Here is a 72,089-nt window from a genome sequence, read left to right on the forward strand (position 1 = left end):
AAGAATCTGCCACACACATTTTCACAAGAGATTAATAGTTGGCAGATTAAGAAATCCTACATATTTATAGAACAGAACTGAAAACACAGCAGGAAACCTGGAAAAGTTGTCACTTCTAAACCAGCCCATTTCATCTACTACCTCCTAATGGATGCTCTTCAGTGTCTTGCATTCTACTTTGTTGAATAGGCATACAACAAAGCAGAAACTAGTGTGATTAATTGCTATAAAATGCTCTTGTACACTGTAAAAATTTGTCACTTATATTGGCTTAAGAAAAAAAAAACGCTGATTGGCCAGTAGCCAGGTGAGAAGCATAGGTGTGTCAACCAGACCAATAGAATTCTGGGAAGAGGAAAGGCAGAGTCAGTCACCACCCACACACAAGAGAAGCAAGATGAAAATCCTGCACTGAGAAATGGTACTAAGCCACATGGTTAAACATAGACAAGAATTGTGGTTTAATTAAATTGTAAGAGCAAGTTAATAATAACCCCGAGCTAACAAATCAACCAGTATATAATTAATGTAGACCTCTGTGTGTTTCTGTGAGGCTAGACAGGACAGAAACATCAATTTACAAATGGTACCGAAACCTTTGACAAGAATTTCCACCTATAGCCCCAGAAAGTTTTAAAAATAAAGGATTCTAGACAGACAAGAGCAGAGTTAAGCTTAGCTTCTTAGTAACCATTTTTTTCTCCGGTGGGCTCTGTTTGTTGTTGGCAAGTAGAGGAACGGCTCCTTTAAGAGAGGCTTTCTGACTCAGTATTAGTAGCAAAAACCATGCAGCTCTTTTAAGAGGCCCTGTAACCAAATACTTAAATGGTGTTTATGAGCAGCCAGTGGCATATTTTTTTGGTGGTGGTATGGACCTAGAAACTTCACAGAGTTGTGGTAAAAACATGGCTCCCACCAGTACCTCTACTATGAAACTAGTCTCTCAGGAAGCCAATGAGTGGGGTGAATCCAGCTGTCAAAGCTGCGACTTTAATCCTAGCCATATGGCTTCACAAATTAAAGACTCATGATCAGAAAAAGAGAGATATACAGTAAAGATAGATTCAGACAGAAAAAACCCTCTAAACAGTTTACAAAGTATTTAAATATATGCATAGTTTTGGGAGGGAAAAGAAAAAGGATAGAGAAAATATTTTTTTTTTAAAAGAAAGAGAACAGTTGGATGTGGTGGCATACACATTTAATGCCAACACTTCAGAAGTAGAGGCAGGTGAATCTTTGTGAATTTGAGGTCTAGACATAGTGGCACACACCTTTAATTCCAGAACTTTGGAGGCAGAGGCAGATGGATCTCTCTGAGTTTCAGACCAGCCTGTTCTACAGAGTGAGATCCAGGACAGTCAAAAAACACAGAAAGACCCAGTCCCTAAAAAATAAAAACAAAAGAAATATAGCTAAAAAGGGCATATAAACATATAAAGATGGAAAATATATACAGAGTTTGGATACTGTATGTTATTGTGTTGTCTTTGAGTTGTTTGGCTGCTGAGAAGGATCAACAGCTGCTAAAAGACATTTGACTATAAATGCTGCAGGATTAATCCAAACTATATATTTTGAAAATTCCTGGACTTCAAAATTTAAATCAAAAGATAAGTTACTTTGGAGAAGAGATTTTGATTTTGTTTCTACAGGAAATGAGAGGCTGTGGATTCATTCTGGGTTAAGAAAAAATAAGGTTTGATCAAGGAAGACCCCCCCGAAAAATATCCAATGGGAACAGATGGGTCAGATGATCCAACATTCCAGAGCACCTCTATTGCAGTTTCTTCTCAGTTCTACATCTAGAACAGCCCAAGACTGTTGGCTGAGATGATCTAGGTTTGCAGAATACTCTAGTCAGGAGTTGACCATAATCCTAAATTTTTTAGGTCCCCATAAGATTATCAGTGCCCACTAATTGGCAGGAAGTAGCCTAAAAACTCTGCTCACATTCCCAAAAGTGGATTATGAATGTCTTTGTTTAGTATATTGGTTACTAGTTGTTATGAGTAATGGTGAGGAAAAAAGCTAAACAAAGGAGATGAGAGTCAGAATTATTGTTTTGAGAAGAAAAAAGAGGAAATGTTGTGGGAAATGCTCTTGTACATTGTAAAGATTTGTCACACATATTGGTTTAATAAAATGCTTATTGGCCAGTAGCCAGGCAGGAAATATGGGTGGGCCAACCAGAAGAAGAGATTTCTGAGAAGAGGAAAGGCAGTCACTTGCCACCTAGATGCAGAGGATGCAAGATGAAAGTGTTGCAATGAGAAAGGTTATGAAGCCACGTGACTAAACATAGGTAAGAATTATGGGTTAATTTAAGGTGTAAGAGTCAGATAATAATAAGCATGAATGCAAATGGATGAAACTAGAAGAAAAAACAATACTGAGTGAGGTAATACAGACCCAGAAAGATGAACATGGACTACTCACTCATAAGTGGATACTAAATGTATGGCAGTTGCATGGCTAGGGCAGACTGCAAAGGCCAATGAGCCCAGTCCATGACCCTAAAGAAACTAAATAACAAGATAAACCCTAAGAAAAAAATATAGATCTACCTGGAAAAGGGGAAATAGACAATATCTTCTGATAAAAATTGGGAGTATGGAGGTGTAGGGAGAAGGGAGGGTTGAAGGGGAAAAGGAAGGGAAAAGGGGAGGAGGAAGGAGAACTTCAGAGAATGAGATAGTTGAGGTGGAGGAGGGACAGAGATGAGAGCAGGGAAAGAAATATTTTGATTGAGGGAGCCATTGTAGGGCTGGCAAGAGGGCTGGCAAGAGGGCTGGCACTAGAGAAATTCCTTGGGATCCATGAGGATGACCCCAGCTGAGAACCTAAGCAATAGAGAAGATGGTGCCCGAACTGGCCTTGCCCTGTAATCAGACTGATGAATATCTTAAATATCATCGTAGAACTTTCGTCCAGCAACTGATAGATACAGAGGCAGAGACCCGCATTGGAACACTGGACTGAGCTCTGAAAGTCCAATTGAAGAGTGGGAGCAATGAGAATATGAGCAAAGAGGTCAATACCCCATGATGGGGACACCCACTGAGACAGTTTAACTGAGCTAATGGGAGATTATCAACTCTGGTCAGACAGGGAAGGAATCAGCATAGGACCAAACTAGGCCTTCTGAATGTGGGTGACAGTTGTATGGCTGGGCAGACTGAGGGGCCACTGACAGTAGCACCAGAATTTATTCTGACTGCATGTACTGGCTTTTTGGAACCCATTCTCTTTTGATGGATACCTTGCTCAGCCTAGATATAGTAGGGAGGGCTTTGGACCTTCCCAAAAGCAATGTGCCTTACCCTCTCTGAGGAGTGGATGGGGGTGGGGGTAGGTTGAGGGGATGGGAGGTGGAGAGGGCATGGGAACTGGGAGTGGTATATAAAATGAAAAAAGTTTGTTTTCTTTCTTTTTTTAAAATAAAAAAGTTATAAGCCTGAACTAATAGACCAACCAGATTACAATTAATGTAGGCCTCTGTGTAGTTCTGTGGGACTGAACAGTTGTAGGACTGGGCAGGATAGAAACATCCATTTACAATTCTTTTAATTGCTCTGTGGATAAATTTCTCTGATGCTGACAGGAAATGATTGAGCCAAATTTGGTATTTGGGTCTGATCCCTAAAGCATTTTTTTATGGCAAAGGGATACCTGTCTCTTCTTGATCTGTATTTATTAGTTCAACGCTGGTCTTTGCCACACCTTCTACATACTCCAGAATGCCAGGGGCTTCTCTTTGGATTATCTGTAGACAAAACATTGTTTCTAGGAATGCTTTGCCTACAATCTATTTTCAGATAACCTTGTTTACCACAATTATAACATCCGACATTTTGATTTTTCTTAAAATTTTTAGAAATCACTTTTCAATAAGCATGAGATCTCATATCAGTTGTCTTTCTAATAGTCTGTTGGTATTAATCTTGCCTTTAAAGGCCTAATCACTGTTTTGAATTCTGAATTAGCATTTTCAAAAATCAAAGATTTTATTAATATTTGTCTGTCTTCTGGATTTGATACTACTCTATTTATATCTAAAATCAATCTCTGCAAAAATTAGTGAAGACTTCTTTTGAATCTTGTATAATTTTAGTAAATGACCCAGACTTCTTCCCTGATACTTTAAACTTTTCCCAAGCATTCAATGCTGCTAAATGACATAGAGTCAGGGTGTGATCATTAAATTCAAACTGTCTTTGCAAATAATGATATTGCCCTTTACTGGGAAACTGATCTTGGGAAATATCAATACCTCTAGCCTATTTCATTGATTTATGGCTCTAGCTTCCTCTTTCCCCATATTCTCCATTATATCTGAGGATTGGCTTCCAATATTTCTGTAGATAAATCTTTTAAGTCATGGGGGATGATTCTGTTCTCAGTTGCCCACAAATTTAGCATCTGCTTCACACAGAGTGAATGCATACCATTTCAAATGACTGCTTCCTTAAATCTCCTCAAATCTAATATTACTGTAGGATTCCATTAAACTTCTGCATAACGCTAGGGCTGCCTATCATCTTCTGGTTGTTCTCGTATAGCAACTAGATCAGGTTTGATTTCTAATAACCTTGGGCTGTCGCTTTTCAGTTTCATCATGTAGTGATGTAGTAGGTTTTACTTAAATTCCTCTGTCTGTGTCTAAGTAGTCTTCTTGCTCTCACTGATAGAAAATAGATAAGAAATATGAGGAGCTAATTAGTAACAAGCCTATGCTACCGGCAGAAAATTAAAAATAAGAAGTCTCTGTGTGGTTATTTGGGGCAAGTTGGCCTATATGTCAGTATCATTATTTCATTGTTCTATTATTCAAGACATAGTCATTAAGAACCATTCATAATGACTTCTTTGTCTCTTGGCATGTTTCCACCATCTCAGTCTTATTCTTGGACCTCTTTACAGCACATGCTATTACCATGTACAAAGAATGAGGGAAAATCCACACTGAAAGGAGAATGTTAATGATTTAATATGTATATACATATAAATATGCATTTATACATAATATATATTTTATGATAGTATTTTATATAATATACACACTATATATTATGCACAAACATACATTTATATGTATAAATATAAGCATATTTATAAGTATATATATATATATATGTCTCAAAAACTCCATAAAATGAAACAATTTAAGCAAAAGCTTTTGATTTATTTTAAGGGGGTTGTGTAAAAAGTCGTAGGCCAAAGGAGATTTTACTTAGTTGTATGGGATAGCGTTCTCTAGTTAAGTCTAGGAAACAGTTAATGCATTTTCTTGAAAGATGTTCAATGCTACTGGACCACACCTTTCTCCTTTTCAAGAACTTGTTCCTGAGGGAATTTATGGGTCCTGAAGCAATTACCAAGCTCTAGTTTCCCACAAGAGATGGAGTCTCACACTGGTTCTTCTGGGAAATAAATACATGGGTAAGTCCTCTGACAGCCCTGGGCTGGAACTCGTCATGTGGTATTATTGGGGTCCTGATGTTGAGGAACAGGGCTCAACCTGCAGTCCTGCTGCATGGAGCGTGTAGAGATCCCCTGAGCACCAAAGGTGGCTTCAGGATGTGATCTTATTAGACTCCACTTGAAAGAGACATAGTCTCAGAGTCTCAGGGAACTTTTCATGCTACGTCAATCAACACAGAGGACTGAAGAAGTGCCACCAGTCATGGTGATGGTGACAGGGACACACATAGGCAGTATGGCGAGCTCACAACTGGGGCGAAACACAACTCTAAAGGACCGCTGTTCACCACCAGAGAAGCAGAATGCCAGGACCTAGGAGAAAACGTAAATAAGGTTTGCTTCCCATCTCTAAAGAGCAAGTAGAGGAAGACGATTTTACTCATCGGCCAGTGAAAGCACAACGTAGTCATGGCAACAGCAGTGCTTGGGGGGAATGATGGTGTACATTTCACATCTTTCCAACCGAAAGGCGGGATTCCCATGGAAGTCAGTGTGGCCAACAAACACTTTAGGGGACAGGTTCAGAAAACAGCCTGAAAGGAGAGCAAATGAAGGATGAGCCTTGAGGAGCTTTGAAGGCTGTTGTGCCCTATAAAGGCTTCCGAACAAGGAGCATGTGGTGACATAGAGCCATCCCACAGGGATGGACAAGCGGGTAAGAGAAACCTTTTGTTTCACATAGAGGAAATCCTGAGAGCATCTTCCAGAGTTGCTGTGAGTGTTGTACTCTCATCCTAGAGTGTACCTTCAGCTAGGAGAGTATTCTAGGGGGAAAGTGGGTATGTTCTTTGCCTGAGAAGTTTGTTCCTGTAGGGTAGATCCTATATGCTAGAATCTACCTCAAGGCAAGCCTGTACTTGGCCAATTGAACACAACCTCAGACTGAAAAGAGGCTGAAATTTCTTGGACTCTATGGTCAGTGGACAATGCTTCCTGGAACTCATTTATGTGTGACTGTTTATTTATTTATTTTTTGTTACTTTTACTACCTTGTGCTTCAGTTTCTGAGGGTAGAATGGAGGAGCAGAGCTGTGAATGACCAATGCTCCAACCCTCCCAGCTCCAAGTAATATGCTTACTGAACATCTCTTTGTTTCTGACATTAGCTCAGGCACAGCAGAATCACAGTGGTAATGAAAGGGCAGGGACTGGCTTTTCTTGTGGTGGTAAAGATGGGGTTAAAAATTATAGTGTCAAATTATTATTTTAAAATAGCAGCAGTGAAATTGAATTTACAACTAGCCAGTTAATTCCAGAAAGGTTTTAGGGTCTTTAGGAACTGATACGAATTTAGTGAGGGAATGTAATAGAGGTTACTGAAAAAGCTTCCTGTATTCAAGGAAGGTGAGTGGTAACTCCAGACATCAATCCAGGTATAAGTTGCCATAAAATCTTTCTGGCTGAGGAATTAAAAACTGTCTCATTTGACTAACAGAGCAGAGACAGCATGAGTGAGACTGTTTATGAAAAAGGTAAGAGGCAGGTCCCTAGGAGACCACCTGGACAGAGCTAGCCCAGACAGACAACTAAAGAGCCACAGAGCAGGGTCTGTCAGACCACCATAGTAGAAAGTCCCTGTCACTGAACAACAGCTGCCAAGAACAACTGACTGATTTTGGTTTAAGAATGGGCTCTGAAAGGCTATTGTTCTGTCTAAAGCACAGCACACTACAGTAGGCCATTTGGAATCAATAAGAATAGAGATCACACCCAGGTTCTGCTGTTTTCTCATGTGTGACCTTCAGGCAACTCAGGACCCTTACCTTCCTTGATCAACACAGGACTGCAGTGATTTCTGCTAGTCCCTCTGAGCAGATTTAAGATTTAGAAGTTTGGGCATCAGGGATCTGCTGGATTTGGGTTTGCTGCTCCCCTTTCCCTACTCTACTCAAGCCTCAACTGGAGGCACTGGCAGGAACTCCCTGTTCCTTTTTTCAGAAAGTGTCCCCTTCCTCAAATTTGGGTGATCTTTCTTTGCTCCTGAGCTCTCAGGTCTGGCATAGCCAGGCTGCAGTGTAATACATTCTGTCCTAGTCCAGGGGAGGAGCTGTCCTTTCAGATCTCAGACACCCTGAAGTCTCTCCCTAGCAGCTCAGTTATTCACTTGTCCTTTCCATCTCTGCCCTTGTCTGGTACTGGTGGCAGTGAGTGCACATTCCCTTGTGCACAGATGAGCTGCAATGTTCTGGCTGCATTGGCATCCTATGTTCCAGGGGCATGCTGTATGTCTCTCAACCACAGCATGTTACAAGTATGTATTGCGTTTTCAGTCTGGATGAACACACAGTTGTGAGTGAGAAATAGAACTTTTATCAAGAAAATAGAAGGCAACATGACTGCCAAAACATGAGCTGAACAAGGACAACAATAGATATGCTAGTGTGAACTCCTTTGGATGCACTCTTGCACACATATAAAACCAGGAAACTTCAATCTTAGACAAAGAACGATGGCAGGCAACTAAGGAATGCCGAGATCAGGAGAAATAGTCTCTCCAGGGAAAACACATCAACTGGTTGTACAATACCAAATGGTCAGCCTTGAAAACACGATTGCATGGAATATTATACATTTTGAGAAAGGTGTATTTATGTATTTAAGAATATATATATATATATATGAACATGAACATGTACACACACATATATGTAACAACAATTAATGAAAAAAGAGGAAATGATTTGAAAGATTACAAAGGGGTGTATAGGAGGGTTTAGAGGCAACTAAAAATTATGCAATTATATTATAATCTCAAAAGATAAAAGAAATAATACATTTTTAGAAAGGCATCAGAAGAAAGAAAACAAAACAACCTTAGCATATAGAGACTGTTATGTACTATGAAGTGAATGGTATAATGGAAAGAAACTGGGGTATAGTTGGCTCATTATTATATGAAGTTAGACTTAAGAATTACCACTAGTGATTTAATTGCAATTGTATTGTAGACATACTTTGATTTGAAGGTATAGTTTTATGATAATAACTGTTTTTAGCATAGAATGTGTGGTATTTCCTCCCCTCTTTTAAAATAATGAGGATTCTTCATTTTGAGAGCAAATGAAATAGTTTGGTATTTATTCTGTATGAATAAGACACGTTTCCATCATACAAATTAATTAATTAGTGTACAGTAAAAGTCAAAACATGCTTTCTCTTTGAATGACAGAATAATATTTTTAAAGTGTAGCTATCTATGATTTCTGCTGCAAACTGATTTACAATGGAGAGGACATACTATTTAGAAAGTTGTAATGCAATAAAAGGAAGAGGAAAGCAACTATTGGTTGAACCTCAAAAGTTCCCCATCCCTTGACATTTTACACAACACAGCAGACATTAAAGAAGAGAGAGTGAGAAATCAAAGATGCTTGTGATTGGTTCTGGCATCATTTCTGTTTTTTAGCTTTTCTCTTTCTAACACTCATCATTTCTCTGGACTTTCTCAGAGAGACACACTCACAACCAAATAGACACTAGAGGTTCACAGTGATAACACAGAATTACTTTTACGAGAAGAATGTTCCTATCTTTGAGTTCATGAAGGCATACCTATACAGCACAGTGAACCAAAGAGTTTCTAGTTTTCTATTTTAGAACTCAGGAGGTTGAGACAGAAGGGTCAGTAGTTCTAGGTCGTCATTAGCTATGTAGAGAATTTGAGGACAGATTTGCTACATGTGATCCTGTCTAAAAGACAAATAGCCTCCCACATCCTGAATTTTTGAGATTATGCTTTGAAGCACAAATGTTTCAATTATTTGGATTAAAGCTCAATTTAAATTGAGTTTTAATTTAATTAAAATTAAATGTAATTTGATGGTGTTTTCTTTACTGTTATGTTATTGTGTGACATGGATTTTGATGTCATAGCTAAGAAACCATTGATTTACTTGAAAATTTAGGTTTGCATTTTCTTCCAAGACTTTTACAGCTTTAGCTCTTATATGTTAGGCCTTTGTCCATTCTGAATTAGTGTTGTATACGATCTGAGGTAGGGTTTTAATTCATTCCTTTGTGTGTAGACAAACTGCCTGATGGATATAAATAAGAAATGCTTTTGTTGTTTTTTCTTTTTTAAATTTATTTATTTATTTGTTAAAAATTTCTACCTCTTCCCCTCCCCCCTTTTCCCTCTCCCTCCCCACTTCCCCTCCCTCTCTAGTCTTAAGAGCAGTAGGGTTCCCTGCCCCGTGGGAAGTCCAAGGTCCTCCTGTTCCATACAGGTCTATAAAGGTGAGCATTCAAACAAACTAGGCTCCCACAAAGTCAGTCCATGCAGTAGAATAAAAACCCAGTGCCATTGTCTTTGACTTCTCAGTCAGCCTTCATTGCCAGCCACTTTCAGAGTGTCCATTTTGATCACATGCTCCATCACTCCCAGTCCAGCTGGCCTTAAAGTTAGAATTCAACAACAATGCTACCCCCAGGAAGCCTACAAACTCTTGGAAGCTGAACAGTCAACTACTGAATCACCCCTGGGTCAAGGAAGAAATAAAGAAAGAAATTAAAGTCTTCCTTGAATTTAATGAAAATAAAGACACAACATATTCAAACCTATGGGACACTATGAAAGCAGTGCTAAGAGAAAAGTTCATAGCACTAAGTGCCCAATTAAAGAAAACGCAGAAAGCACACATTGGAGACTTAACAGCACACCTGAAAGCTCTAGAAAAAAAAGAAGCAGATTCACCCAGGAGGAGCAGAAGACCGGAAATAGTCAAACTGAGGGCTGAAATAAACAAAATAGAAACACAGAAAACAGTCCAAAGAATCAATGAAACAAAAAGCTGATTCTTGGAGAAAATCAACAAGATTTTGTTGGTTTTTCGGTGTTGAGCTTCAACATGACCCAAACTGTTTTTCCATTCATTGCTTTCCTTCATTTTGTTCTTGTTTTTGAGTATTGTATGGGTTATCGTATCTTGCAAAGGTGTTTGTGGCAGTGTATTCCCCTTTGCTGTGCTACTAATATTCCATAGACTCTGATATGTGACATTGCTATCATTATTTTCTAGGCATTCAATAATTTTTTTAGTTAATAGTATTTTATTTTGTAACTGACACATAATTGCATATATTTATGGGTAGTCTATGATAATTCAACTCTTGTAGGACAGTGATCTTTAGAGGGAGGAAGAATCTTGGGGACGATTTGGGGAGGTAGTGCCCAATGCATAGTTGTTAAGGAGGAAGTGACAGTGTGCTACAACACACTCAGTGATCCTGCTTGGCAATAACCTATTGCGCATTTTATGGAATGCAGAATTGTAAAATATGTTTTTGTTATTAATAATTCTCTACTAAATACATTTAACTCTCTTTCCAGGTTTATGAGACATTTTTAATTTCTAACATTGTTACTGTCTTCTTTAAGTTTTGTAAATAATTTTAATTGATTTTTTGTTTGAATTTGAAATTTTCATACTATTTACTAAAAACAAATACAACAAATTATGGAATGATTTCCCCAATATTATTCCATATTCAACATCTTAATTTTTTTTTGTTGAGCTATATATTTTTCTCCACTCCTCCCTTTTCCTCTCCCTCCCCTTCTATCTTCTCCCATTATCATTTGCATCTTGCAGAACTTTCTGGAAGAGCATTTTGGGCAGGCTGCATTAAGTGGTCTATGAATAAACCAGATGGTTCCTATGCAAACACTGTGATTCTTCTCTAGAGCTCAGAGAAGGGTGTGTGCAGCAATCATCCAGAGTGAAACATCTCAGAAAGCAAGCTCAGGACTTCCCTCATTGACCTCTGTGCTCATGGAAAGAGGGAACCAGACCGGCACCTATGAGTTCCTCCTCTGGGGACTCTCAGAGCAGCCAGAGCAGCAGCGCATCCTCTTCCTGCTCTTCCTGTGGATGTACCTGGTCACTGTGGCTGGCAACCTGCTCATTGTCCTGGCCATTGTTACTGATGTACGACTCCACACCCCAATGTACTTCTTCCTCGCCAGCCTGTCCTGTGATGACATCCTTTTCACCTCCACCACGGTACCCAAGGCCCTGGTGAACATCCACTCGCAGAGCAGGACCATCTCCTATGCAGGATGCCTGGTCCAGCTCTACTTCTTCTTAACCTTTGGAGACATGGACATCTTCCTCCTGGCCACAATGGCCTATGACCGATTTGTGGCCATTTGTCACCCTCTCCACTACACAATGATCATGAGCTTCAGGCGTTGCTCACTCTTGGTGACAGCCTGCTGGACCCTTACAAATCTTGTTGCCATGACACACACTTTCCTCATATTCCGGCTCTCCTTCTGCTCCAAGAAAGTCGTTCCAGACTTCTACTGTGACCTGGGACCCCTGATGAAGATTGCTTGTTCTGACACCCAAATTAATGAGCTTGTGCTTCTCTTCTTGGGGGGTGCAGTCATATTAATCCCCTGTTTGCTCATCCTTGTGTCTTATATTCGCATTGTGTCAGCTATCCTCAGAGTCCCTTCTGCCCAGGGGAGGCGCAAGGCCTTTTCTACCTGTGGGTCCCACCTTGCTGTGGTGGTCCTGTGCTTTGGAACAGTGATAAAGGCTTATCTGTGCCCCTCATCTTCTTCCTCCAACTCAGTGGTAGAGGACACAGCAGCTACTGTCATGTATACAGTGGTGACTCCCTTACTGAACCCCTTCATTTACAGCCTTCGGAACAAAGACATGAAGGGGGCACTGGTCAGAATTCTCAGGGGCAAAATCTCCTTCTCTTGAGGCCAGTGACTTTTGCAAAGGAACAGAAAGTGTCCTCAATTCCCTCTGTTGAGGATCTTCCAGAATTTTCTACCTCAAGTGTCTCCTTCTGAATCCTACACATGTTTTATCATAGCCCTGCTCACTTACTCCTCACTCAAGTTTCTTAGATTTGAGAAAATGAAAGATTCTCTTTAGGTGTGGACTTGTTCTTTGTTCATTTATTTTGTAATCTCATTCTCAGAAGGATGATTGATTCAGTGAAAGACAGCATAATAGACAATTGTTTCTATGTCCATAATTATTCTGGAGCTGAAAATTCGTTTTTTTTGCCCAAAAGAAAATGCATTTTTTAGAAAATAACAACCATGAATACAGTGTATTTTTATAATACCCACCCTCCCTGTCATTATCAGATTGTTCCCTCATCCAGCTTCTGCCACACTCCACTATCAAATTCATTTCCTCTTTATCTATTGTATGTGCCACACACATGAGCTCACATGTATCTATCTCCTTCTGAGTCAAACTTGTGTTCCCCACATGCACATGCATGTAAGGTTGAATACTGGGATATGAGAAACCTATCACAGAGCTTGTGTATGAGAAAACTGCTCTCTCTCCTCAAGCAGCAGTTGGCTGCCTCAGCTGTGAGTGGGCTTGTATGGTCGTGTGCTGGCAACTATAACTGTTGAAGGTTCTCAAGGAATATGGCCCCTCATAGGTTGTACATGAGTCAATGGATAACCCTCTGCCTACTTACATACTGGTCCCCCTAATGGACTTCGTTGAATCCTCATTTTTTGAAGCCTTGGCTGAATGAACATGTTATGGTATGTATTTTCTTTTGGCACATACAGCTCTGGTTCTTCGCTTGGGACTCCAGTGACTTCCCAGAGTTGGTACAGATGTTGATAGATTACACAGAAGTTTTTCTTCCTTGGGCTGAGCAGCACTCTGGGCATCAAACAGGGATGATGTAGTTAGTGGTGATGCCTTGATCAAGGAGTTGTCTCCAGAAAGGCAGTAGTCAAGAGAGTACAGGTGGGAACACCGGCTGGTGTTCAGTACCACCCTTGCCTCTGTCACTCAGCTCTAATTGTAGTTCCCATTTTAGCCAACTTCTACCCTAGAACATGGGGCCTGCATTTCTTGCTAGTGTTAAAATATGTTTAGTCTTTCTCCTTCACAAATAAAGATAAAATACATTCCAAAATTCAGAATTCCCTTGAATACTGGCAAATTACCAACTGTAGATACCTGTGTAGTCAGATAGGAAAATATCCCCACTACTGTAGGCTGTTCCAAGGCTATAACTGAGGCGCATCACCCCCATTCCCTGCAACTCTTTTTAGATTCCCTCACTTCGGCTCACACTTCAGCATGTCAACTAGAATGACTTACCTTCATCCATCCAGGGTCTGTGTACTTGGTAATTTTGCATTTTTGGCTTTATAATGATTTATTTTTGTTCATAGGAATACTAAGAGGTATTCAAGTAAATGCCCATGGAGTTAACCTATTTTATAGTGAGCAGCAGGTATAAGTCCTCCCAGGAATCAGTATCAAGTACCCTAGTTAGAACAGTGATGTCCATCCTTTCTCACTGTCTACTGAAAAGGGAAAAAAGAATCCCTAAAAGTAAATCATGTTTTAATTTCAAAGGCTTACTAAAGGAAGTGTCCATCCCTCACCTGAATCATTATCATGATGGAAAGGTTATACTGTGATAAAGTTTTAATGTAGAGTATAAAGAGTTTTTAATATAGAAAGGATAGTACCTCATTTTTTGTTTATATTTGTTTTGTCTGATTCCCTAGATTGATTTTCCTGTCTGATTTGGAGTTACTTGAATAGTTTATTTATATACAGTGTTTTCAACTGTATCTTTTGAATAACCTTAAATGGTTGCATGAGGTAAAAATATATACCACTGGCTCACTTATTGGAAGATATCTACTTTGTGGGTTGGTTGTACCCTCTCACCCAATACCCTCTGCAAACACCATGATAGACATGTCCAAACATGTGACTCCTATAAAATATCAAGTTTCATCAAGTTGATAATTAAGACAGACTATAATACATACATTCACAAACACACATGCCATGGAACTAGAAAGGAGGATATTTGTGAAGAACAAAGGGAATAACAGAAAGAGAAATGGGAATGGGAATGGACAAAGAGCATGAATATGATCAAGGTACATAATACTTGAGCTAAAATATCAGAAACTGCTATTTTATATAATGATTACATCACTATTAAAGAGTTTTAGAAGAAAAGAAAGAAAAAAGTGGCTATATTAATTTCATATGAAGTTAATTTCACAGCAGTTTTTTTAATCAGAGAGAGAAAAAGACAGATATTATACAATGATAAATGGCCCAACAATCAAATCAGAAGATATAGGTGTGTTATATGTGTATTTCCCATGCAACTGAGCTGTGAAATATATGAACAAAATCGATAGATGTAGCAGGCTACAAGAACATATCCATAGTTAGAGGTGGAGAATTCAAAGCCTCTCACATAACAATTGATAGAAAAGCTAGATAGGAAGTCAGCAAGAAAAGAAAACTGCAAAGACCATCCCTTAAACCATGGCAGAGGACACATTATTGGTAGAGTGGCCACAGAGTACCTCAGCAGACCACATACTAGGTCATAAATCAAGATTAAACACATGTAAGGCAATTGGAACGCAATGCAGTGTGTCTCTGATCACAATAAAAACAAACTAGAAATTTGCAAGAGAAAGACACTGAAGAATACTCCAAAAACAACTCCCTTCACAACTTCCATGTAGTCCACATGCATATGGCCAGTGCAATAAAACTTGTGTGGAATTGAACTAAATGAGGAATGCAGCATATACAACTCATAGGACATGGCTAAAACATGGACAAGAAAGATGCCACGCCAGCACGGCAACTGTCGTTCTTCTGAGCAAGGGACGTTGGGATTAACATGCAACACAACTTCAGGTTCTGCAGACAAGCCTTTATTCCACTTTCTCACACAGTATATTATAGCCCTCAGCAGGGGAGGCCAAGACAACAAAAGCAGGAAGCTCATCACCGTAACTCAATGGCTTAGGGGTAAACATCCTTAGAAACATTGCTGAAAACAATAGATTGTTCCTGTTTTTGTTCCTGTTTTCAATCAAGTACAAGAGTGCAAAACAGATCAAGTGGGAGTGCGAAGGCCAGTCCTCTAGGGACCCAACAACTCCCCCCTTTTTATTTTAAAAGCATGAGAGCCCCTGTCTTAGGACTCCCCCAGACAGAGACTCTTACCCGTCTATGGGAGGCCTTAATCCCTGTCTTAGGCGAGCTCATTATACCAGGAGAGTTGCCTGTTGTAGGGATCCCTCATGACTTCTGCAGTACCTGCAGCCAGACTTGGGCCACTTTCTGATTACTGGAAGACAGTTCAAGCAACACTTGTCGAGTGACAGTGTGCTGTACGTGGGATTGCCACATAAAGTGGCAGAGAATCCAAAAACAGATAACCCCAATAGCAATATGAGTACAAGTGAGCATTCCAGACAATCGCTGAACCCAGCCCCCAAGATGGGCCATGGCATTCTACTGACTGGATCCAGACACAGCAGGGACCCATGTGCTATTAATACTAACAATATGATAAGCTGTCTGCAGGGTGAAATTCAAAAAGGAATTCCAAGGGCCATCCAAACATGCATTCAACTGTTCAACCACATCAGAAGCATTTATAACATTAGCAGGTGTAACATACAAGACACTTGTTGCAGAAGTCAAAGGGAATTTACCTGTTCTTGCAAAAGCACAGTTTGTTGATTTAAATTTAAAAGTCCAAGTCCAATATGAGAGTCCAGAGCACTCTGTGTCTGCAGGGACTTGCTAACCCTTCCAGACAGCTGATTCACAGTCTCTGTAGTCACAGTTGTCTGCGAAATGGCAACTCCAGCAACCGTAGCCACAGTGGCAGTGACAGCAATAGCAGCAACAATTGCAGCTGTTCGCCCGCTGTCGATAAAGGATGATCTCCTGATGTTCTTGAGACACCAGTATTGGCAGAGGAATCACAGCAGGCACTCGAACGGTCAAAGCTCCATCAGAACCATCCCAGCAATTACTCAGCTTTGCAGATCCTGGAAGAACAATTAAGAATATCGCCCCCTAAAGTGCCATTCCACAATACAAATAAAAATGGGGCAGGAATGCAAACAGAGGATCAAATAGTCATATTGCGTCCAGCAGTATAACAAATCAGACTCTTGAGTGATACATTCTTCCCACATAACTGTCGGGTGGAGATTAAAATCTTCATCAGCATCCCAACACCAAGGAGCAGGTTTGGGACAATAGGTATTATGCAATACTAACTGGCATTAAAAGTGGGGGGTTTCTCAGCAGACTCCCCATCACTCATAATTCTGTTGTTGTTACCAGAGTCATCACCTGAGGCAGAAGGAGCATTGTGGTCTTTATCCTGGGACACTGGCCTTATGCACCACTCTGGCACTCAAATTGGTTTATCAACTCCTGGAGGAAAACCACATACAGCCCCCCTCACCTTTGCCAACAAGGGGGTTGGTTCCATCCATCTTCCTGTTTGCAAATCTTTTCAACGAACCCATCCTAGGCTCTGAGCCCTAACCTGTGTATGACGCACCATAGGCGAGTGCCCTTCAGCCATAGTCAAAAAATTTAAAATAAAGAGAATGGTGGATAATTGAGTAGCTGGGGAGAATATGAACTCCCCCCTTTTAATTTTTTGAAAATATTGCTTGAGGGTCTGATTGGCTCTTTCCATGACTGCTTGACCCATTGGGTTATATGGAATGCCTGTTTTATGGGAAATTTCATAGAATGAACAAAAGGATAACAATTTTTTGCTGATATATGCTGGGCCATTATCTGTCTTAATAACCTCAGGTTTGCCCATATAGGCAAAAGCAGATAGGCAGTGTGCAATGGCATCTTTTCTTGTTTTCCTGAATGTAAGGATGCGAAAATTACTCCTGAAAAGGTGTCTACTGATACATGGACAAATTTAAGTTTCCCTGTGGCAGGCAGGTGTATAACGTCCATCTGCCATAACTGATTTGGTCGTAACCCTCGTGGGTTAACTCCTAAATTGGGGCTGCTTAGGAAAGGAGCACACTGAGGACAAGAAGATGTAATGGCTTGTGCTACTTCTCGCGTGCATCGAGTATGATGCTGAAGGGAGCAAGTGTTAAGGTGAAATTTATCATGTATTTCTTGGGCACTGTCAGAAGTAAAGCAAACATGTGTATATTTATCAGCTAAATCATTACTTGCTGACAATGGCCCAGGCAGCCGAGTATGACTGCGGATATGTCCGACAAACAAAGGCTCAGTCCGCTGCCAAATCAAATGCTGAACACAGCTGAGCAAATGATGGACCTTAGAGGTAGGTGATATATAAGCAGATGTCTCCAATGGCTTAAAAATGTGGGCCATATACACACTATCAGTATACAAATTTACAGGTTTCCCAGGGAAGAGCTGGAGTGCAATGAGGCAGGTTGTTACCTCTGCAGATTGGGCTGATACATCCCCCACAGGACTTTTCCATACTTTCCCTCCATAAACCACTACTGCATTACCTTTAGGGGAAGCATCTGTAAAGACAGCACGAGCTGAGGGTATGAGAGGCCCTCTAATCACTTGGGGGAATATAATGGGATGATTTTTGAACAGGACCATTAATGGGTGCTGAGGATAATGAGAATCAAAACTTCCGGAAAAGGAGGTGAGAGAAAGTGTCCACTCATCCTGGTACTGCTGTAATTGTACTAGCTGGTCTTTAGTATAAGGTGCTATAATCTTGTCAGGGTATTTTCCAAATGTCTGGGCAGCAACCTTCTTAGCTTTCCAAAGCAATTGTAATATAACTTCATAGTATGGGGTGACTACCCTTGTTGGTGAGGCAGGTATGTGTACCCATAAAATAGGTCCATCTTGTCAAAAGACTCCCGTAGGGGCAAAATTGGAAGCAAGAACTACAAAATTTAATGACTGATCATAATTAATTTGCTGGAGATGGACCCTTTCAATGTTGTCCAGAAGAAGTCTTAAGGCAGGCGTCAATATTCAGGGAGAGGTTGGGTCAGGATCTCCCAAGAGCATATCATACAGTGGTCTTAAGTCACCTGTTTTGATCGCCAGGGAGGGGCGTATCCACTGTACGTCTCCCAGTAACTGCTGCCAATCATGTAAGGTTTTAAGATGAGAGGTGTTAATAGTTAATTTTTTTGGTTTAATTCCATCCACAGCCAATTGGTACCCAAGGTAGGAATATGGGACTTACATTTGGACCTTCTCAGGAGCTATGATCAGCCCCGCCTTCTCTAAATCCTGTTGCATTTGAGTATAGAACTTTTGACAGCTGATCCCCCTTCGGCCTTGTTAGGCAGGGCTTTCCAAGCTTTGGTAGCCGCGGTCGCCATCTGGAGATATAGGGCAGGATGGAGCACAATTTGATTGGTCAAGTCAGCATAAGCTCCTGCTCCAGTTAGCATGTCTAGATTGCGCTGTGCCTGTCCCGCTTGCGCATTTAACCTAGCCATTTGTAAACAATTTTCTTGATATTCTTCCCTCCACAATAAGTAATCTCCTCCCGATAGTACCGCACGGTATAGCTGCTGCCAATCGCTAGGTGTAAGATTCAATGCCGCAAAAGACTCTACCATGGCAAGAGTAAACGGGGCCTGAGAGCCGTAAACCGCCACGGCCTCTTTTAATTGCTTCATCTCCTTAAAGTTCAAGGCCACATGTTGTCTCAGCATCTGTCCTGGATTGTTAGGATCAGGTACCTCTATAACCGGAGCAACTGTGTGCCGGGGCTGAAAACAGACACCTCCTCTTCTTCCAGAGCCCTCTTCAGCCTCCCTGTCATCTGTTAGTCCCCAGCAGGACTCCCTCCTTCCCCAATCGGCATTAAAGGCAGGTGGGGCTAACAGCACACATAAGGAATCCTTCGCCTTGCAGCGCTTCAGCCTTTTCTGAAGTACCTTAATTTCCTGCATTAGCTGTGCTTCCTCATCAGATAAACTATTCTCTGCACTAGAGCTGGGGCTGTCTTTCCCTTTTTCTGACTCAGAGGTTATTGCTATCTGATTTTGCATCTGAAAGCAGGTAGACTTTGGCGCTAGCCTTAGTCCTGTGCCAGATTCCAAAGTTCCCCCTGGTACCTCTGACATTTCCTTTTGGTCCCAATGCGACTCTGCCGATCCCATGGACCTGCGAATCTCCTTCTCCTGTATTTCTTCAAGTATCTCTTTAGCAGCTACGACCTCCTGTCTCACTTTCACTTTATCAGTAAGTAGGGCATCGCGAACCAGATGCCATAGCGAAAAGGTAGATATAGGGACGCTATCGGCATCCTCCTTTTGCAGCTGTTTCTGCAAATCTGTTTTTACCTGTTTCCAATCCGAGATGGTCAGACCTCCACCTGTCAAAACCCATGGGTTTGCTGCGGCTATATTCTTAAGAAAATCCTCTATAGTTCTCTCTTTAACCGTGGTTCCTTGTTTCTCTAACAATTTAGATATCTCTCTTACTGCTTGTGGATCCCATTTTACCCCAATCCATCCTTACCGGTCTAGGACGACCCTGTCCGCTACCCCTTCTTTCTCAGATCTCGGTGGGAACCTCCACTTTGCCGCGCCAGCACGGCAACTGTCGTTCTTCTGAGCAAGAGATGTCAGGATTAACAGGCAACACAATGTCGGGTTCTGCAGACAAGCCTTTATTCCACTTTCTCACACAGTATATATAGCCCTCAGCAGGGGAGGCCAAAGACAACAAAAGCAGGAAGCTCATCACCGTAACTCAATGGCTTAGGGGTAAACATCCTTAGAAACATTGCTGAAAACAACAGATTTTTTTTTCTGCTTTTGTTCCTGTTTTCAATCAAGTACAAGAATGCAAAACAGATCAAGTGGGGGTGCGAAGGCCTGTCCTCTAGGGACCCAACAAAAGAGACTTAGAGCACTAAATATATTCATTATAAAAGAGAAAAATCTTAATACTTTGTAGTTTTTCATCACTTTCACACAATGTTGAAATTATTTTTATACTGTACATTTCTCTACAGGGACGTGAGGGAAGGTTCCCCAGGGCACATAATTAAGAATGGATTGTTGGGGGAGTTCATAGTGTCTCAGCTCTTACTATTGGATGCTGCCAGCCCCTTTCACTGGCTAGTGTACTCATCTTACCCTCAACTGCTCTGAGTGTTAGCTATGAAAGAACACAGTTTCCACTCAAACATTTCATGCATTTTGACCATATTCTCCCTCCATTACCCACTCCTTTTCCCAGACAGTTTGAAAACCCTTCCCTCTTCCCTGTCCAGGGAGGCAGGGGACCAACCTTGGGCTGAATATGGATGCCTCCTTAGATAGTTGACTTTTGCCTTCATGGTGGTCTGACTCTATGAATAATTTATGCCCTGAAGACACTCAACGTGCCATGGGGAGAAAGCACAGAGTAACAATCAGCCACTGCCAAGGGACTCAGGCCCACAATCTTTAAGACATCTTAGAATAATATAGAATCCAAACTTTTTTTTATTGATTTTTACTAAGCTCTATATTTTTCTTTGCTCCCCTCTCTGCCTCTCTCCTCTCCCTTCAACCCTCATCCAAGGTCCCCATGCTCCCAATTCACTCAGGAGATCTTGTCTTTTCCTACTTCCCATGTAGATTAGATCTATGTAAGTCTCTCTTAGTGTCCCCATTGCTAAATTCTCAGGGATTATGGTTTGTTGGCTGGTTTTCTTTGCTTTATGTTTTATTTGCCATGTGGCTTTAGTGAACCTATAGAGAGTCCCTAGGGATTAATTCCAAACCCAAATCAAGGAACCTGAGGTTTGGAGGAAGCAGTAATTCCCTGGAGCATCACTAGGAAGGAAATAGATGGAGCATGGAGGCCAGCTGTTGATCCTGGGATATGCTCCTGGTGACATGTATAAGCCTTCTCCTGGGCTCCTTGTCTGGAGTGAGCAGACGTGGGGTGAGTAGATGTGTGTGCTGTATCTCTCCAGAAAAGTTTTGTCACAAGACAGCAATGCTTGTTTCCTGGATTTATTTATTCATTTTGGCTTGGTATGTTAATTCCATCATTTAATTTTCATTTATTGAAGGAAGAACAATAAATATAGAACTGACACTAAATTGCATACAAAATAATGAAAGGTTGAAAAAACAGGGACAGAAAATACAAAGACTAGCTGAAGAACAGACCCTGGGAAAACATTGGTAAAGGCCACTCTTTGTTCTTGGGATATTTTCCTGACTTTTTTGCGGAGGGGTCTTGGCTTTCTTTTAGCTCCTGAAACATACTCCACCCACAGCTTGAAATTCCCCATGATTTCTCATTGTGATTGGAACAAAAACCATGTTCAAAATCCTTATTTATAAAAAATGGTAAATGAGCCCAGCAGTAGATATCTGGGTGTCTCTGGTCTTGGCTGTGACCTGAAGTGTAGAGGAGACAGGGATGAATGAGAAGTCCCTGATGTGGAATTCAGCAAGGCAGGAATTCCAAGCAGAGATTGAGGAGAAAGTAGGTGGAGTCAAGGAGACGCCATGTAGCCATCAAAGGAGACAGATACACCAGAACTTTACCCAGTAAGCCACAGCCACATCGCAATACACAGATTAATAGAAATGGGTTAACTCAAGATGTAAGAGCTAGCTAGGAATACGCTAGAGTCATTGGCCAAGCAGTGTTGCAATTAATATAGTTTCTGTGTGATTATTTCAGGTCTGGGCAGCTGGGAACAAATGACAGGCTGAGTATGAATCTTTAGCAAACCAGAAAGCAGGTTGAAACCACCCATTGGCATGAACTGTGGAGCAGGCAAAAAGCAATTTGGAACCAGACAGGCATGGCAATACAGCAAGCCTATTGCTTGGTTTCACTTTAAAATTATATAGGTGTTGCAATAGAGGCTCAATGTTCAAACTTTCCCAGTAGTCTTGGGAGGTGACAGCCAGGCTTTAGTGATTTTCAGAGGTCCTCATCACTGTTGTTTCAGGATTCCCCTGAATGATTCTTCCAACCATGAGTTCTTTCCTGCCATCTCCTTAATTTTTAAGGCATATATAATTCTGCCTCATGTTACTCTGACTGATAGTCTTGACCTGGGAAGATAAAATAATTTAAAAGAGGATGCAAAGAAAACAGTTGGTATCTTAGAAAGCTGTAGTGGTCTGTACTTGCAGCTTCAATTCTGGCTGCTCTGTTGGGCTAGAGTTCCATTCCCCATGGGACGCTTTAAGAAGAAAACACAAATGCTCAGGGCTTTCACCAAAAAGTCTGACGAAATTGGTGGTGCCCAGAAAGGGTGCTTGTGAGGTGGTTCAAATGTCCAGACAGGATTTAGGCTCTCTGGTATATTTGCAACCTGGAAGATGAACAGGCTGATGGAAGTCATTGGAAATGAGAGTTGAAGGGATGTGGCAGGAAGTCAAGGAATTATAGGAGCCAATAGAATTGGAGATGTGGATTAACTTTTTCCCTAGGGGCATCCAGGATGAACTGTATCCACCAATACCTTTACACTGGCCTTACCAGACTATGTAAGACTTTGGATCTCTAGAAAGATGAAATAATAGATCCCTGTGATTTTAAGGCATTCAGTTTGCAGAAATGTGTTTCAGTAACAATAGGGTTTTGATTCACTGTCTAGGCATCTTGTCCAGACTTGAGAATTCCTCCAGTTTCTGGAGAAAGTGAGAGCACAGTTATAGCCAAGGAGTGGGGCTAGACAAGCTGACATAGAGAGATTTACTTGTTGTGGAGGAACTTTCCCTATGGCAGAACTGGATGTTCTTGCAAAGATGCTTGGAGTTGGTCCTACTGAACCACTGAGCTGTGTGTGGAAGCTCAGGCAGGATGATGGTAGACACATTAGAGGAGCACTCAGGAAGGGGGCAGAAGACTCTGGGAGCAGAGACCTTACAGGGGACCAGAGGAGTCATTGCTTAAGTTCCCTGGTACTCTTCAGAGGACATTCCTGTAGTGAGGAAATAGGCTAAAGGCTGTAGGGAACAGTATCTTCTAGAAGTTCCACATCAGTGGCCTTATAGCTTTAATCTGCTTTTCTGTGATGGAAAATGGTGTTGCATATCTATCCTGTATTTTTATACTTTCATTTGTATAGTGTTTGCAGGCCTCTTTTTTCTATCTGAACCCCAGCTTTTGGGCTCTTGCTAGAAAGTCCTAAAAGATGCCACAGAGAGATACGACATCGATACAACATTTAATGGAAATTCCTTTTATTATGTGCTTGCCACAAACAAAATGATAAATTTCATGAAAATGTGAAACTCAATTTGGGCAGTGGAGGCTCTGAAATGTACAGATAGATGGGGACTGGGGGTGACGTGTGTGGGGTACATGGCAAAGGTGCCATCTTGGAACATGAACAGTATCTTCCAATCACAGCATAGGTTATACAATATTCATTCATGCTATCCCATGAATACGTACAATTTTCACTTAACAGGTAAGTTTTACTTAATTCATAATGAAGGAAGTAAAATTTAAGATGGTAAGCAAACTATCCTAAGGGACAACCACCTCACTCCTCAGAAACCTGAGGTCAAGTCCAAAGGGAACCCCGGTTCCCCAAAGGCAGTGAATAATCCCCAAGTGAGAGTCTTGGTTCAGCTTGAGTAGTGCTATGTAAGAAACAGCCTTCCGCAACAGCCTGTGGAATTGGTTTCTGCTTCCCAGACAGGACGTTTTCCCAAAGGTCAAAGTCCATGCTAGTCTCTAAACACCTTTGGTCCCTATTATTATGCATTTCAAAGTCCACACTAGCATCCTGACTCATCTCACCGCCTTTTCTACCATTAACTTCTGGGCTGCTCCAGTTGGTCCAGTTCACAGTCTTCCCTTCTCTCAGCTACTCGTCCTCCTCATAACTCACCTGGTTTTTCCATGTCCCACTTCTCTAAACCTGTCCATGTTTGTCTGCTTTTCTTTTTCAGATCTTTCTGCTCTGGACTTTTCCAGATGCCTCTGACTGTTTTCTTTCTCTTTAACCTTTGATAAAATCCTCCCCCTAACCATGGAATGGTCAGTTTGGTTGTTTCTTTACTAAGTCCTCATTTAGGTCACAATAGACAACTTACTGAAAGGAAATGAAAATAACTAATAAATCAACATCTAGCTGTCTGTCTGTCTGTCAATAACTAACCACATTTGCAGAGGAATTAAAATTAAAGAACAATACAATGTTGTATTTACCTGTTTAAGATAAAAAATACATTTAAAATACTGCACAAAGATGCTCAGTAATAAGCATTTCTCACACAGTGCCAATCAAGATTCAAAATGCTGCATTTTTTTTTTTCCGGCAAAAAGAAAGAACACTTCCAAAGTTTAAATTTTTATTTCCTTTAGTGCACAGACACCAAGACTTAAATATTACTTGTAGGAATGTAACCAGTGTAGGTAATTGCATATATATGGGAACAGAGATAAATGTCAACCTAAGGAGTATTAACAATTAAAAAAGAAAAAAATATAATAGAGTTGGCAAAGCATATCATTGTTAATAAATAAAGTGCAACATTTTATAGCTTTAAAAATGAATAAGATGGGTTTTTAGGTTGATTTCAGTAATTATATAATGCAAACGAGGAAAGTTAGTTGCAAAGCAATGTGATGTTTTGAATGTGTGTGTGTGTGTGTGTGTGTGTGTGTGTGTGTGTGTGCGCGGGTGTGTGGGGCGCTCTTGTGGTCCTGGTATAGAAAGGCAGTGGTAGCATTCTGCACTATTTGAGCATTTAAGACATGATATATTTCAGGGCTAATGACAAATTTAAATTGTGAAGACATTTCTAGTTTGGAAGAAAAATAACGAGAAAGATTTAAGAGGAAAAGGAAGCTTTGAAAATTTTTTAAGAAACTGATTTTTGTGGACAGACAGAGAGTCATCGCCTGAGTGTTTCTTGTGATACTGATGTTAGTTGCTCTGTTTGTTCTAGTGACAGTGTCAAGGCAAGTCAGTAGGCAACTCACCCCCTGAAGCATGTCATGAATGGCCAGATGCTCCAGAGACAAACAAGCCTTGTTTTGCTGTAATGTTAAATGTTGATGATGAGAAGTGATGGTGGAAGAAGTGACCACTCCCTGCACTAATAGGATGAGAATATTTCTAGATACTTAGACTAACAGAACTAGGCAACATTAGTGGTGAGGGAGCCTTGATGATTGCTTTGCCCCTCCCGCCAAGTACATCAAGAGATGTTAAGGAGTTTGCTCGAGGTCAAGGACATCATAGACAGCAGAGCATATGAGGTGAGAACTCCTGATGTTTTCCCAGACCTTTGTAGGAAGCTCATTGTTTGTGTCCTAGTTTGTCTTACGAGTCAAAAATGATCAAGAAAGATCCATCTATCTGTCTTTTGACAACATTAGTAGGAATTAATCAAAAGGCAGGAATGTGAACCAGGTGTTACTTACAATCTTTGTTGGGTTCATACCCAATATCTCTTCATCGCTGCTGTGTTCCTCATCTGGCAGACATTCTTCCTGACTGGGTAGAGAGAGGCAGTGGAGACCCTAGACATTCTAGCACACTCATCAAAACTTGAGATACTGTTTCCTTAGAATAGAGGATGGACTATAGCAATGGATTCAGGTTTGTAAGAACTGGTTACTGCTGGACCACACAGAATGGAAAGTGCAAATCATCTATCTCTGACATATAAATGTTATCCCTCTCAAATCTTTTAATAGCCTTTTATTATCTTATCATTTTTGAGTTCTTTTCCATCTTCTATTTTCTTCTTGTAGTCCATGTCACCCTCTCTAATGCTTCTAATATTTCTTCTCAAACCATTTACTCGATCTTCTATCCTGATATCTCTTTATTTCCACATCAATTACTTGAATTTTCCCACAAATGCTGTACCTCCAATCTTGCTGTATATCCCCTTTCCACTCACTTTCTTTCCGTCTCTATCTTAGCCATCCCTCCTATCTGCCTACTCACATCAATTATCATGGAGAATTAAGCCATAGATTTAGGTCAAAAAAGAGTGTTAGAAAGTGGGTAGGAGAAACATCAGCTAGATAGTAACACTGTCAAGAAGAAGTGATTAGTCTAAAAATCATGTGAGGAGGAAGATGTTCCTAAGTGATGATGAAATTGGTGGCTGGTAAACAGAACACTCTAGGTTAGCGTCACTTTCCCTGACAGGGTGAGGCGTCACAGTGTGGTCTGCATTCACACGTGGATTGACAGCTTTGAGAACTTTAGTGGTGAGAAGTGAGAATTTAGAGAGGATTTTAATATTGAGTAATAGGGGGTTGAAAAATGTTTAAAATAGAAACATTTATTTTCTTAATAAAAGATAAGAAAAAATCTTATCTTTTAAGTGTTAGAAATATACAAGAATGGTAATTGAGGGAAGCTCATTTTGCATCATAATTTTTCTTACATGTGCGTAGAGTTTTAATATTCACAATCAGGTCTGCGAGCTGTACCTAGATACCAAATTCTCTAGAATGACTAAGGAATATGAAAGCAAAGAGCATAGTTCCTCCCTATTTCCTCTGAATCTTATAAACATTTCATAAGAGGAATAAACTTTTCCACATCTAGGCTTAGGTTGCATAGACAGACCAACAGTACTCTAACTTGAAGAAAACATAAGACTCCTCAGGAAGATGCTTTCTGAGATACTTTGGGAACTCCAGCAAAAGGAAAGATACAGTGATTAAAGGTGGAACTCATCAAAGGGCAGATTAGGGAGGACCTGTGTACACACCATAGTCTACCTGGGTACAAGTTCTTTGGGAAACAACAATTGTTATCCCTTAAATTAAGTTCTGTAATAGACAAAGTTATGAACAATTTGTTGCAGTGTTTGACAATACAGGACATCCCTAGCTCCACTTTTAGCTTTGAAAATAATAGATGCAAGGAGCCTTGAGAACATCCTAACCTGCTGCCCTCCTCCCTGTGAATACCCTCCAGAGGGCGGCCTGTACATCAGGGTTCCTGAGGCTGTAGATGAGTGGGTTTACCATGGGGTTGATGACTGTGTTGAAAATCCCAATAGCTTTATCCTTATCTGAAAGTTTGATGGACCCGAGTCTCATGTAGTTAAAGATACCTGTGCCATAGAATATGGCAACCACAGTAAGGTGAGAGCTGCATGTGGAGAAGGCTTTCTTCCTGCCTTCAGCAGAGCGGATTCGCAGAACTGCGGCTGCCACATGGATGTAGGACGTGAAAATGAGCGCCATGGGGGTTCCTGCCATGATGAAGCCCACTGCAAAGAGCAGCAGCTCATTGATCTGGGTGCTGGAGCAGGAGAGCTGGAAGAGCTGGGGTAGGTCACAGTAGAAGTGATTGATCACGTTGGAGTCACAGAAATCGAGTGTGGATATGGCCACAGTGTGTGTGAGTGCATTACTGAAGGCACAAGCCCAGGAGGTGACCACCAAGATCCTCTGGACTGTGTGGTTCATGCGGGTGCTGTAGGTGAGGGGCCTGCAGATGGCCAGGAACCGGTCATAAGCCATGGCTGTCAACAGGAAGCAGTCAACCCCAGCCAGCAAATGGAAGAAGAAGAGTTGTGTGAGGCAGTCCCCATATGGAATTGTACGCTTGTGGGCCAAGAGCCGAACCAACATGCAGGGAATAGTGACGCTGATGCACCCCACATCCATCACTGAGAGATTCCCCAGGAAGAAATACATGGGAGTGTGGAGCTTGGGTTCCACCAAGACAGCTGCCAGGATGCTAAGGTTGCCCCCAACCGTGGTCATGTAAGCCAAGAAGAAGAGTATGAAGACAAGTGGCCACAACTCTGGTGTCTCCACCAAACCCAGCAGGATGAATTCAGTAACTGTTGTTCCATTGGCTCTTGGCTTTGGCTGCATGAGTTCCTCTAAAAAACAACCAAGTAGGAAAACAATCAGATCTCTTAATGAATTGAGGAAATGTAAATTATAGCTGCTGGAAAGCTCACCAGTTAGAAGCTAAAAAGAAGAGCTTATATCATTTCCCCCTTCCCATTCCTCCCTCCAAATGATGTAATTATATAGTAATCTGAAAAAGTATAAAAAATAATTTTAAAAATGTAACCTGTTGTAGTTAAGGAATTGGGATTAACTAAGTGTCAGTGTGTTTATAACATGTATTAGATCAATAGCCTAATGCACATACAAACCACAGGTCAGATAATATTCATTCTAAAGAAAAAATATCCCCGTTTTGGCTATTGTGGAATAGTAAGATTTGCTAGAGTGCAGCATTTGATTTTCCTGGGAGAAGGGGCTTAAAGAAGGCTGGCACTCTTGTTGGAGCCTACATACATGAATCCGTTGTATCTGTGCATCATTTAACAAACTAATGGATTGCTACTCTTATTGACAAATACAGTTTTTTTTTTTTAAAAAGAGCATTGGTGGCTAGCAAGAATTATGAGAAGATTTTCTTTAGGAGGCAGTATGAATTTGGATCAACTAGACTTTAAAGGACTTTGAAAGGAGATAGTTAAAGATGAGTGAGAAGCATGGGTTTTCCTGTAGTTGGTATGACTTTAGGTGGAGAATGCACCTCTAGTAACCCACAGTCTCACAGATATCTTGTAATATAAACTTTACAATTTATTTTTACAGTCAAAATGGTCATTCCTTAGGAAAGAAAGCCTGCTGAGGCATCTCCCCAGCTTCTACAGTTTTTACTTTTTAAAAGTTGGCAGGTAGAGCACTCAAGTCTTCTGTCCTATCAAGTTGAGATTAGTCACTTTCCCTGTGGGTGGTTAACTTTACGTAGAAAGAACTCGTGAACATACTAAAAAAATATTTTTTGCTAATAAAAAATGAAGAAGAAAACCTGGTCATACCATGGCACAGAACTGCAGCTGCTGCCCTGTTTTCAATCAGGAAGACAATAAGCATGATTTAAGTCAACTAACACTACCATCTAGGTGTCTGTTCTTGATGGGATTCTTCAGAGGACCATTCCTGTCGAGGATATTTTCTGGGGAGGACCATCACTGGTGAGGACCATTGCTGACACTGAACCAGCTCTCACACTCATTTGGGGAAGACTTGTCATCTGGCGCAAGTCTCCTATTTGCTTTTGAGACACTGGTCAACTTATCTGTAAAGCCAGGAAAGTCAACTTGCTGAGAAACAGCTGAAGTCCCCCTTCAGGTAAATTACGGACAGAGAAAGAGCAATGAAAACTCACCTGGTGATTGCAGGGATCCAGTGTAGTGAAAGGGTATATATGGGGACAAGAAACACAAACTCATTCAGTTTCAGTAACTCAGTGAAGTCAGCGAGGATATATATCTCTACCCTGGGAATTTTCCATCATAGTGTCAGCCTCTTGGGACTTTAAAATTAGTCACAAGAAATGGGAGGAGGGTATGCATACAGGCAAGGCCAGGCCAAAGATACAAGCCCTAATAAATGTTTCTGTGGTGAGTGAATAGAGTGTCACATCACACTGGGGACCCAGAATTTTTCCTGTCTTTGTTCTCACCTCATATTGCCTGCAGTATACAGAAGAGTTAGGACAAAGGCTCAGTTTAGCAGATGGGCAAAAAGAGCTGTCTGCTGTCCTAAAGTCACTCAGGGAATTAGAGGAGGAACTAGGACTCAATGGGGTCTTATAGGCTAAGAAAACAGCTCATTTCACACTTGCTACAAACAGGATTTGAGAACTGAGTAGGATTATCTTCAATCTTGTGATTGAGGAGAGAATCTTCTTTGGGTCTGCGAGTGAAGGCAAAACCCAAGAAAGGAGGAGAATCAGAAGACACCCATGGCAACCAAACCAAATCCTCAAGGATAAACTGTGTTCCCACCTAGAACCTTGTTAGTGAGGGCCAGAGGGACTGTGTCTTGGGATTCCTGTAATGATCCTGGGAGAGGCCTTTGAAGCACTATACTGGGAAAAACAGGAGGTGGGGTGAGGCAAAGTTGTTCCCTAATGTGGGTTTCAGGCCAGGCCCTTCGAGGCTGGGAGCCTTAGTGATACATATGATGGAAGAGGGAATTGCAGCAGCTGTGCAAAGCAACATTCAAACTCTTTAATGCTCTCAACAACTGATGAGCTGCTGAAACCCTAGAGGTAGTGCACGTTCTGTGCGATGGAGAGACTTGTCCTCCATTTCTTAGCAACTGCTTCTTCCTCTTGGGCCTCAACTTGTTTATCTGTGAAATAATTTCCTGTCTTAGGTTTTCTGTGAGAATAAAATCCAGCAATCTCTACAGAGTTCCTTATAGGGAATGGCTGATACTTTTACTAACTTAAGAACAATGGATAATATTTATTAGATGTTTTCTATATTTGTATATGAAGAACTGTACATGGGTTGATTAAATTACAATCAGTCCTTCTAATAATTATGTGATGTACCTGCATCCCTCGCTCACATTTTACAGATTAATAAGTTGAATTTCAAATTGATTCAGTAACTTTCTTATAGCCACACATGAATCTGAGGACTAGGGCTTTAAATATGCATTTGTACGATTCTAGGAAACATAGCCTCTCTATGCTATGGGGCACCCTCTCTATCTCCTTTTAAAGGACCCATTGACTAAAAAGTGTACTCTTAGATCTATTTTTACATGCAGAATTTGTTGTATGAGGCCACTTATTTTTTCTCGGCTGCTCAGCCCCAAAATAATGACACAGAAACCTTATTATTTGCAATACTGTTCGGCCAATAGCTTAAGCGTATTTGTGGCTAACTCATATCTTAAATTAATCCATCTACTTTAATCTGTGTATCATCATGAGGCTGTGGCTTACTGTGTAAAGTTCTGGCATCTGTCTCTGGAGGGGCTACATGGCTTCTCACTGACTCCGCCTTCTTTCCCCCAGCATTCAGTTTAGTTTTCCCCACCTAGCTAAGTTCTGCCTTGCTATAGGCCAAAGCAGTTTCTTTATTCATTAACCAATAAAAGCAACACATAGCAGAAGGACCTCCTACACCAAGCAATAGCTTTTATTTTATCTTATTCAACATCTTTTGTTTTTTTAGAATTTTACACATAAGTACTATATTTATATCACTCCCACTACAACTTCCCCATCCTTAAGCTCCCCTTGGGGGCTTCCATTCCATCTCAAATTCATGACCTCTTGTAACATGAAGGGGCCAACTTGTTGGGGTTTCTGTCCTTCCCGGTACCCCAACAAGCTGACAAGCCAGAAAAGAAAATCACACAGAGATCTCTATAAGATTATAAAATGATTGGCCCATTAGCTCAGTCTTCTTATTATCTTTTGTAGCTTCTATTAACCCATTATTCTCATCTATGTTAGCCACATGGTTCAGTACCTTTTCCAGCGGGACAGGTTACATCTTGCTTCTCTGTGGTCTGGGTAGGATTGTGAGGGGTGGGCTTCCTCCATTCTAGCATTTTCCTGTTCTCATCACCCGGACTCTACTTCCTGTCTGGTTGACCCACCTATACTTCCTGCTTGGCCAATCAGTGTTTATTTAAAATATGATTGACAGAATACAGACAATTCTCTCGCACCAACCTCTTTTTAAATTATTATTATTATTATCTGTATATAATATATATATATATATATATATATATATATATATATATATATATATATATATATACAAACTACTGATCCCATTTAGTGTTGCTTGTATAAGTGTGTATTTTAGGGCTGATCACTGGTACTGGATAATCAATTAGAGGATCATCACCGTGGTAGACTGATTTTCTCCCTCTCTTAACCTGTAGCTCTTTGTCTAGACTTAGGGCTTTGTGAGATTTCCCTCAGCCATGTTGGGATGTCAACTGCTGGTATTGTCATCGTGTAGGCCTTGTTTAGGTAACCATATTGTTAAGATTTCATTTGTGTAACTCCCTGTCATCTACAGAGGACACTTTCTCGCAGCAGACAGCCTGGTCCTGTAGTTCTTTCTGATCCTCTTCCTTGATGTTCCCTGAGCCTCAGATATAGGAGTTGCATTGTAGATGTATTACTTAGAGAGTCACACCCTAAATTTACTTGTTCTCTGAATTTCAATCAGCTGTGGGTTTTGTGATGATTTCTGCTTCCTTCTCTGATGGGGGAGGGGTAAAAGCTAAAGGTATTTGTGGATAGAAGAATAAGAATTTAGAATGCAGTTGGGAATTCTATTGATTTAGGAACTGGTCAGTAGGAGAGTCTCCTCTAGAGTTCATGACCTCACCAGCTATGAGTAGTTGGCTAGGTTCATAGTACTAGGCATTAATTCCCTCCTATTAAGTGAGTATTCAGTAAAATTATACAGTTGCTGGTTCCCTCCAAGATTTAAATGGCACTATTGTAGTCTTGGGTATATCTTGCCATTGCCATTCTGCCTTTCTCCATTTGCAGCTTGCATAGCAGCTTTGGATCCCATTAGTAGTTTTGATATTTGTAATGACTATTGATGCCTATGTAGGAAGAACAGTGTTCCAGAGAAGAGCCCAAGACATCCTTTTATCAGTAATAGCAACCTGTGATCCATGATTAATAGCCTAGTAAATAATGCCAAATCATACTTTCAGCTTCAACTTTTGAGATAACCTCACCATTCTATTATACCTGCCATCTGCTCTCATCCTGAAGAAATATAAACCTGTTCTGTGGGAAGCTGACTTCTCCATATTAATGTTAGATTATTGGCCCTGTCTTGTTGCTTTTCTAGTACCATGACAAAACACCTTGGCCAAGGCAACTTACACATAAAAAACATTTAATTAGGATCTTACAATTACTGACAGTTAGGGTCCATGACCATCAGGGCAAGGAGCATAACAGCAGGCAGACAAGCATGGTATTGGAGTAGTAGCTGAGAACTTACATCCGATCCACAAGAATGAAGCAGGGAAATACAGAGATAACTGGACATGGTGTGTGCTTTTGAAACCTCAATGCCTGCCCTAGTGACATACCACCTCCAGCAAGGTTTCACCTCCTAATCCTTTTCAAGAAGTTTCACCAACTAGGAACTAAATATTTAAACACATGAACCTATGGGGACCACTTTTATTCAAACCACGACAGTCCCCAAATCTCCAGCTTAAGCATGTTGTATATGAATGCAGATGTTTTTTATTGTTCAGCAACAATATTTTTCCAAATATAAAGCAAAAAATACTATACTGGAAATTTTCAATGGTAGCAGAGCAGGTTTCAGGGTCAAGGTTGGTTTATTTGGCTGTCTCTGGTTTTAGGGACAGGATGGGTTTCTTTGGCTGGCTCTGGTTTTAGGGCCAGGGTGGGTTTCTTCAGTTGGCTCTGGTTTTAGGGCCAGGGTGGGTTTCTTCAGTTGGCTCTGGTTTCAGGGTCAGGGTGAGTTTCTTTGACTGGCCCTTTTACCCTAAAGATACAACTAGAGACATGATGTCAGTGAGGTACAGGTAAATATGAGGAGTCTTCACAACCACCTGGGGTCATGGTGATGCTCAGGTCTGGGTTGCCACTGAGGGCTATGTCTGTGTCTGTAGTCCTACTGTAACTGGGGTCTGTGTTGATGTCCACAACTCATGTTGCCACCAAAAGCCATACAGATGGATCCATATGGTTTCTGTCTATAAGAAACAGAGTTCACTGTCAAAGATAGGCACAACCTTAAGGTAAATGGTGGGGGAATATATCTCAAGCAAGTGGAACCAAAACCAAGTATTTATTATGATTCTTAATTCTAATATCTGAAAAAAAACAAACCAAAAATAACAGAAGAGATAAAGAATGTCACTTCCAAAAGAGAAGGTACTCAAACAATTTTAATTATAGATGATAGTAGAGCACAGGTATGTGGAAGAATGGGGAATCCTGGGAGTCAAAGGATTAAGAGTGGAGAAGACAAAGGAGTAAGAGATTGTTTTCATACACCTAAAACATAGCATATGTGAAAATCCCTTATTGAAACCCACTAGTTTGAAAGTTAATGTTCTCTCTCCTTCTGCTCCTCATAAGGACCTTGGGAGCTCAGTCCAGTGCTTCAATGTGGGTTTCTGTCCTATCTCCATCCATCGCCAGATGAGGGATCTATGGTGATATGCAAGATATTGATCAGTGTGGCTATAGGATAGGGCCAGTTCAGTCTCCTTCTCCTCAGCTGCTCAAGGAACAAACTGGAGACATTTCCTTGGACACCTGGGAACCCCTCTAGAGTCCAGTTTCTTGCCAACCCTCAAATGGCTCCCTTAATTAAATCTATAATTTCCTGCTCCCATATCCACTCTTCCTCCATCCCAACTGTTCCATTCCCCCAAGCTCTCCCCATCCTCCCCTTCTCACTTCTCTCTACCCATCTCCCCTTACCCCCACCACACCCTCACCCCAAGCTCTCAATTTTTTTCTAGCAATCTTGTCTACTTCCAATATCCAGGAGGATAACTAAATGTTTTTCTTTGGATTCACCTTCCTATTTAGCTTCTCTAGAATCATGAATTATAGGCTCAATGTCCTTTATTAATGTCTAGAATTCACTAATGAGTGAGTACATACCATATTCATCTTTTTGGGTCTGAGTTAATTATAAAGCATAATTTCTTTTAAAAAACTGAATGTGAACAGAGATACTCTGTATAGGCAGACATTATTGTTTTCTGAACACATGGGTTATCAAACAAAAATCTCAATACTAGGCATTTCTCTACAAGTACTTCGTCAGGGAAGCCTCAGGAGCAACTGAAATAGCACAATAAACTAACATTGTTCTTGATTGCCTGCCATAACTAGATGGTAAGACTCTGATTCTGAAGGCACCACACACTTTGCTTGCAGTACAGAGAGGACTCAATCTCAAAACAACTGAGAAATTTCCTCTCTGATAACCAGATTTTGTGATTCTAGAAAGAGCTATTAAAGCAGATAGAAGAAAAAAATGAATGGTTCTTTCCTGTTCTAGCCCCTGCGTACTACAATACCACCCTGCAAGGCAAGATGTTTTCAATTGTTTAATAGTGGCATAACTGTTACAGAGGAATCAATATCTTTCTGGTTGGACTTGGGGCCTTTTCCACATGAGGAAATTTTATTTCTGGCACTGTAAACCTGATCAAAAGTCCACGACTTGGGATTTCAAAGGTCTTAGGTAGGAACCTACTGTTATTATTTTGCTAAATAACCATGTTGTTGAATAACCTCCTAAAATGTGTTTATATCTATAGATATGTTTTTTCAGTCTTGGTAGAAAGGTTTTCTTTTGCAGTGATTAGTGATTCATGGAGAGATATATAACTGATCAAAATGCTAAGGACAAGTAATTATGGGTGCTCAGCCTTAAATAGGAAGTCAGTATCAACAACCCTCCACAACTCTCAAGAAATATAATGAAAGAGTGTGCAAAAAGTATGAAGAAAGAGGGGCGTATAGTACTATGAAACGCTATCTTCTGGTCATGACATGGATGTTGCACTCACAAACTTATGACAGTTGTTACCTGCACAGCACCTACACAAGATCAAGCCAGTCAATTACAGCATGGATGAGGAGAGGCTCAGAAGACCAAACTTGACTGAAGCTCTATTGGCAGTTGACAGTGGCTGGGAGATGGATAGTCACTTTTATGTGGGGATTTAACCACTGGGAGACAGACCATGATCCATGGGATCCTGGGGATAGCCTATGAACTCACAATGGTTGAATGATGAATGGAGTCACAAATAAAAGCAAAAAAGGAATCAAATTTTCTAGACTAGAACAACAGCAAAACCTATATGACACAACAAAGGGAGTTCTAAGAGGAAAGATTATACACATGGGTCTGAATCCATCCATATATTCACTAGGAAAATGTCTTAATCAGTATTTTCTAGTTTCTATCATCTTATACAATACTTAAATGGCTTTTCTTGTATATTTCTCTTTGGAGACATGAGTAAGGGTGCTTCAGAACACATAGCTGAGAATGGATTGTTGGAAAGAAGGCTATATACATTTCAGATCTTACTAGTGGATGCTGTGGGTACCTTTCTCTGTTTCACCCACCTCCACCCTCAGATTCTCTGAGTGTCGACTGAGAATAGCTTATGATTTCCATTTTTCTGGCTGGAGAAGTTGAACTACTCTTCTTGTGTCCACTGCTCCAAAAGGTAGATGAGAATCCATGGTCAAGGACCGACATTGAGATCAAAGTATGGTTTCTTGCCTCTAGGTGGGTTCGACTCTATACATGTGATCTTTACCTGATAGATACTCTCAAAACCAGGTGAAATTGTAGTGTGGCGCCCACATACTTCTTACTCTATCTTCTGAGAGCATCCATTTCTCAATACCTAGTTTCTCCTTTGCTCCCAGGAAACACTCTGTTTATATAACCATGATATTTTATGAAAAAAGAATTCAACTGAGTTTACAGTTCCAAATGGATAAGAACTTACAGTAAACAGTAGCCATGGCACCAGGAACAGGAAGCTAAGGACTCGCTCTTGAACCACAACCATAGAGCAGAGAGACTGAACTTGAAATTGCACAAATCTTTAAACTCTCAAAGTCTGGCTCCAGTAGCATACTACCACGAACAAAACAACATCTCCTATACCCCCTAAACAGCACCATCAAATGGCGATCAAGTGTTCAAATGTCCAAGACTATGAGGAATATTTCCTTCAAACCGCCACAAGTAGTAGTGCCAAAATCTGTCCATAATGTTTGAAATTGAGTAGTTGAGCTGCATCTTAGTTAGACTAAGAAAGAACCAACCATTCAAAGAGTTTAGGGAAGAGATTTGGGGCAGGAAAAAAGCCAAGACAAAGTCCTGATTGTTTATATTTATTCCACACATGAGGTCACTCAGTACTTGTCTGGCCATGCCTTGTTTGTTTTGTTTAATGTAGCTCCAGTTCCATCTACCTTGCTGCAAGAGGCTGGATTTTAGTTTTCTTTACAGTCTAATATATCCAACAGTAAATATGGGCTACATCTTCTTTATTGACTCATCAGCTGATGAAATCTTAGACTATTTCAATTCTTGACTGGTATGATTGGTGCTTCAACAAGTAAGGAAGTGACCAGGAAGGGCTAGAATGCTAACACTGTAGCTTTATTTTCTAAGTGTTCATAACTGTTTGCTTTACAAAGCTTCCTCTCTGATTTTTCAGATTTGTTGTATTTCATAAACATTGCTTTCCAGTCTGTGTCTGACAGCTACATCATCTTGATTTCCTATTTGACTTCCGGTGCTGATTCACGCTTTTGTGATCTTTCTTATCTGTTTACTTCTCTTCAATGAACTCTGGATACTGTGTTTAAGAGAAATAATCAGAGGTCTAGGTGGTTTTATCTCCTCTGTGTATAATATTTTGCCCCTGATATGTTGATGAGGTCTCATTATGTGACTTTGACAAGGATTGTACATGATCCTCCTGCTTCAGCATCATCAGTGCTGAGATAGGAAGCATGCACCACCATATCTAGTGAAGACTCAACAAGATTTTTAAATTGTTTAGAATAAACTGAGGGCTCCACACATGCTGGGTGAACACTCTACCACTGAGCTACAGCCAGGCCCTTGATTTTTAAAAACTGCCTTAACTTAGTACTTGAAGTCACTAGTATTTGAGATTTTCTAAACCTCTAAGGGCTCAAGAAATTTCAGAACTTGTGAGCCATTGATTTCTAACTTAGCTTTACTCCTAGGGAAACTTGAAGGTTTCTGTGTAAAAATTATTTGTTTCACTTCCTGTAAACAAGATTCATTTCCTAATTCCTTTGCTGCCAGATATTAACATTGGAGCAATTAATTATCCATGTTTATCTCAAGTAGCTGTCTTGGGCTTGCCTCCCCAAGGTCTCTCCAAAACTAATAAACAACCCTTTTCAAGCCCTTTCTTCATGAATCTGAAATTCAGGCATCAGTTCTTGGATTCCCTGGAGTAAACAAAGAACAAAGAGCCTTAAATTCTGCCCCCTGATTTGTAGAACTGTATATCCAAGGAACAAGCCCCTACTCCCCAGTTATAGCCAATAGGACAAATCACAAAGTCCTGTTTAAAAAATGGGCTGAATTTTCATCCTATATACGAGAAAAGTGAAGGCAACAGAATCAGAGCCACACAGAGCAGTGGGTAAGATCGGGATAACTCTCTCTCTCTCTCTCTCTCTCTCTCTCTCTCTCTCTCTCTCTCTGTCTGTCTGTCTCTCTCATCACCATCTTCTCCCTCACACAATACCCCATTTCAGATACTATCATCTGCCCTGCCTGCAATTCTCCATCCACAAGGAGGACTGCACAGGTCAGAGGAGGAAGCTCAGAACCATGTGTTCCCTGCTCACCATCACACCGCTAAGGAGAACAGAGGATGTGCCAAAGCCTGTCTCCTTCTGCAAGCCTAGAGTTCTTGTTTAGCTCACCCTACATTTTTTTTCCATACACAGCCAAGCACAGAATAGAGGGCTTAAATCTCCGAGGCCATCTAACCATACCCACACTGGGCTCCAAAACTCTGGTAGACTCAGAGTGCTGTTTCTCAAAGTACAAGGGTCAGCAAAACAAATTTAACAAAATAGAATGAACACTTCTGTATTTTATTTGCTCTTGGTTTTCATTTGGGTCTACTTTCTTGTTTGTTAGTTTGTTGTTTGAAATAGAGTCCCACTGTGTAATTCGGTCTACTACTTGGCATGTAGAACTGGCTGGATTCAAACACACTCTCTGTCTCCTGAGTGCTGGGATTAAGAACTAAAAGAAGGAATCCAAATGGCTTGGTTCTGCGTTTTGTTTTGTTATGTTAATTTTGGCTTGTTGACTGTCTCTGTTTCTGATTTTTGGGTTTTGTTTAGGAAGGAGGTGTTTTGGTTTTGTTGGTTTGGATTTTGAGAAATGACCTTTCTATGTAGCCCTGGTTGGTTTAGAACGTGCTGTGTCAACCAGACAGGCCTCAGACAGCAAGGATCCTAGTGCCTCTGCCTCCTCAGTGCCAAGGCTGCAGCATACTGCTTTGTTCTGGCAGGCTGGAGATCAGACCCAGAGTGTCCCACATACTGGGAAGTGTTCCTTCCACCAGGGATTCGCATCCCCAGCCCCTGGCCTGCTTCTTTTCCCACCTCATAATTTCTGTTAGAATATGAACATTTTAGGTAACTTATTGTAGAAATTTGAGGTTCCAGTCTTCTTTTCTTGGATAGTTATTGTCATTTACTTATTTGTTTAATGTCCAAAGTTACAATGAACTGCCACTAGCGACACCAGAAGGAATTTGTTCTCCTTCTCTGACCACACATGTAACCAATTTCCACTCATTGCAACTGACAATTATTTTAAGAACCCTCTGAGATGCTGAAAAGCAAACCAATCCAATCTGAATCCTTTGAAAGGATATTTGCTGCCATAGGTGGTCCTGTCCTGACTGTGGTAGAGTTTTGGGGTCTTTCTGCACTCTAGATTCCTGCCATCTAGACTGCGTCATCCTAGTTCCATGAACCTCCCTGCACCTGCCTTTCACCACAACATCCACTGTTCTTGACTGCACAGGGCTTCAAGATCACCATGCTCTATTGCATGTGAAGCTAGTTCCTTTGGGAAAGAACTAACATCTGTATGCTTTTGGTCTGTTTTTGGCACAAATCTCCCATGTAAAACACTAGAACTGGCTGTGAAAGAAGCAGTCTTATAGACCCTCCCCCCTGGACAGAGCATTGAGGGTATGGAGACAACAATCTTGGACTCTGTTAGTTTACCTTCCTTCTGCAAAACCAGAAGCTCAAGCCTAGTTAAGGAGGAACAGACCCCTCAATCCTCAGCACTCCCCACTGAAGTAGAGCCTCTATTCCACAGGGAACAGAACAGAAGGCAGCTGCCTCTCTTCTACTACAAAAGACTGAGGCTTAACTCCAATAGGAGGTAATTGAATGGGAGGGAAGAAACACACACACACACACACACACACACACACACACACTGTAGTCATGAGTGAGGGAACAGTGTGTCCCAGGCTGCTGTATCTACAGTAGACTATCTTCCAAGGCTAGGGTGGTAGAGGGGAAGTCCTGCTCCCAATATCCACCCTCATCTTCTTCCTTATTCCTTATCTATCTACTGAACTAGCTGCCTAGGATCATTTCAGGGTCTTTCCATCTTCATTTACACTTTTCACCAGTCTCCTGAAGAGTGTTCATGGACTCTTCACATCATCATGTCGGAAGTCAACTGCACACTCTCATCTACTTTCAACTTTAATGGCCCTATGTTCTCACAGAGGCAGGATTCCTTGACAGCGGAGCTGCCCTTTGGCAGATACACTGCACCACTGCCACTACTCTCGTTCATTTGTAGTTCAACTTCTCTCTTTCCCGTAAAGAAAGACTTTTGCATTAAAGGAGCATTAACCTGATTACTTAGAATATTTTTTGTTTTAAACTGTTGAGTCTGTTCCCATGAGTAGTTTAATCTTTTTATTCCAAGGAAAGGTCAATATTTGCAGTGAATTCTGTACAGTAGGGTTATTAGACTCACCAAAATTGTATGCTAATTACAAGGTATTACAATTACAGTATTAATTGTACAAAACAAAGGAAAGAGCCTTGGGATATATCTCAGCGTAGAGCATTTTCCTAGCATACATGAATGAGGAGCTAGGCTCCAACCCCAATGCCACAAAGTAAGTAAATACAGAAAGAATGAAATAAAATTGTTATAAAATGAGAGAAGACATAATTTTTAGATGCCAAACCATTGGATATCAGCAAAATCAATAAAGAAGAAACATTGCCTGATGGAAATAATTTTTAAGAATAAAGAGGCAGGCTTGGTGGTCCACACCTTCAATCCCAGCACTTAAGAGGCAGAGGCAGGCATATCTCTGAGTTCAAGACCAGCCCTGTATGTAGACTGAGTTTCAGACCAATCAGAGTTATAAACTGAGATCCTGCTTCCAAATAATTAAATAAATGAAAATAAAGAAAGGAAGGAAAGAAAGAAGAAAGGCTTGAGGTATAAAAATTAAGTCACTTGCTATTAAAAAATAGCAATAAGTTATAATAGTAACTTAAGGAATGTTTCTCCATCATATTAACTGAATAATAATAATTGGATACAAAATGAAAATATGAACAGCAAATGTTCCAGGAGGTTGTATTTGCTTGGGGAAATTTTGGTTTGATGTTTTCTTTCAAGACACTTTTCTGCATTGTGTGCGTGTATGTGGGGATTGTTATATAGTTGGAGATGGAACTCATGAGTGAAGCTCTAACCAAGCACACACAAAGCACTGAATTCAACCTGGGTCTGAGAATATTTTTAAGGATGGGGTTGACAAGGCCTTTTTATGTTGTTAAAATACCTTTAGCCTTTTAGGCTCAAGTGATTATCCTCTTTGAGTAGCTCAGATTCTGGGCAAGTGCCATCACACCTAGCTCTAAGACACCTTTAATACCAAGAAAGCAGTTGGTTTTGTTTATGCTCATTCTCCATCTACTAAAGAGTACTTGGTAAATCTTTCTTGGTGCTCACATTGCAGAAAATTGGGAAATGGATAGAAGCAACCAGAGCGGAGACTCTGAGTTCCTACTCCTGGGACTCTCAGAGGTTCCCGAGCATCAGCGCATCCTGTTTGGGACTTTCCTGTCCATGTACCTGGTCACAGTGGTGGGGAATGTGCTCATCATCCTGGCCATTGGCTCTGACTCGCACCTGCACACTCCCATGTATTTCTTCCTGGCCAACCTCTCCTTCACTGACCTCTTCTTCGTCACCAACACAATCCCCAAGATGCTGGTGAACCTTCAGTCCCAGGACAAAGCCATCTCCTACACAGGATGCCTGACTCAGCTCTACTTCCTGGTGTCTCTGGTAGCCTTGGACAACCTCATCCTCGCTGTAATGGCATATGATCGATATGTGGCCATCTGCCGTCCCCTCCATTATACTACCGCCATGAGCCCTAAGCTCTGTATCTTGCTTCTTATCGTATGCTGGGCCCTATCTATCCTCTATGGCCTCATCCACACCATCCTCATGACCAAAGTTACCTTCTGTGGGTCTCGGAAAATTCACTACATCTTCTGTGAAATGTACGTCCTTCTCAGGCTTGCCTGCTCTGACACCCGCATCAATCACATGGTGCTGATTATCACAGGCTGCTTCATCTTCCTTGCTCCTTTTGGATTCATGATCCTATCTTATATCTGGATTGTCAGAGCTATTCTCAGAATTCCCTCAGCCTCTAGCAAGTACAAAGCCTTTTCCACCTGTGCATCCCATCTGGCTGTGGTGGCCCTCTTCTATGGGACACTTTGTATGGTTTATCTGCAGCCCCTACACACTTACTCCATGAAAGACTCGGTAGCCACAGTGATGTATGCGGTGGTGACCCCCATGATGAACCCTTTCATCTACAGCCTAAGGAACAAGGACATGCATGGGGCTCTGGGAAGACTTCTAAGAAAGCCAATTCAGAGGTTAACATGAGGGTTGTTTTGGAAAGGGGGAATAAAGTGGACTGTATATATTCTTCAACATGTTCAAAGCACCATCCTATGGGTTATACAGGGGTGTTTGGACACATCTCTGCTCTGAATGAACCTATGTGGTGATGGAAAGACATGTAAGTACCTCACTGCATCCCTTGCATCTCATCAGCTTTGGTAATAAATAAGGTCACACTAATACCAATGCTAGAATATTATAGGCTCGAATTTTACAATGTGCCTGACCATAGGAGCACATTCTCAGCCTTCCAGTTATACCCAGTTATGACATAGAGACATCTTTCATGTTGTCTCAAATACATCAAATGTACACATAGCGATTATTGACTTGTTAGAAAGCTGGACGTTGGGCTATGGTGATTTAGAAAATATTTCTTCAGAAATGAATCCACATAGCCAGCAGGGCTTAAGACTGCAGAAAGCAATGTTCAGTTGATGTGGTAGTTACTTTGCTATTCAACAACACATTCTATTGAGACTGGCTGAGTGCCTCTTAATACCTTCAAACTAGGTTGTAAGCATAAATGTGAAGTTCACAGCCAACCGTAACCAATGGGTAAAAATGCATGTAAATGAATCTAACTCATCAGTTTAAATGCAATGTTTACCATGCTGATTCAAAGATGGTATGTAAAATAAGATTGTTTTTTAAAAAGATGTGTCTCTGTCTATTAAAAAAATTCTCGGTCTGGAAGAGGTAACAGCAGTTAAGAGCACTTGCTCTTCTTTCAGAGAAACCAGGTTCAGTTCCCATATGATAACTCACAACTATCTGCCTCTCCAGTTTCAGGGAATCCAATACCCCCTTCTGGCCTTTGTGGGAGCCAGGCACAGATATACATGCAGGCAAGACATTCAAACACATACAGTTAAAATAAATCTATCTTTTAGAAATAAAATAAATAAATGAAAGGAAGAGAGATGTTATAGCTGATGCTGAAGCTCAAGTTAGAATGTACTACACCTCCCACTTTTTTTTTTATGTTTTATTTTTTTTTATTTATTATTTTTTTTTAGTAAATTTTATTAAATTATAAAAGTTTCCATTTCCACCACCCCTCCCAACACCCTCCCACTCCCCCTACTCCCCCTCCTCCTCCCTCTTCGTCCCCCAGGGCAGTCAGGGTTTCCTGCCCTGTGGGAAGTTCCAGTTCCTTCCCCCTCCCTCCAGGTCCAGGAAGGTGAGTGTCCAAACAGACTGGATCCCCAAAATCCATTATATGTAGAGGAAACAGGTCCCAGTGTCATAGTCAATGGCTTTTCAGAAAGACTTCGGGTCAGCCACAGTCAGAGAATCCGGCCAAATTCGGAGAGTCTGGTTAGATCACGTCCTCTTTCAGTCCCAGTCCAACTGGCCTTGGTAAACTCTCATCAGATCCGTTCCCTTGTATCAGTGGGTGATAGCATCCCTCACAGTACTGATTTCATTTTTCATGTTCTTCCTCCTTCTGCTCCTCATTTGGACCTCGGGGGGCTCAGTCCGGTGCTGCAATATGGGTCACCGACTGTATCGCCGTCCTTCGTCAGATGCAGGATCTATGGTGATAAGCAAAATATACATCAGTATGGACATGGGCCACGGCCGATTCAGGCACCCACTCCTCTGTCCAGAGAGCAATCTGGGGGATCTCTCCTTGGACCTGGGATCCCATATATAATCAAGTCTCCTGTAAACCCTAAAATGGGTCCCTTAGTTGAAATATAATCTTCCCTGATCCCATATTCATCCTTCCTCCCTCCCCCCCGATCCCAGGCCACCAAGCTTTCCCCTTTCTTCCCCTACTCCCTTCTCTCTAACCTTCTCCCCTTCCATCGACCCTCCCTCCCCCCCATGCACCCGAGGTTACCTGGGACTCTTGTCTATTTCCTACCTCCTGGTGGATAGCTAAATAATCTTCATCAGGTTCATCTTCTTGTTTAGCTTCTCTAGGATCACGAATAATAGGCTCAAAGACCTTTAATTAAGGTTAGAATCCACTTATGAGTGAATACATACCGTGTTCCTCTTTTTGGGTCTGGCTTACCTCACTCAGTAAAGCGTTTTCTATTTCCATCCATTTGCATGCAAAATTCAAGATGTCATTGTTTTTTACCGCTGAGTAAAACTCTAATGTGTATATGTTCCACACCTTTTTTAACCATTCTTCTATTGAGGGGCACCTAGGCTGTTTCCAGGTTCTGGCTATTACAAATAGTGCTGCTATGAACATAGTAGAACAAATGCTTTCGTAGTATGATCGGGAATCTTTAGGGTATATTCCCAAGAGTGGAATTGCTGGGTCCTGAGGGAGGTTGACTCCCAGTTTCCTGAGAAACCGCCACACTGATTTCCACAGTGGCTGCACGAGTTTGCATTCCCACCAACAATGGATGAGTGTTCCCCTCACCCCACATCCTCTCCAGCATAGGATATCATTGGTGTTTTTGACTTTAGCTATTCTGACAGGTGTAAGATGGTATCTCAAAGTGGTTTTGATTTGCATTTCCCTGATCGCTAAGGAGGTTGAGCATGACCTTAAGTGTCTTCTGGCCATTCGAAGTTCATCTGTTGTGAATTCTCTGTTAAGTTCAGTACCCCATTTTTTAATTGGGTTAATTAGAGTTTTAGTGCCTAGTTTCTTGAGTTCTTTGTATATTTTGGAGATCAGACCTTTGTCTGATGAGGGGTTGGTGAAGATCTTCTCCCAGTCAGAAGGCAGCCTTTTTGTCCTACTGACAGTGTCCTTTGCTTTACAGAAGCTTCTCAGTTTCAGTAGATCCCATTTTTTCATTGTTTCTCTTATTGTCTGTGCTACTGGGATCCTACTTAGGAAGAGGCCTCCTGTGCCTATATCTTGTAGACTACTTCCCACTTTCTCTTCTATCAGGTTCAAAGTGGACAGATTGATGTTGATGTCTTTAATCCATTTGGACTTGAGTTTTGTGCAAGGTGATAGATATGGATCTATTTTCATTCTTCTACAGGTTGACATCCAGTTATGCCAGCACCATTTGTTAAAGACGCTTTCCTTCTTCCATTGTATAGCTTTAGCTCCCTTGTCAAAAATTAGGTGTTCGTAGGTTTGAGGGTTAGTATCTGGGTCTTCTATTCGATTCCATAGGTCGACTTCTCTGTTCTTATGCCAATACCAAGCTGTTTTCAATACTGTAGCTCTGTAATAGAGTTTGAAGTCAGGGATAGTAATGCCTCCAGAAGTTCCTTTATTGTATAAGATTGTTTTGGCTATCCTGGGTTTTTTGTTTTGCCATATAAACTTGATTAAATGTCCCCCCATAAGATCACATTAAAGACTTGCCCCCAATTCATCATCAGTGTTCAGCCTCAGGGAGGTAGCTGGATCATGAGGACTCTGCCCTCATGAACAGATTCACCCATTCATAGAGGTGTCATTGACGGATAGTTAGGAGAGACGCTGTTACAAACTCAGGCTCCCCTGCTTTGAAGTCACTCTGAACTGAGCAGTTTTCTCCCTCCTCCCCTTCTACCTAAGCAGCTCGGCCAAGTGACCAGGGCTGAAACTGGGGCAGGTAAGCACCAACATTGCTTAGAAACCTGGTATGCCACTTAACATGTGCTATGCATATACATCTCTCTGAGCACCCCGCAACCCTTAGCAGTGTAGGAGCCCACCTGCTTTGACCTGCACCTGAACCTTCTGCAGGATGGGAATATGTTACTCTCCTTAACAGTCCCTGACAATGGGTATTCAAACTCTTCCTATAACACTGTCCAAGAACCAAGAGCCATGGGATGATCTGACCTAAGCTGGTTTTGGGTGCATGCACAATAGGGCAAAGTGTGTCCTCAAAGGGAACTTTTAAGGAGAATCCTCTATTTCCCATCTTATGACCATACACGACAGATTAAGATCAGATATGTTACAGGAAGGAACATGCACAATGGGCCAAGGCTAGCATAATTGAAGTAGGACAATCACAAGAGCAAGGAAGGGTATTTGGGAGTATTTGGAGGAAGGAAAGGGAGGGAGAAGTGATGCGATTATATACTTAACTCAAAGATAAAAGAAGTGAATTTTTGAAACACTCTTTATCTTAGCAACCAAATTCTTCCTTCTCTTAAACTCTATAAAAGGTAATCCCAAACAATAATTTGAAGCACTCAATACTAACACACGGGTGGCCTGCTGACACCTAGAGGGTGTGTCTGGCCTGTTCTATCACTTTGTTTTGAATAACCTTTCTGCTTCTGCCAATATATGTGAGCTCTTTAAAGAAGGAGCCAAGAACCTGGAAACATATGGCCCAGACCACAACTTCCAGTAACAACCCTCTGAAAGCATGAGCCAATATTCTTCCTGTTCCTGTAAGAACAATGTAAGCCAATGTTCTTCCTGTAAGTTTCTATCTCGGATCTTCTGCCACAGTGGCACAAAGCTGACTAACGTCCTACCCCTGGGGAGGTGAAAGAACAGTCATCTTCGAGAGGTTCAGTGACCTACACAAGGGCACAGATAAACAACTTGGCAAAACCAAGAAACAGATCAGAAATAAAGTGTAAAGCTCACCCAACAGAAGCTATGAAAAAGAACAGTAATATTGGAGTTGAGTCACACAAAAACTGAAATGAAATAAACCAATAAAGAGCTTCAAGAGCAGACCTGATCAGGCACAAGGAAGAATCGACTGTGTGAAAGTGGGTCATTTAGAATTACCCTGTTAGAGAAACAAAAATGTAAAAGAATGAAAGGGCATGAATATCGATGGAACTTTGGGGCATCATTCAAGTGAGCCAATTCTTATATTATGGACTTTCAATAAGAAGGGAAAGAACAGAGAATGTTGGGAGCATAGCACAAAGGTCCTGCGTCCACAGATCTCCACAGAAGCTAGGAATGCAGAGTGAGCTTGGATATTTATTTGGTGGTGGGTTATGGAGGGGGAAGGTAGAAGGGGAGAAGATCAGAGAGGCAGAGAGAGAGAGAGAGAGAGAGAGAGAGAGAGAGAGAGAGAGAAGGGAGAGACAGAAGCTGCCTCTTCGAGAGGGAGACAGAAAAGGAAGGGACTCAGGCTGCAAGCAGGAAGGAAGACCTGCCAACCTCAGTGTAGGGGTTAGTGGGAGTGGCTTGTCTCTTAAAGAGACAGAACAGATAATTACATTCCCATCTCTTTTTATAATAAAAAGGTGGGAGGTTAGACACCACAGGTTAAGGGAATTGGGGTGGCAGGTTTTCAAGACTGCCTTCTGCTTATTTATGGGCATCATCTTTGGTGTAGGGAACCTGAGAAAGATGGGTGCTGGTCACATCCTGGCGTAGCTGGCCTGTTACTTTACACTTGCTTATTTCTGACTCAGTAATTACTTAATGATTTATGCACAAGTGCTTAAGCAAGAACAGGAAGATCATCTGGGCAAGAGGTTGAAGAGTTCACTGCCTCTCCCATCTTAATAGTTTACAAGGCATGGTTCAGCAGCTCAGGGGAAGAACAGTGAGACAGTGGCTGATCGTATTATTCTTTCTGGGTCTCTAATTGTTGTAGATATAATTTAAGTTACTTTGAGCTGTGAAGCATTTGAGTATGTTATAGGGCATTTTAGAGCCTTTAATTTGCTGTATCTTAACATTTTTAATATAAGTGGAAACAGTAGTCCAATTGCTCGAACCAAGTTAGTGTATTTTAGTAAGAAAAAAATGTTTCTTGACAGACAATATCTGCACTGATTGGAGGAAGAGATCTGCATCTTATTTCTGGAGTTAAGAAACCATCAGAAGTAAGTATGAGATTCAAAAATCCCACCAAGAATTTCACAGAACCCTGACATCTACCAGCAAGTGGTCCCGGCGAGGATCACAACAACATTGGGGATGATACGTTTCTGTTCATAGTTACTCTGAAAGTTTGTTGCTGAGAACTTTTGTAAGCTGATTGAGTCCTCAGCCCTTCATATTGTGGCAGAAAAAAATCTGTAAATGGCAAACCATGTGGTACAGATGCACAGTGGACTGGGGGGTCATGAAGAAGGAAATTCTGTCATTTGTAGAAATATGGATAAAACCAGGAGGCATCATGAGATAAGCACACTCTCTCTTATAGATAAGTTACAAAATGTTCCTAGGATTGGATAGTGATTGGGAAGAGTGTGTAGAGTGTGTGTGCATGTTTAAGTGCATGCATGCTTGCACGCGTGCGCGCGTGTGTGTGTGTGTGTAGTAAGGCAGAATTTGATCAGTGCATGCTGGAAATATTGCACCAAGCCCCATTAATATGTTCAGTTAATGCATGCTGTGAAGATTTTTGGAGCGTCATCTAAACTGTAACAAAGTGAGTTCGCAAACACATTTGTTCAATAAATGTGTGAAATTTGGTCACATCCATGAAGGTCATATTTGAAACATAGAGAAAGTTTAAGTCATTTTCGAAGCACTGGGGATTCTTGTGTTTTGGGAATGCAGGTGTTCACAATGCCCTGGCACCCCCTGGAATGTTCTAATTTCAGATGCCTCCACAGGGAGAATGTGAAGAAGAGGAAGCCCATTGGGAAGATGATGTCAGCCAAGTTGTTTGTCTCTTTGTTTCTCTGTCTTTGATAAACTTCCAGGTGTGGAGACTATTTGGCATCCTCTCTGCCCAAGAAGTGTCTATCCCCTTCACGAGGTGAGTTTCATTCTAAGAGCCCTCATTCCTTGCTCTCAACTCAACTTCCATACAAGTGACTTCACTCTTGGCAGGTGGCCCTTGGAAGGCCACTTGGCTGAGAGGGGATAGAGGATGCAGGAGGCACTATCTGTCAGGATAACCAGACTATTCTCAAAAGGGTTTGTTTGGCAGTTGATGGAGAGAAATGATGGGTATCTGAGTTTTAGAGATACTGAGTTGGAGGTATTGGTCTGATAAAGCTCACATAGAGAAGTTCAACACCTCTGATTGCATTTGACCTATTGGGACCTGCGGATCTTGTTCATTAGGAGACATCTTCCTCTGATCAGGCCAATTGCCTTTGAGGAACTCCAACTCTAACCATTTTCTATGTGAGTCTGAATGCATCTAAGTAGTGATTCTCTTCTCTTCATTGAGGCAAATCACTGTGTGATCTTGTGAGGCTCAGGGGACATCATGTAAGTGACTGTACATATGGGAACCATCTTTGGCTCCAGGGCTCTATAGCAGGTTGTGGCCTTGTGATAACAAGCAGGTTAGATGGTGTGAAATTGAACTCAGGAGACAGAAGACAAAGCACTTTTGGGTAGTAAAATAGGAGGGCCTGGGTATCTTGTTATTACTAATATCCCCTACAACTGGTCATCTGCCTGTAAGTTCCACATCTGTGAATTTAGCCCTGTTTCAAGAATAAGTGGAAAAATTATGTCTATTCTGATATGTACAGGGGTAATCCCTCCCCTATGTCAGTATCTTAAACAATATAAAATAACAAAAACTCAGGCGGCATGAACACAGGGTAAGGTATTGCATGTCATCTAGAAATGACTTACAGTGTGTTGGAGGATGGGCATAGGCTATATGCAAACACTATTCCATCTTCTATGAGAGATGTGAGCACCCTCAGATCTTAGTATCTTCCTAAGATATTGGGGGCCACTCTAGATGACATGTGCAATTTAGGGTTTGGGGAAGAGGACCATGCCCCCTCTCCTCTGGAAGTTTCCCTTTTATGCTACAAGATCTTGTGTAGCCAAACTGTTCAGGTTACCATCTGAAGAGAGTGGTTTCCTTTATAAAACCGTGGTCTCAGGTAAACAATCTTTCCCTGTAACTTCTAAACATCACATTCCTTCCCCTTGTCATTTCAATGTGTGTGTGTGTGTGTGTGTGTGTGTGTGTGTGTGTGTGTGTGTGTGTCTGAGTCTGCCTGATGCCATTGCTTTTTATCAGTAAGTGCTGGATGTGTTATACCTTTATTTATTAAGTATTTGTCTTTAACTTTCTTTCCCTTGTGTATGCTATGGCCTTGCATCCTGGCGGCTCCTGGATATCACAATGTTTGATGTTTATTACCAAGATGCCACCATCCTTTTATCACCTTTGAACTTCATTCAGCTGATAACTGGTGGAAGAGAGTCATGGATCTGGGAGCCTCTGGAAATGATTCCTGTGTGACCACATTTGTCCTGTTGGGGCTCACAGAGACTCCAGCTCTGCGGCCTATTCTCTTTGTCATCTTCCTTCTTGCTTATGTAGCTACTATCGGTGGCAATTTCAGCATCCTGGCTGCTATCCTTATTGAACCCAAACTCCACACCCCCATGTACTTCTTTTTGGGGAACTTATCTATGCTGGACGTTGGATGCATCAGTGTCACTGTCCCTGCCATGTTGAAGCATTTCCTTTCCAACGACAGACATATTCCCTATGGTGCCTGCCTTTCCCAGCTCTTCTTCTTCCACCTCCTGGCTGGGGCAGACTGCTTCCTGTTGACTGTCATGGCCTATGATCGCTATCTAGCCATCTGTCACCCCCTCACCTATAGCACACTTATGAGTTGGAGGATTCAGAAGGCCTCAGTGTGCCTGTCATGTGTATTTTCCTTTAGCAATGCATTGACCCAAACTGTTGCCTTATCTACTCTTAGATTCTGTGGCCCCAACACAATCAATCATTTCTACTGTGACCTCCCTCAGCTCTTCCAGCTCTCGTGTTCCAGCATCCAACTCAATGAGCAGCTGCTCTTTGTGGCAGCAGCCTTCATGGGTGTGGTCCCCTTGGTCCTCATCACAGTGTCATATGGCCACGTGGCAGCTGCAGTTCTTCGTATCCGGTCTGCTGAGGGCAGGAAGAAAGCCTTCTCCACATGCAGTTCCCATCTCACTGTGGTGGGCATCTTCTATGGGACAGGTGTCTTCAGCTACATGAGGCTGGGGTCGGTGGAGTCCTCTGATAAGGATAAGGGTATTGGTATCCTCAATACTGTCATCAGTCCCATGCTGAACCCCGTCATCTACAGCCTTCGTAACCCTGATGTGCAGGGTGCACTACGAAAGGTGCTCACAGGGAGGTAGCCCCCAATGGATACTCCTTTCTTCTGGCTTTAACCAATGGCACAGCTCCACTCACTGCTTCTAAGTGATGCTGACTAATGTAAGTGGAGTGAGGGTATGATAAAATGGGGTATGTTCTTGCTTAGGAAGGGAAGTTCCCTAAAATAGTAATAGCTATCATTTATGTGATCACTGCTATGAACAAGGTACTAAGTAACTAGTGCCAGGATGAAGTTGATTCTTCTAATCATGTAAGGTGCGTGGAGTTTGCAAATTGTAGATCAAGAAACTTAACTTCAGAGAGATTGAGTAACTTCCTCAAAGCCGAAGAACTACTACTGAGTGCCAGAACAAGGCTTTGATCCTAGAGCAAAGCTGTATTAGTAATTGTTGCAAGGAGGAGGAGTACCCTAAGGTAAAGTGGTGGAGTGAGCAATAAAGAGTAAGAAAAGAAATGTCAGTGTAATTAAAAAGAAACTATCCCAACAATTAGAACTATGAATTAAGAAATTTTTATTTCTTAACCAAATTTGATATGTTCCAAAGAAATTGGTTCAGATTGAGGAAATTTCAAGATACTTATTTATGAAACAAACAAATAAAAAGAAAACAGATTTTAAAACATAATTAAAGATAATGTCACCTTTAGAAAAGCCATAGAGATAAGACACAATGTTTCCCATTGGACTACCTACAGCAAAGAACAATGATTGTAGAAGGACGCTCCTTGAAGCATCTTGAAAAGCAGGCTGTTTGAGTCAATATAGATTCATTAATAGGCCTTTAATTATAAAAATAGGTTTGCAACATCTGGGAAAACCTCCCAGATTGAATATAAATTTTTTTTGTACCTTCAACTTGAACATGAAAGCAACTGTTCCCTCCCTGTCATCCTGAGGAAGAAGGTGCTTCAAGTCATAGCTTTAGATGGCTGTGTCCACAATACAATAAAGTGCACACCTACTAAAACATTAGAGAGGTTAGAGAGATGGCTCAGTGGATAGAGAACTTTCCATACAAACATGAGAACTAGAGTTCAGACACCCAGCAACCACACAAATTGCAAGCAGGTGTGGTGGGCACCTATAATTTAAGCTCTCAGAAGACAGAGACAGGAGCTCCTCAGAGCAAGCTGGGCAGGATCCTGATTTAGTGAGGAACCCTACCTCAGCGTATAAAATGAAGAGTGATTGAGGAAGACATCCAGTGTCAACTTTGAAATTCCATATGCATACACGTGTATACCCACACACATGTGAGCACGCATACACAGTCACACAAATATATGAGCAACAAATAAATAAAAAATATAGAAAGAGTAAAATAGAAGTCACCTTAGATATTTACAGATAGCCATATGGAAGTTGATATATAATTATTAAGATGCTTTCACACATGGTGTATATTTATAAAGATTGGAATTGTTTTATACCTAACACTCCACAACATCACTAATGTAGGCAAACTTGGTAATACTGGTGGTTAAATGTAATCTTTTCCAATGGCAGCATATTTCTTTCAGTAGATGGGATGAAATGTATTTAATCATCTATCATTAGTGAATCTTCTGGTTCAAATAATCTGGGCTACATGGCATGCTGTTGATCTGTGCATACTCTTCCAATAACTGAAGACAGAAATCCACAATGAGGGTCCTTGGGTTAAATGATATGAACTCTAAGAAGACAGACACCTGTGATGAGGGGCTCTGAGTCAAAGGACATGAACTCTAGGACACTTAAAATCATTTGGCTAGATTGAGACTCAGAAGATTGAAGTAACTGATATTTTTAGTTGATTATTTTTTTTTACCTATTTAGATGCTAAATGTTATAACCCATTGCTCTCTTATTTGAAATTAAACATTAGAAAAATTAAATATGCTATCTTAAGAATAATATTAGAAAATATTTTTATATGAGAAAATATAAAGATGCTCATCTTTATTCTTATAAATTTAAAACTGCTTATAACTTTCTTAATGATGAAGATGACTATTGAGTCACATGTTAAAGGCAAGTGGGCACCTGCCATCCTATTAGGAAGGAAGTCATTTTGGGTATCAGGTGATTTTTGGAGCCCTGGTGGAAAGGAGATTGAGACAGAGGGAAGATACAGGGAATGGAAGTCTGAAAGTGAAGATTGCAGATGAGGATGGCTTCCCAGAGAAGACTGGGAAAAGACCACAGGAGGGGTCCAAAGGAGAAACATATTGTTAAGAGAGACTAAGAGTTTTAATAAGAGGACTGTGGCTAATCTGCTTAATAATGAAGCAATTCTCCATAGAGTGAGACACAAGACCATGAAAACCGCAACAGTAATAAGAGAGATGCTTGGTTTTCTATATAGTGGTATGTGTGTTTACTAAGAAAAAGCAGCCACTGAAGAGTTTACTGAAGGAATAGTGCTAGTGTAACATATCCGTCACTGATACTATGCTATCATTTTCCTTGTCAACAACCTTGTGGAAAAGCTGATTCACTGGACTGTCTAAAATTTTGATGTACTGTTCCTGCCCTCTAGAAACTCATGAAGAAAATTATAATAAAACAGTTTAATCGCAACAATAGTACTTATATCTTCATTATAAATTCTATGGATTAAACCCTTATTGAGTCAAGGATAATTTTAAGCACTAAAAGCCAGGGTTACTCAATTGTAAGGTTTAAATCTATCTATCTGTTTATCTAACTATCTATCTATCTATCTATCTATCTATCATCTATTATTTATCTCTATGTATCAATCATATACCTAACCATTTCTGTATCTATCATCTATTTATCTATTCATTTCAGTTATTCATTCGCCTAATGTTTACTAGTATCCCAAATGGCCAGGCCTATTCTATATAGAGTTCCCAATTCACAAACAACCCTTTTTATTTTGTATCTTATTTGGACTTCAAGACAACACTATTAATCTATGAGGATAAGGATATTAAGTGTGATTTGTTTTATAGATGAAATATAGATGAAAACTATTCAAATACCTTTGCCTAAAATGTTAATAAATAAAAACAATTGGTTGCCTTATCAGTAATCTATAATTGTTCTAACATATTTTTAAAAGAATCATGTTAAAAAATAGGTTGAGGGTAAAGTCAAATTGGTGTTTGATATCCTATAAGCAGTCAGAGCATCCTGCCATTGCAGAACGACATTATTAGAGACTTTCTCTCCTAACCACACTCACTTCCTAATTCATGAATTAGACCATTCTCACAGCCCATCTACTATAGAGTGACACATTTTCATTTTATGAAAAACATCTTTAAGAAGTAGTAGCTCTTATTTTTAACAACAAAATACATTGACATATAGTGGACTCTCTAATACATCTGCATATATAATTTGTAAATATGGGGTTATTATTAAGGGAAACTCAGAGGAGACATTGATTTCCCTCTATTAGTGCCTAAGCACTAGAATTTGGGACTCTTGTAGCTGGTTGAAACCAAGGAAGGTGCTGTCAGTGAACCTGAATTGCAGTGTGTCAGCTTTCACACTTATTTTGTTAGCCACTCTCTGGTCAAGAAGCCAAGTGTGACTAATCTTATGTTTACTAACTGTCTGAGGCATTTGAGGATATTTCCCAGTCAAATGGCTTTCAATAAAACTGTATCTACTGCTGTTCTTAAAAGTCAAATATCTAATGGGTTCTGCTGAGTATTTTTCTGGACTCCTTTACATTCATACTTAAAAATATTTTTATTAAGTCTTGGAGAATTTCACACAATGCATTTTCATTACATTCACCCCCTCTCCCAACTACTTCCATGTTTACTCTCTTTCCTCACCTCCCTATCCACCCAACTTTGAGTTTTCTTTTCTTTTTTTTATTTTCTCCTCAACAAGTCCAGTTTACGTTGGTCAAACAGTCTTGTGAGTGACTTTGGAGTGTGGTTGACCTATCAAGGGTCTAGTGATAACAGAAGCCGACTCTTCCTCTCCCAGCAACTATCAAATGCCAATAGTTCCTCAGCTCTTGGTGAGATTTTGTGTCTACCACACCCTATTTCCACATTCAGGTTGAGATTTTGTGTAACTTGAGTTTATGCAAGTCTTGTTCATGCTGTCACATAAAGCCTCCTCCTAAAGATGCAACACATTTCTACCATTGTTGATTGGGCCATGTACCTGGTTAGACAGGTCAAAGACCCTACGGGAGAACCTAATTATTATTATTATGCTTAACAGACATAGTATTAAGAGCTGGAGAGATGGCTCAGTAGTTAAGAGAACTTGATATTCTGCAGAGGACCCAGGTTCTATTCCCAGCACCCACATGGTGGCCAACAACTATTGAGAATTACAGTTCCAAAGTATCTGAAACCCTCCATGGGCCTTCACATTCTGACCTGAGATGTCTTCTCAGGGCTTTTGCAATAGCTCTCGAATGCTGTGCTCCCCAACCCTGACTCACTGCTGTTGCTCACATAGTAATATTTGCCCCATTGTACTTTATCCTCCAAAGCTATCAATTTATTTCTATCACTTAAATTCTAGACTTTTGTAAGATGTGCAAGGTCTCCTTCCCTCAACGTTTCTCCACTCAGTCTTTATCTCTCAACTGCAATCTCCCAAAAGTGACTCTTGTGACCCATTTGCTTGGAGCAGGCTCACACAGCAAGATGGCATGGCAATAATGTCTATATTTATTGTAGCACATGTTTGCTCTCTCCAACCTGATGACATGGTCCTGAATGTCAGAATCTAAATTCTACATCATAGTATGTCTTCCAAACACACAGAAGAATGCTGGTAGAGAGTTGAAATTCATGCAGCTTGTAGATGAACTGACAACGGAAAGCACGGCTTATGAAAAGAAATTTGCCTTTTACCTAGGACTCCAGGGAAACCAAAACTACTTGATGTTTTCAAAGTACCTTACTGTGTCCAGTATCAGGAGAAAATGAAGATGCAAAGGAATTAAAATTTATATTACACTTGTTCATTTATATGTGGATGCATGTGTCTACATGTGCCATGACTCATGTGTGGGGTCCAAAAGATAACTTGTAAAATTGGTTCTGTCCTACCATGCAGTTCCAAGGGATTAAATTCAAGTTATTAGGTAGAAGGCAATTGCTTTTATCCACTGAGCCAGCTTAAAAAATGTTTTTAAAATTTCATACATGTATAGTATATCTACACCACTTTCCCCCTTTCCTCCATCCAATCCCTTCTGCATTGCATTCCTCTTTGCTCCCTCTCAACTTCATGACTTACTTTTCTTTAATTATTATTTTTACACACATGCTCATAAATGAGTAAATACATAAACACAACTATCTTAGTTTATTTAGTGTTGACATTTGTTTGTTTTTAGGACTGCCCACATGGACTGGATAACCAATTAGGGACTCATTCATGAGAAAAACTGATTCTCCCTGAGCAATCATTAATTGCCTGTAACTCCTCATCTAGGGGTAGGGCCTTGTGAGACTTCCTCCACCTGTGTTGGTATGTTGACTGGTGATATCAATACGCAGGTCTTGTTTAGATGACCATATTGTTGTAGGTTCATGGGTACAGCTTCCCCACTATATTTAGAAGACACAATTTCACAGCAGAGGTTGTGGTCCAATTAATTCAACTTGAAGATTCTGAGAGGGATATTTTTAGAAAGAAAATTTCTTCTGAAGTTGTAAAAGCAACTATTGAATTTAGTATAACAGGGACAAGATTCTTGATTTTGGCATAAATGGCAATTTTTAAAAATGTATTTGAATGTATTATTTCATACATGTATATGTGTATTTTGATGATGCTCACTTACCACTCCTCAACTCTTCCTCTGCCACATTGCACACTGAATGATATTTACTTATCCTTCCAGATTCAGATGTTCTTTCCTTCTACACAGACACACAGACACACACAGACAGACAGACAGACAGACAGACAGACAGACAGACAGACACACACACACACACACACACACACACACACACCATACTGAGTTAAATTAGTGCCTCCTGTATGCTCATGGGTGTAGGACCATGCCCCGACAGATGGACAATCTACCAGGAGCCAATCCCAGGAAAAACTGACTCTGCCTGCCTCAGCTAGGGATGGAGCTTCATGAGCTCCTCGCCAGTCCATGCTGGTGTTTTGACTCTCTTCTTTTTATGCAGGCCTTGTGTCGGCAACCACAGCTGCTGTGTGTTCATGAGGTCAATTACCCTGTCATGCCCAGAAGACCTTTCCAGTAGTCTTCCCCAGCCTTAGACTCTTACAATCTTTCCACCTCTTCTTTTGAGAACTGTATTAATGTATGTGTATAAAGATTAGGGATGAGAAGGCAATTTGATATCATGTCTCAAAATAATAATAGTAGATTTCCCCTCAAGCTGATGACATATCCGACCACGAGTTTAGGCTAGGTTTATAGAACCAGATATGAGTTCCATTCTAGCAAGTAGACCTTGAATCAATAAGAAAGTGTCTGGTGACATTTCACAGTAGAGATCATATCTGATTTTACTAATGGGATAGTAATTGTGAATGGTCAAATTCACATATGGCATAACAATAATTGTATTAGTGAAGGGTTAATGATGAATGATTATTATAGTAAGGTGTGATAATAATGAGTCATTATAATAGGTGTATAGTAATAAGAGAAGATTATAAGGCATATTGCTATGTTCAGAAAGTGACAGAAATATAACACACAAACAAGTGGAAAAATATCCTGGAGGAATGCCTCCCAGTTCAGCAAGACTGCCTCCTTCCCTGAACTGAGAAAACCACTGAAGAACTGCAAGAATGTTATATATAACAAGAATGTTAAGAGGCACAACGAGCTTCAGAAATATAAAAGGTAGTATCTTTCTATCATTCTATCTTTATTTATTTATTTTTATCCACTGTTTGGTAAGTGCTTAGACCCACATAGAGTGCTAAAGGAAGAAAGAAATATATAACTATGGGAAACTGAATACTTAGGAAAAGATATTAAGAGCAGTGTGTAAACCCAGGAATTGTTCATACACAGTGAATCTCTGATGGATAGAGGCTGGTTGTGGGAGAATAATCACCCTGACAAATACTCAGATTGAAGGTGCTTACAGTGAGCCAGGCAGAGATGTGGAGGCCCGGGAGGCAACCATAACCGTAACAAAGAAGCCAGAGCAGGACGAGACTGGAATGCTAGTTGAAGGTGCCTAGCTTTGTTCGTAGACTTTATGCTTACAGAACTAGGGAAAATAAAGCTTCTGCGATCCTACAGAGTTCAGACCTTTATTTGATACTTACATACCACCCATTTTAGAATATAAATATTTAGGAAGGGAAGGCTATTGTGAATGTAGCATCTTCCATGTGGCAGGGAGTTAGCATGAAGACTCAGGTCCCTGATGCTCCTGGGTCCCTCAGCATTGGATGAGGAATTGGGAGAAGTGGGGGCTGGGTGAACACTGCTCCTTACTACTCATCTGACAATACTGACAATTCTCTAGGCTATAGTTTTCTCAACTATGAAGTAGGATTCATGAGTCCTTCAAATGATCATTCAAAGGATTCAATGACTTGAGTGGCAGAATTACTGAGTTGATATTTGGAGTAGTGTATATGTGAAGATTTCATTGGGTTTGAATTGAGAGAGTAACTTTTTTTTTAAGAGTCTGTGATTCTTTCTTTCTTTAATGAAGAACAGGGCAGGGACTTACCCATGAAACATCCAATCAGATACCCACACCAGCCCTCCCAGATGGTGCTATGGTCTTTGTACCACACTTAATTTCATTTCTTCGAATGAACTAGTAGAAAGCACAGGTCTGTAGAAACTTGCCAGCCATGGAACATACACATGGGAAGGAGAACGGTTAATCTCCGGAGTCTCCAACTCTTAACATATTGCGATGTAGCAGACAAGAAGAGACTAATTGAAAGGCTTCACTAACTTCTTTAGCTCTGCAGGGACTTGGAAGGCATCCAGCTAGCAATAGTTCCCCCAGAGACAGAGTCAGGACTGGGGACTGAAGTCCTGAAAGTTTACAAGCAGAATACTTTAATTAGCTCCCTAGCGCGGGTTCAGAATACTAGGGCCCAAAGGCTGAGAGAAGAAGACTGGGGAATTGTGATGTCTTTTGTATCTCTGCTAATAAGGCCAGAGGGAAGGAATATCCAGACAAGATTTACTTTCTTTTTGGTCCTTAGGCTGCAGGAAACCAGTTATTCAGAGACTGGAGAGGCTAATTAGCCACAGGTGGTTACAGTAGTCGTTAGCAAGACTCATTAGTCATGCTCTAGGTGGAAGGGAGGGGGTGTCTGTTCTATGCATGTGTGAAAATGTAACAACTAAACTTATTTTGTATTAATCTGTTAATCATACATATTAAAAATAATTGAAGCAATGAAGCTATCTGGATTTAAGCCAACCAACCTCCTTGCAAACATAAGCCACCATGTTTCTTTCACTTTTGTCTGATTACTGGCATTGTATCTTCCTCCTTAATTCACACTCTCAAAAGTTTCTGTTTGCTGTGTCTTCTTGCTATCTTATTTTTTATTTTTCATATGAATGTGTGTATTGTTTCACAGTTTGTAGTGGGTACATCATCTGATAGCTGCATCATGGTTTCCTTACTCAGCCACACCTCAACCCTAGCTGTGGTTTGACAGGCCTTTGCACATCTCTGATCTACAGGTGAAGAGATCGTATGTAGTGTTTCTCTTTCCAAACTCAGATGACCTCACTTAATAGATATTCTCCAGTTCATCAATTGCCCTCTGAAAGTATTTCATTTTTGAATTATGACAAGTTTTTAATTGGACAGATTGTGGCACTTGGCTTGTCTGACATTCTGGTGTGAGAAGAATGCTTTCCTATTACTAGATAACTCTTTGAGATTGTCAGTAAGAATCTTTACAACAGAGTGAAAACCACTTTTCCCTTACTGCTTTAGTTTGTGCTTCTTGTGAGTTAAGACTAAGAGATTCTTCTTACATTAGCACAAATATCAGCACTACATCTCAGGCACTGAAAACATTTTTCTCTCCTCTCTTTAATGATAACTGTGCTTTAAAAATTATGGTGTGTGTGCGCATGCGTGCATACACGTAAGTGAGTGTGTGTGCACATGTGAAGGCTGGGGGCAACATGTGGAGTTCGTTCTCTCCTTCCATCTTTACTGTGTTCTTATGCTCAAACTCAGGTCTGCAGGCTCACACAGGAAGCACTTCTATCTTCTGAGCCATCTCTCCTGCCCAGTGGTGCTGTTTGTGAAGATTTTTTTTTAATGTATCTAATCATGTAAACATTTATGCTATAACTTCTGCCTTTGCTGGTATACTTGAAATATAATCAACACTTTTCATTCCTTCTTTCATGACTTTTAATGTACTCTGTGATCTGGGAGCATGCCTGGTGATTTGAAATGGCCCTTCAACAAGTATTGACTGTGCATGTGCACTCACATCTGCTTCTGAACTTCGTGTTCTGTGCCGTCATCTACCGCTTCACGCTAGCTCCCACATCTCATTCTGGAAAGGCTCCATCATGACTCTCATCTCTCAGATCGTCTCAAAATTTCTTCTTCACTTTAGCTGCAGCTTCATTTTGCCAATTGGAATTTTCTCCCATTGCTACTTTACTTAGAACAATGCTAAATTTATAGGTTGACTTTTAGGGGGAGTGATATATCAGGGGCCTTGATCTATTGATCTGTCAACTGTACATTTGCTGTACAATCTTGTGGGCTCCAACAGTGACAGTGTAGCAATATCGATCTTTTCAGATGAGGGCCATGGAATAATCTATCTATATATTCACATGTCACTTTTAGAGATGCATTATGACCTTTTTAATTTTTTTATTTAAACCCTTTTTCATACAGCATATTTTGATCATAGTCTTTCCCCTTCCACAACTCCTCCCAGCCCCTATCCACATCCTTGCCCACCCAACTCCATGTTCTCTCTCTCTCTCTCTCTCTCTCCAAGAAGATAAAAAACAACAAAACAATAAAAACAACAACAAAATATGAAAATCAAAACAGACAAACTAAAAGAGAAGAAAGATGAAAATCAATAAAGTTAAAATACCAAAACAAAACCAAAAGTGCACACAAATCTCTCTCTCTCTCTCTCTCTCTCTCTCTCTGTCTCTCTGTCTGTCTGTCTCTCTCTCTCTCTCTCTCTCTCTCTCTCTCACACACACACACACACACACACACACCAACCCCCCTTCCCCCCAAAAAAACTGTTGAGTATTTTTTGTGTTGGCAGCTACCCCTGGGCATGAGACCTGCCCTGGAGTGTGATTTCTATACTCAGTTGCACTCCTTCAGAGAAAATTGATTTTTCCCCCTTCACAGCAAGTATCAATTGCAAAGAACTTCTTGGGGTAGGACTTTGTGTCCTCTCCCCAGTCAGGGCTGGAACCTCATCAGGTATGGGTTCTACATACTGCCATAGTTTCTGTGAGTTCACATGTGCAACATTCCTGTTGTAGCCATCCATCATCTCTTGCTCTTACAGACTTTTTGCTTCCTCTTTCAATCCCTGAGCCTTGAGGGGAGGTATTGGATGAAGACATCCATCTTATGGCATTTTTAAAGAGAGATTCTTATTCTGCCTAGGCTGGCCTTAAGCTCTCAACCCTCTTGCTCCTTCCTACTATGTGGTAGAATTACAGGTATGCCCCCAACCTGGCATTTAGGTCTCCCTTTTTATATAGGTTTTCATTATGTACCCTCAGTGGCTTGAAACTTGACACATAGATCTGGTTGGCCTTAACACAGAGATATCTATTTTTCCCTGTCTCCTGAGTGCTGGGACTAAAGGCATGCACCACTACAGCAGGCAAGTCTTTACTTTTTAATATACTTTATCAATATTACTTTGCTGTTGTGAAATGAAAATTTCAGAATGAAATATGAGTATTTTAGACTCTTTTGCATATATTTATCTACTTATTTTACTAATTGTTTGCATGATTTGCTGTCACCTAGCAAACAGTAGAGACCTAAAACACAAAAATATGGGGCATATTTTAAAATTAACATAATGAAAACTGAAGAAATATGAAAGATATCAAGATTAACATAGAAATGAAACAGTAGGAACACTTAAAGTGTGGAAAACAGAATATCAAAACATTTTTAGTGGCATTACCAAGAAGAAGTATAACTGGAAATAAATTTGAATAACAAGGTCTAATAAAACATAATTATGAGTTTTTAATTTAAAATTTCTCATGCAGTAGAATGCTAGACCAAGCAATCATGACTTTTTCTGTTAAAAATAAGCTTTCCCATCTCAGGAGCCTCTATTTATTTTAAGTTAGCTTCCCTCTCTCACTCCCAGAGAGATATCTATACATAAAGAATTGGAAGTTAGGATTCACAGGTAGTAGAGAACACAGGATGGTTGTCTTCTTGAGTCTTGACTACTTTGCTTAGTATACTATTTTTAGCTTTTATCTAGTTTTTTGTATATTCCAAAATTTCACTTGTATTTATGACCAGATCAATAGGTGGAAATAATAATAAATAATAATAATGAAATCAGGGCAGAAGTTAACTAGATGGGGGGAAAAGAATAATATGAAGAATCAGTGAAATAAAAATTAGTTCCTTTGAAAAGACAAATAAGATTGACTAATATTTAGTCAAATTAACTAGAAGGAAGGCCAAATTTAATAGAATTAGAGATAAAAGGGAAACGTTATAATAGCCATAGAATACAAAGGATAATTGGTGCATCCTTTAAAAAACTATTCCAGTAGGCTGGGAAATTAATAAATTTCTAGACACATATTGACCTACAAAAATTAAACAAAAGGGGCACTCAAAAACTTATCTAGCTGGAAAAAGCAATGAAATTAAATAAGTAATGTTTCCCAACTAAAAAAAAAAAGAAAAGCATAGTCTAAGATAGTTACTGTTGACTTCTTCAAGACCTCAAACAAACTAACACTGATGCCCACAAGTTATTTCATAAGATAGAAAAGGAAGAAATGAGGCAAACTACATTTTATGAGACTAGTATCACCCTGATTCAAAAGAGAATAAGGACACCACTACCACTACAAAACTGTAGGCACATATCTTTGATGAACATAGAAATACTAAATAAAATACTTGGAAGCTAAATTCAACAGCTCATCAAAGATGACTAAGTGGGTTTCATTCCTGGAATGGCAGGATGATTCAACATATGCAAATCAGTAAATATAATTCATCATATTAATAGACTCGAAGGTAGAAATCACATGATTAGGCCATCTCAATAGAGGCAAAAATGCCTTTGAAAAGTTTGACATTCCCATAATTGCTAAAGCATTGAAAAAAACTAAAAGCAGAAGGTAAATAGCTTGAAATAATGAAGACTATATGTAGCAGTTTTCTAATCAACATTAACTAAGTGGGGGAAAACTCAAAGCCTTTCCACTAATAGGAATGAGAGCAGAGCGTCACTTTCCCCACTGTCATTCAATATAGTCCTTGGGGTCTTATCTGGAGCAATAAGACAAGAAAAAGAATTGAAAGAGTTAAAAATAGAAAAATAAAAAGAAGAATTGATTCTGTTTTCAGATTTATAATCCTTTATGCAAGAAACCCTCAAGACAAATGGTCATAAAAGTTTTTTAAATCTGTTTGAGTATGACATGTTCTTATTGGAATTCTTGCCTATTCAGATTTTAAACATTGAACCAGGGCATTTGATCCCAAAATCTCAGACCAAACAATAAAAATAGACAAAAAGTATGGGTTTCCTGACAAATATCTATTGTGTTCTTACTTAAACCTGATTTTTCCATTTTGATCCTTATGTTCATTAATTCCTTGCATAATTTCTCTTCTATGAATCCCAATCACATCACCTGTTATATTGTCAAGTATTGTTATCATCAGCCCTGAGTTGATGCTCTAAAAACTTGCTGTGTTTGCACCCATTTCTTCTTTATTTGTACCCAGTTACTTGTAGAGGGAGTGCTCTGAATATATCTTGAACAATGGGAATAGGAGCTTCTGATAAAATTGTTGCATTTTCAGTATCATTACAAAGGCAGCTTCTACCTGAACTGTTTTCTCTACTGCCAAGTCTTCAGGGATGGATGGAGAGATGCTTTGTATGCATGTTCTACACTACTAGGAACTGCCTTCTGCCAACCTCTCAGAATGTTTACTTACACTTTGTCCTAAGAGTTTTGGAGTTTTAGTTTTTCATTAAGATCTTTGATTTATTTTAAAAAATATCTTATACATGGTGAGAGATAGGGACCAATTTTTCACTTTTCTATATGTAAATACTCAGTTTTTAATACCACCTTTTTTGATGATACTGTCTTTTCTTCAATATTTACTTTTGACATCTTTATAAAAAATTAGGTGGTTGTAGTTTTGTAGGTTTTAATTCTGGGCTCTCTGTTCTATTCCATTGATCAATATGTCTGCTTTTATGCCAGAACAGTGCTGTTCATGTTACTATAACTCTGTAATATAATTTGAAACATAGTACTGTAATATTTCTGGCATTATTCTATTTGTTTAGGACTTTATTTGACTGTCTGGGGCATTTTGTGATTTCCATATGATTTAACCTGTTTATTTCTATTTCTGTGAAGAATTTACTTGGACTATTCATGTGCATTGCACTGAATCTGTAGTTTGCCTTTAGTAATGGATCCATTTCCACAATATTAATTTTCACAATTTGTGAATGTGTTCTCTTCTTCACTTTCTTTATTTAGTGGGCCAGGGACAGTGAACAACATGGGAGCAAGAGCAGATCCAGATCAGGGTAATTTGTTGAAGCAGGACTGGGCCAATGACCTAGGCCCAAGGAGGACTGAGATGGTGAGCTCCATGGGAGTGGAGTGGATCCAGACAAGGGACATTTGCAGAGGCAGGACTGAGCCAGCAACCTGGTCTAGAACAGATCTAAGACAGGGAACTCCACAGGAGCAGGTACAGAGGAGTAACCATTGAGTGAGTGGGCCAGAGCCAGAGACCGCTGCGGGTCTAGGGATGAATCTGGGACCTTTGAGGGTATAGAACTGAGCCAGGACCCTGTGGGTCTGGGTGTGAGTCTAGGATCTCTGAGCAACTAGACCTGAGCTAGGACCTCTGCAGGTCCTGGTGTGGATTTAGGGCCTCTGAGGGAGTAGGCCTGAGCCAGCACCTCTGTGGTTCTGGGTGTCAGTCTAGGACATCAAAGGGATTAGGCAGGAACCAGAAACCTCTGCAGGTCCAGGCATGGGTCTGGGACCTCTGAGGGAGTAGATCAGAGCCAGAGACCTTTGGAGGACCAATTCCAAGTCAGGAACCTCTGCAGGAGCAGATCCAGACCAGAGACGTTTACAAAAATAGGTCTGAGCTGACAACTTAGGATAGAGCAGGCCTGAGACAGCAAACACCAAGGGAACTGAGCAATGCCTGGGAGGGCTGAGTGACCCCCAGGAACACAGAGTAACCAATGGGGTAACTAGAACCAAGGCACTGACTGTACCATGAGGAACAAACATCTGAGCCTTGGATCTACTCACACCTAGAAGATTAATCACTAGAATCACAGCCCCAACCACAACAATTAGAGGAAAAGATGAGTAGACAAGGTAAAAACACACATAACACCACAAAGAGCAACACGACACCAGTAATATCTAGATACCCTATAACAGTAAGACTTGAACAACCAAATATAGATGACAAAGAAGAAAATGACCTAAAAATAACTTTAGGAAAATATTTGAAACTCTTAAAGAGGAAATGATAAATTCCCTCAAAGTAATGGAGGAAAATACAAATAAAAAATTGGAAGATATTAATAAATCCCTTAAGGAAAACCAGGAAAAAGCAATCAAGCATATGAAAGAAACTATTCAAGATTTGAAACTGAAATAGAGACAATAAAAAAACACAAGCCGAGGGAATTGTAGAAACAGAAATCTTGAGAAAACTATCAGGAACCATAAATGCAAGCATAAACAGCAGAATACAAGAGATGGAAGAGAGAATCTCTAGCGTTGAAGGTACAATAGAGGAAATAGACTCATCAGTCAAAGAAAACATTAAATCTAACAAAACCTCAACCCAAAATGTTCAGGAAATATGGGACTCCATGAAAAGACCAAACCTAAGAATAATAGGTATAGAAGAAGGAGATTCAACTCAAAAGCACAGAAAATATATTTAACAAAATCATAGAAAAAACTTTCCCATCCTAAAGAAAGATATGCCTATGAAGATACAAGAAGTTTACAAAATACCAAACAGACTGGATCAAAAAAAAATAAAATAAAAAATGTACCTTTGCCACACCATAATCAAAACACTAAATATACAGAATAAAGAAAGAATATTAAGAGCCACAAAAGATAAAGGTCAAGTAACATATAAAGGCAGACCTATCAGAATTATCCCTGACTTCTCATTGGAGACAATGAAAGTCAGAAGGTCATGGCCAAGCGTTCTGCAGACATTAAGAGACCATAGATCCCAGCCCAGACTATTATACCCAGCAAAACTTTCAATCATTATAGAAGGACAAAACAAGGGATTCCATGACAAAACCAGATTTAACCAGTATATAGCCACAAACCTAGTTACTAAAAGGAAAGCTCCAACCCCAGAAAGTTGGCCACATCAACAAAAACAGAGGCAATTGATGGTCTCACAGTAGCAAATGACAAGGAAGGAAAAAACACACAAATTAGCATCACCAACAACAAAAACTAAATTAACACGAGATAACAATCACTGGTTATTAATATCCCTTAGTATAAATGGACTCAACTCACCTATAAAAAGACACAGACTAACAAATTGAATAAAAAACAACAGAATCCATGCTTCTTCTGCATACAAGAAACACACCTCAAACTCAAAGACAGACATTGTCTCAGAGTAAAAGGTTGGGAAAAATTTCCAATCAAATGGACCTAAGAAACAAGCTGGTGTAGCTATCCTAATATCTAATAAAATAGACTTCAAACTAAAATCAATCAAAAGAGACAAAGAAGGACATTTCATATTAGTCACAGAAAAAAAATCCATCAAGAGGAAATCTCAATACTGAACATCTTTGCCCCAAATACAAGGGCACCCTCATATGTAAAAAAAAAAAACTTCTAAAGATAAATCATACATTAAACCCATACACACTAATTGTGGAAGACTTCAACACTCTACTCTCACCACTGGACAGGTCAGTCAGACAAAAAATGATCAGAGAAATAAGGTAACTAATAGGTGTTATGACTCAAATGGCCTTAACAGACATCTATAGAATATTCCATTAAAACATAAAAGAATATACCTTCTTTTCAGCACCTCATGAAACCTTCTCAAAAAATTGACCACATACTAGGTAACAAAGCAAACTTCAACAAATACAAAAAAAATTGGAATAACCCCATGTATCTTATCAGATCACCATAGCTTAAAACTGGAATTCAACAGCAATACTAATTCCAGAAAACCCACAAACACATGGAAATTAAACAATGCTCACTTGAATCATCAATGGGTCAAGGAAGAAATAAGAGAAGAAATTGAGACTTGATAAAATTCAATAAAAATAACTATACAACATACCCAAATTTATGGGGCACAATGAAAGCAGTGTTAAGAGGAAAGTTCATAGCACTAAATGCCTATATAAAGAAGCTGGAAAAATCCAACACTAGTGAATTAACAGAATATTGGAAAACCTTAGAACAAAAAGAAGCAAACTCACCCAAGAGAACTAGACAACAGGAAATAATCAAATTGAAAGCTGAAATCAACAAAATAGAAACAACAACAACAGAAAACAATACAAAGAATCAATGAAACAAAGAGTTGGTTCTTTGAGAAAATAAACAAAATAGACAAACCTTTATTAAAACTAACCAAATGGCAGAGAGAAAATATCCAAATTAACAAAGTGAGAAATGAAAAGGTGTAACATTAGGGCCTGTTTGCTTGTTGGGGTTTCTGTCCCACCTGGTCCCCCAGCTGTTCAGTCTCAGAGAAAATCACACAGAGTCTACATTAGATTATAAACTGATTGGCCCATTAGCTCAGGATTTGTATTAGCTCTTATAGCATATATTAACCCATTATCTTTATCTATGCTAGCCACATGGCTCAGTACCTTTTCAACAGGGCAGGTCACATCCTGCTTCTTCTGTGATCTGGGCAGGACTGGGGAGGAATGGGCTTCCTCCTTCCCAGAATTCTCCTGTTCTCATTGCCCCACCTATACTTCCTTCCTGGCCAATCAGCACTTATTTAAAACATGATTGACAAAATACAGACAATTCTCTCACATCAAAAATGAGACATAACAACAGACACAAAGGAAATACAGAAATCATCAGTTCATATTTCAAAAATCTATACTACACACAATTGGAAAACTAAAGAAAATAGACAACTTTCTGGATATCTTTGGTAATATCACTTACCAAAATTAAATCAAGACCAGATAAGCAAATTAAGCAGATCTATAACTGTTGAAGGAATAGAAACAGTCATCAAAAGTCTCCCAACTAAAAAAATACCAGGACCAGATGGTTTGAGCTCAGAATTCTACAAGATTTCAAATATGAACTAACACCAGTACTCCTCAAATTATTCCACACAATACAAACAGAAGGAACATCGTCAAACTCTTTTATGAGGCTACAATTACCCTGATACCTAAACCACAGAAAAACTTTACTATGAAAGAGAATTGCAGACCAATCTCACTCATAACATTGATGCAAAAATACTTAATAAAATACTGGTAAATCAAATCCAAGAACACATCAGAACCATCATCCACCACGATAAAGTCAGCTTTATCACAGAGATGCAGGGATGGTTCAACATATGGAAATCTGTCAGCATAATCCACCATATAAACAAACTGAAAAATAAAAACCACATGATCATCTCATTTGATGCCCAAAAAGCTTTTGACAAAATCCAACATTCTTTCACAATAAAGGTCTTGGAGAGAGCAGAGATACAAGGAATACTTAAACACAATAAAGGTAATATACAGCAAGTCAACAGCAAACATCAAACTAAATGGAGAGAAACTTCCAGCAATTCCGCTGAAATCAGGAACAAGATGAGGTTGTCCACTCTCTCCATATCTATTCAATATAGTTCTTGAGGTCCTAGCTAGAGCAATAAGACACCAAAAGAAGATCAAGGGGATACAAATTGGAAAAGAATTTCCATCTTGAGAATTCAAATTCTCATCTTCAAAAATTCAAGAGATCCTAGAAGTTTGAATGCTGACAGATGGAAAAATAACTCTCCAATAAGGATCATCAAGAAAAGCCACTATGACTCGTAAGTACAGGTCATAAAACATATACATTTAGATATATGTGTGTATGTATATATATTTATAAATATATGGAGCTGACTTTTGAGATGGACACTGGCTTGTCCTTCTCTATTGACTATGACACTGGGACTTGTTTCCTCTGCATATACTGGATTTTGGGGATCCAGTCTGTTTGGATACTCACCTTCCTGGACCTGGAGGGAGGGGAGAGGAACTTGAACTTCCCACAGGGCAGGAAACCCTGACTGCCCTAAGGGACGAAGAGGGAGGAGGAGAGGGAGTGGGGGGAGTGGGAGGGTGTTGGGAAGAGGGGCGTAAATGGAAACTTTTATAATTTAATAAAATTACTTTAAAAAAATATAAAAATTCAGTTTCTTTTTTTTAAAAAAAATGGCAGTGGCTCTTTTTTAAAAAATATTTATTTATTTATTATGTATACAATAGTCTGTCTGTGTATATGCCTGCAGGCCAGAAGAGGGCACCAGACCTCTTCTGGTGGTTGCTGGGAATTGAACTCATGACCTTTGAAAGAGCAGGCAATTCTCTTAACCGCTGAGCCATCTCTCCAGTCCCAAAATTCAGAGTTTCTATCTCATGTCAGGAGATAGATAATATGTGACAGAAAGAAAAAAGATTTTAGAAAAAGATTACATATGATTTCTTCATATGTATTTTTATCTCTATCATACCTTTTATTGAATATATATGTCTGTATATGTCTATATAAATAATTTTTAAGTTTTCCACAATGAACAATGTATTTTCCTGCAGTAATCCTTGAAGTTTCCAGGAAGAAGATGAGGCCCCAACAACAACAACTCCATCTGGTTGATATGATGTCATGATGCTGATAGTGCTTCTACAAGACCTGTTTTGGGTACCAGCTGCTCAAGACGGTTCCAACTTCATTATCTAAAGTGGTATACTTTTTTTTTTTTACAACATTCTGGCCAGAAGTGCAAATAGGAAGCTCATAAAAACCCTACCAAATACTCAGAGACTATTTGCAAATATACCAGACAATAATCTTGGAACTAAACCATCATTTTATTTTCACAGGATCCCATAGAAAGAACATTGCCCCCATGGCAGCTGGAAGTAATTCTAGAAGACAATGTCCCCTCTCCCACCAAAGTTTGTTCTCAGGGTTAGGAACATTATTTAGGGGTTGATTTTAATTGGTATATGGTTGGAGGTTGGGGGGAATTTTATAGGCTCAGGGATCTCTTTGAAAAAAACAGAAAATTGGATGGGATAATAGATTAGTATGAGCTTACTCACACTAATAATAATAGTGAGTAATAGAGTGAATGTTTGTGATTTATTATTTATAGGCCATTACATTTGTATAGATTCCTGTATATTGATACAAAGTTAAATTATATTGAATATTGTATGCATGCATGTTTCTACCTCTGCTTAAAACATTTTTATATATTGATTTATATTTATCATATTCTAATATACATTTCTACCTCTGATCAAGATACTTATACATTGTTTACATTTTGAAGTTATTGTCCTCATTTGTTGCACAGTATTTTATTGTATAATATTCTAATATGAAGTCTTAGTCTTTAAGTTATATAGGTATTAAAATTGTAGATCAATAGTCATTTATGTTCATACTTATAGTTAGACTAATCAGGTTCTTTAGCTACACAGTGATTATATTCTACATAGATAAGTAATCTTCAAGCACTTCAAAGAGCTGCTGAATTTGGTATTTAAATAACTTAAGGTTCTGCTGAAGCGAGAAACAATTATTCCTGGCAGCACTGATCTATTCCTGAGAGAATGTTGAGCACCAAAGATACTCCATTTTGAGCTTGTTTTCTACTTGGCAAAACTGGCCTTTGGGCAAAGAAATGCCCATGCCTCAACCACTGACAAGGTACATGGTATTTAGAAATGGATGAGCAGGACTGTCAAATCTTGCCAAGACAAGGTAAGACAGTTTTGAAAAATTTCCTGCCTCTGAAAATGATGTATCAGTTAGTTATTCTAGGCCTTAACCAAAGTTGGTTGATTCAATGTTGGAAATGAGATTTTGGGTGACTGTCCAGGAAATCAGTTGTCTCTGTCATTTGTTGCACATTTTGGAGTTGCTTGATTATACTTCCTGCTTACTCAAGTAATATTATTTTCCTTCTCAGATATTTGATGGGTTTAAAGACTAGAAGACTAGATAGCTCTAGTTACTTTTCTCACATGACTTGGCCAAGTTATTTAT

General features: G+C 40.1%; 4 protein-coding genes and 1 long non-coding RNA gene across 6 annotated transcripts; 3 read left to right on the forward strand and 2 right to left on the reverse strand.

Moving 5' to 3' along the window:
• The first annotated feature begins 11,255 nt into the window (after positions 1-11,255).
• LOC146893016 (olfactory receptor 1P1-like) lies at positions 11,256-12,200 on the forward strand. The gene has a single exon (XM_087909556.1). It carries the CDS (start codon positions 11,256-11,258, stop codon positions 12,198-12,200), a length of 945 nt encoding a protein of 314 aa, XP_087765682.1.
• A 2,962-nt stretch (positions 12,201-15,162) lies between these two features.
• Positions 15,163-19,927, reverse strand: LOC148120894 (uncharacterized). Of its 2 annotated transcripts, XR_015738678.1 has the most exons (3): positions 19,791-19,927; positions 18,502-18,640; positions 15,163-16,315 (listed from the first exon to the last, which is right to left on the reverse strand). It is a non-coding gene; the product is annotated as an uncharacterized LOC148120894 (long non-coding RNA). The 2 variants fall into 2 exon arrangements; XR_015738679.1 differs by lacking the exon at positions 18,502-18,640.
• A 7,231-nt stretch (positions 19,928-27,158) lies between these two features.
• Positions 27,159-28,106, reverse strand: LOC148120895 (olfactory receptor 3A1-like). Its single transcript, XM_087909573.1, has one exon. It carries the CDS (start codon positions 28,104-28,106, stop codon positions 27,159-27,161), a length of 948 nt encoding a protein of 315 aa, XP_087765699.1.
• Positions 28,107-41,662: 13,556 nt separating this feature from the next.
• LOC146893014 (olfactory receptor 1D2) lies at positions 41,663-42,601 on the forward strand. Its single transcript, XM_085694426.2, has one exon. The coding sequence runs from the start codon at positions 41,663-41,665 to the stop codon at positions 42,599-42,601; it is 939 nt and encodes a 312-aa protein (XP_085550552.2).
• An 8,059-nt stretch (positions 42,602-50,660) lies between these two features.
• Positions 50,661-51,596, forward strand: LOC146893013 (putative olfactory receptor 3A4). Its single transcript, XM_085694351.1, has one exon. It carries the CDS (start codon positions 50,661-50,663, stop codon positions 51,594-51,596), a length of 936 nt encoding a protein of 311 aa, XP_085550477.1.
• The last annotated feature ends 20,493 nt before the right edge of the window (positions 51,597-72,089 follow it).

The sequence above is a fragment of the Myodes glareolus genome, chromosome 9 (assembly GCF_982192425.1).
Source record: "Myodes glareolus chromosome 9, mMyoGla1.1, whole genome shotgun sequence".
NCBI lineage: Eukaryota > Metazoa > Chordata > Mammalia > Rodentia > Cricetidae > Myodes > Myodes glareolus.

What these genes read in the sequence shown, in the direction of transcription:
- LOC146893016 (XM_087909556.1), top strand. Translation starts at nt 11,256, where the DNA reads ATGGAAAGAGGGAACCAGACCGGCACCTATGAGTTCCTCCTCTGGGGA.
- LOC148120895 (XM_087909573.1), bottom strand. Translation starts at nt 28,106, where the DNA reads ATGCAGCCAAAGCCAAGAGCCAATGGAACAACAGTTACTGAATTCATC.
- LOC146893014 (XM_085694426.2), top strand. Translation starts at nt 41,663, where the DNA reads ATGGATAGAAGCAACCAGAGCGGAGACTCTGAGTTCCTACTCCTGGGA.
- LOC146893013 (XM_085694351.1), top strand. Translation starts at nt 50,661, where the DNA reads ATGGATCTGGGAGCCTCTGGAAATGATTCCTGTGTGACCACATTTGTC.